The sequence below is a fragment of the Nicotiana sylvestris genome, chromosome 6 (assembly GCF_000393655.2).
Source record: "Nicotiana sylvestris chromosome 6, ASM39365v2, whole genome shotgun sequence".
NCBI classification, from domain to species: Eukaryota; Viridiplantae; Streptophyta; class Magnoliopsida; order Solanales; family Solanaceae; genus Nicotiana; species Nicotiana sylvestris.
The window spans coordinates 156,765,914-156,838,002 of record NC_091062.1 but is presented as its reverse complement, the minus strand read 5'-3'; the positions used below and the strand labels follow the sequence as shown (position 1 = coordinate 156,838,002).

General features: G+C 39.0%; 1 protein-coding gene and 1 pseudogene across 1 annotated transcript; both read right to left on the bottom strand.

Annotated features, from left to right (window-relative positions):
• Nucleotides 1-1,684: 1,684 nt before the first annotated feature.
• On the bottom strand, nucleotides 1,685-2,146 carry LOC138871527 (uncharacterized). Its single transcript, XM_070149408.1, has one exon. The coding sequence runs from the start codon at nucleotides 2,144-2,146 to the stop codon at nucleotides 1,685-1,687; it is 462 nt and encodes a 153-aa protein (XP_070005509.1).
• Nucleotides 2,147-18,493: 16,347 nt separating this feature from the next.
• LOC104209996 ((2Z,6Z)-farnesyl diphosphate synthase CPT6, chloroplastic-like) lies at nucleotides 18,494-42,875 on the bottom strand (annotated as a pseudogene).
• Between the last annotated feature and the right edge of the window lie 29,214 nt (nucleotides 42,876-72,089).

Sequence of the window (72,089 nt, the reverse complement as noted above, 5' to 3'; positions counted from 1 at the left end):
AAATAGCATCGAACTTTCTCAAAGTACGTGGGAGCCCAACTACAAAGTCCATGGTGATTCGCTCCCACTTCCACTCCGGAATCTCTATTTGCTGGAGCAACCCACCCGGTCTCTGGTGCTCATACTTCACTTGCTGACAATTGAGGCACCGAGCTACAAATCCAACTATATCTTTCTTCATCCGTCTCCACCAGTAGTGCTGCCTCAAATCCTGATACATCTGCACGACACCTGGATGGATGGAATACTGCGAGCTATGGGCCTCTTCCATAATCAACTCCCAAATCCCATCAACATTGGGTACACAAATCTGACTCTGCATCCTCAATACGCTGTCGTCACCAATGGTTACATCTCTGCCATCAGCATGCTGAACCTTGTCCTTGAGGACAAGCAAATGAGGGGCATCATACTGATGCTCCCTGATACGATCAAGTAAGGAAGACCAGGACACCACGCAAGCTAGAACCCGACTAGGCTTCGAAAGATCCAATCTCACAAACTGGCTGGCTAAGGCCTCAACATCCATCGCCATAGGCCTCTCTGATACTGGTAAATAAGCCAAACTCCCTAAACTCTCAGGCCTGTGACTCAAAGCATCGGTCACCACATTGGCCTTGCCCGGGTGATAAAAATAGTGATATCATAGTCCTTCAGCAAATCTAACCACCTCCTATAGCACAAATTTATATCCTTTTGTTTGAACAGGTGCTGCAAGCTCCGATGGTCAGTATAAATATCAAAAGGCACACCGTATAAATAGTGGTGCCAGATCTTCAGGGCGTGAACAATGGCAGCTAACTCAAGGTCATGGACAGGGTAATTCTTCTCATGTACTTGTAACTGTCTGGACGCGTAGGCAATCACTCTACCGTCCTGCATCAACACCGCTCTGAGGCCAATCCTCGAGGCATCACAATAAACCGTATATGACCCCAAACTTGTAGGTAGTATCAAAATTGGGGTTGTAGTCAAAGCTGTCTTGAGCTTCTGAAAGCTCGCCTCACACTCCTCCGTCCACTGGAACGGAGCACCCTTCTAGGTAAACCTGGTCATAGGGGCTGCAATCGATGAAAACCCCTCCACAAAACGACAGTAGTAACCCATCAAGCCAAGGAAAGTACAGAACTCTGTAGCTGAAGATGGTCTGGGCTAACCCTGCACGATTTCTATTTTATTCGGATCCACATGAATACCGTCACTCGATACTATGTGGCCTAATAATGCCACGGAATCCAACCAAAAACTCATATTTCGAGAACTTAGCATATAACTTCTTTTCTCTCAAGATCTGAAGCACTGTCCTCAGGTGCTACTCATGATCTTCCCGACTCCGGGAATATACCATAATATCATCAATAAAAATAATGACGAATGAGTCAAGATACGGCCGAAACACACTGTGCATCAAGTGCATAAAAGTTTCTGGGGCATTGGTCAGCCCAAATGACATGACAAGGAACTCGTAATGACCATACCGAGTCCTGAAAGCAGTCTTTGGAATATTTGGCTCCCAAATCTTCAACTAATGGTAACTTGAGCACAAGTCAATCTTAGAAAACACCCGTGTGCCCTGAAGCTGGTCAAACAGCTTATCCATCCGTGGCAAAGGATTACGGTTCTTCACTGTAACCTTGTTCAACTGGCGATAATCGATACACATACGCATAAAACCATCCTTTTTCTACACAAACAAGACAGGAGCAACCCAAAGTGATACACTGGGCCGAATAAAACCCGTATCAAGCAATTCGTGTAACTGATCCTTCAACTCCTTCAACTCAGGAGGAGCCATACGATACGGAGGAATAGATATGGGATGAGTGCCCGGCAACAGATCAATGACAAAATTAATATCTCTATTAGGCGGCATGCCTAGAAGATCCGCTGCAAATACATCGGGAAAATCCCGTACTACTAGAACTGAATCAACTGAATGGGTATCAATACTGACATCTCTCACATAGGCTAAATACACGTCACACCCCTTCTCAACCATACGTTGAGCTTTAAGAAAAGAAATAACTCTAATAGGAGTGTGATTTAAAGTACCTCTCCACTCAACAAACGGTACACCTGGCATAGCCAGCATCACGGTTTTTGCATGACAATCAGGAATAGCAAAATAGGGAGACAACCAGTCCATGCCCAAGATAATATCAAATCTACAATGCGGAGCAACAATAAATCGGCTTTGGTCTCAAAACCACTAAGAGCAACAAAACACGACCGATAAATGCGGTCCACAACAAGAGAATCTCTCATATGAGTAGAAACATAAATAGGGGAACTCAAAGAATTCTGAGGTACACCCAAATGCGGAGCAAAATAAGAAGACACATAAGGATAGGTGGAGCCTCGATCGAATAAAATCGATGCATCTCTATGACAAACCAGGACAATACCTATGATGACAGAATCGGAGGCGACAACCTCGGTACGGGCAGGAAGGGCATAATATCTGGCCTGGCCTTCCCGTCTAGCTGGTTGAGCAGGTAGAGTAGCAACTGGAGTTGTGATCATATCCTGATAACTCTGCGGAGTGCGCTGTGGCTGAGAAATCTATGGAGGTGCACTCCTCACAAGTCTATGGCAATCCCTCACCACACTCAAAACAAGTTCTAGAAGGACATGGTAGTGGAAACTGTGCGGTACGGGTACACTGAGACCCCTAAACACCTGAAACACTGTATGAACTCTGAGATGCAATATGAGCTAGCTGACCTACAAAACCTCCACCATACCGTACTCTTCCTCCAAAATAAGGACCAGTGGGTCTCTCCAGTCTACGAGGTCTCCGCACTTCCCTATACTCCCTCTCCTGACCTCGTCTATCCTCTCTCTCCTGGACCCACCTATCTTTTACTCAGAGAGAGGTCCTCACCACCCACTGAACTGTGACCACAGGCTGTGTCGCTATGACACCTGGAACCTGACCAATGAGAACTCGCTACTCTAGAGTGGGGGTGGCAGAAGTCTGGGTCCCTTCCCCGATCTGTGAAATGGTTGGTACAACCTGAATCAACCCCTCCTGAACTAACGTACCAAACATGCTCAGGAACTGTGCTAATATCTCCTGAAGTGCTGGAGAAGTAGTAGCAGCAGGCGCATCCGGTGCCTGGGCTCTGGCTGGAACTGGTGGTGGCTCCTCGGTGGTAGCTCGCACAGGTGCTCTGGCTGCACCGCGTGCGCATCCTCGACCTATACCCTAGCCCCAAACTCTGACAGCTCTTGTAGCGGGCACATGTGTCTAATCATCTCTGGTAGCACGTGTCCTCACTATCTATGAGAGAATAAAAGCTAAAGGTTTAGGATTCGAGATGTCAAAAATCTCGCATGACAAGGAAATCAAATGAAGTGGAATTTTCCTAACGGTTACATAGTCACTCATAGGTAAGTACAGACGTCTCCATACCGATCAGCGAGACTCTAATAAACTGGCATGTGATTCATGACTCCTATGAACCTAGAGCTCTGATACCAACTTGTCACGACCCCGGTTCGCCCTCCGTGAACCATCGTGATGGCACCTAGTCTATATGACTAGGTAAGCCTAAGATGCGTAAAATAAACCAAATTTGCTAAAGAAAACAATTTAAAATAGAAATAGAGTAATAAAATAGCGTTTTAAAGTACTGCTCGGAATACACAATATTAACTCTTAAAACCAATACACTTTCCCAAAACCCGAAAACCCATGAATCACAAGCAAAGAGATACGTAAGAAGCTCTAACTTTAGAAATGTCTAACAAAAGGGGAATGCTAAAGGGCTATACTATAACAGAAAGATAGAAAGAGACTCCTCGGTCTGCGGACGCGGCAGATATACCTCGAAGTCTCTACAGAAGCACCTCGCCTCAAGGATGATAAGACAGAGTGAAAGTACCTGGATCAGCACATGAAAAACATGCGTAGAAAGGGCATGAGTACACCACAGCGGTACTCAGTAAGTGCCAAGCCTAACCTCGATCGGTTAGTGACGAGGAAGGTTAGGGCCCTACTGAGGTTAAATAAAATATAAGGGTTAATAGTGTAAAACAAAACAATATAAATAATTGTATCAGTAAGAAATAACATAGAATTGAGAGAACAACAACAACTAGAATAGAGACAAAATAAATCACGGGGTAGAAATGCAGCTCAACACAGAGATAACAACCGGGGCACCTTCTAGGATACCGTTCTGTAGTCCCTCATATATATATCCGAAGGATCTCCCGGGATTCCGTCCCATAGTCCAACTATCAGTGCACAGGGATCTACCGGAATCCCGATCCGTAGTCCCAAATATAAATACCCAGTACTGGGGGATCTACCGGGTGCAGTCTCATAGTTCCATATAACTGTGCAGGGAGATCTACCGTAATCCCACATCCGTAGTCCCAATTAAACAGACAAGGGGGATGTACCGGAATCCCACATCCGTAGTCCCAAATAAACAGACAAAGGGGATCTACCGGAATCCTACATCCGTAGTCCCAATGTAAATACACAACAGCCACAGGAAAATAATCAACAAATGTCAATTTCATATTAAGGCAAACAAGTAATTCTAGTCTAGCATGCTGCACAGAATTCAAGTAAAGCATTTTGAGCAAATAAAGTAATAAAATCACTTAGACATGCTTTCCTATGCTAACAGGTTTAAAGTGCAAGTAATATAAATAGAGAAGGAAACATACTAGTAATTACTTAATGAAAATCGGATTTTCAACAATTAGCACAAGTACGCACTCGTCACCTCATGTACAAGACATTTCAATTAACAATAATAACAAATCCTAATGGGAAGGTCCCACACACGAGGTTAGACAAGCAACTTACCTCGAACCGGCTCAATAATCAACCTGAAACCACGCTCTTGCCACGAGTACTTGACTCCAAATGACCCAACTCTATTCAATTCAATTGCATAATGTAAATAACACTTCAAGTAACTGACTCTACAAAGAAATTCTATCTTGGGCATTTCCCTAATTACAAAGAAATTAGGTAAAATAACCAAAACGCCCCTCAAGCCCATTTCTCGGAATCGGGTAAAATTTATATTTTCAGAATCATCATACTCTCGCGAGTTCATGAATACAAAAATTATCCAAATTTAAGGTCAAATTCCCACTCAAAAGTCGAAGTTTTAGTCTAAGAACTTTTTTCCAACTTTTCCCCAATTTTCATCTCCAATCTGAAATTAAATGATGAAACTAACTATAGATTGATGGAATATAACTAGAAAGGGTTAAAGAATTGTTACCCAATGATCTCCTCTTCAATTTCCTCTCAAAATCGCCCTCTCCCGAGCTCCAAATCGAATTTCCAACTTTTGAAACTAAACCCTCAAAATTTCCTATTTCTGTCCAGCTGTTACCACATCTGCGGTCCTGGGACATGCTTCTGTGGTCCTGCTTTTGCAGAACACTTATCGCATCTGCGACTTCTCACTTAAATCCCATTTTTCGCATCTGCGACTCCCCTTCCACAGATGCGGTACCGCTCCTGCGGAAATCCTACCGATTCTGCGGTCCCTGCTAAACTTCCCCGTTTTCGCTTCTGCGGTTGATCCGTCGCTTCTACGGCTCTGCACCTGCGGTCACACACTCGCAGGTGCGGTTATGAAAGAAAAACAGCTGAAACTGCAACTCCAATTCCAAAAATCTTTCCGTCAACCATCCGAAATCATCCCGAGGCACCCCGGGTCCTCAACCGAACCTACCAACATATTCCATAACTTCATTCAAACTTGTTCCAATCTTCGGAACGCTCAAAACAACATCAAAACATCTATTTTTCATCGGATTCAAGCCTAAGAATTCCAAAAACTTTAAAAATACATTTTGGATCAAAAAGTCTATACCTCGTCTGAATGACCTGAAATTTTGCACACACGTCACATTCAACGCTACGGAGCTACTTCAACTTCCGGAATTCCATTCCGACCCTCGGATTAAAATCTCACTGTCGAACCGGAAACTTTGATATTCGACCTTTTGGTATTTCAAGCCTAAATTAGCTATTGACCTCCAAAACATAATTTGCACACGCCCCTAAGCCCGAAATCACCCAACGGAGCTAACAGAACCATCAGATTTCTATTTCGAGGTCGTCTTCACAATGTTCCGACTACAGTCAACTTTCCAACACTTAAACTCTCATTTAAGGACTAAGTGTCCCAAAACTCTCCGAAACTCAAAACCGAACATCCTGGCAAATCAAAATAGCATAAATAAACTCGAGGAAAACAGTTAATAGGGGATCGAGGCGTAAATTCTTAAAACGACCGGGTCGTTATCCCTTTGTGTGATATTGAAGTATAAAACATCATATACTTTTATTGAAAGCTAGAAAAGTGGGTTGGCACTGGCCCAGCTCTTCAAGAGTGACAAATAATCCATTTTATCATGTGTGAGAAAGTGTGGTTACTAGGATTTAGAAGTTCAATCAATCTTCAGTACTACATTAACCTTATATTCTGTTCGAGTTTTTCTTTCTTTTGTATCTTTCTTTCCTTTGTCCTTTTTCTTTCTCAATTGTATCTTTTAAAACTCAAACTAAGGTTGCTGTTTATAATACACGCCTCAATGTGTAGTCAAAAATATATTGACTATGATTTCAAACTTGGAGTCTTAACAAAAACACGTGGCTTGATAGTAATGAGAGCCTAACTAAAATTCAAACTAAGGCTACTATTTATAGTAAATGCCTCAGTGTATTCAAAAACATATTGAAAGAGACTTCAGCTTTTGAATCTTAATAAAATCTTGAGCTTCTTACTTCTTTTCTTCTTCTTTTTTTCCTTTTTGCCAGTGAATGAAACTTTTATTGGAAGTTAGAAAAGTGGGTTGTCCCAGCTCTTCTAAAAGTGACATGCAACCAATTTTATCATGTGTCAGAAATTATGGTTAAAGAATTTAGAAGTTCAATTAATCTTCAGCACGCACCGTATTAACCTTAATTTTTTGTTCGACTTTTTCATTCGTTCCTTTGTGTCTTTCTTCCTTTTGTCCTTTTTTTATATCTTTCTTCCCTTTGTCCTTTTTCTTTCTTCAATTGTATCTCTTATTTCCTTTTCTTTTTGTTGTTCACATGGGTTTGTTCCCCATTGAGTCCGAAACTTTTTTGATGATTTTTTGGACAAAAAATACTTTTCTACTACTTAAAAAAAGTTACATAAATGAGTAAAACGCAGTACTATACTGTGAACTACTTTAACGGAAATTTAGTCATTAAAGTAAAACGCAGTACCATACTGCGTTTTACTTTAAAATTTTTTTTTTGTAATTCGCAGTACTACACTGCGTTTTACTAATTAAATTTGTAAAACGTAGTATAATACTGCATTTTACTTAAACGTATTATTATACTGCGTTTTACTCTGGTTTTTGGCCCCACCAATAATGAACTGACATAACAATAATTCAATACATAAAACGTAGTATTGTACTGCGTTTTACATTCGGACTTGCCTTGTTTAAAGGCGTTTCAATTTTATGAAAATTCATTCAATCTTCAAACTTACGTTCATACTTCTCTCTTCTTCTTATCAATCATTTTTTTACAATGTCTGAAGTGGCAAAAATAAGGGTTTCACTATATTGGGGGTGAGGTTGTGTTGGAAAATAACTCTGTGAGGTATAGCTCACCTCCACAATGTCATGTTAAATTGCTGCTTACTATGGAGTACGATAAATTGGTATCGTTGTTACGTAAAAAAAATGAATGAGAGGTGGCGTTCGGTTAACCTTAAAATAACCGGTAGATTTCCGTATTCAGTGACTCCGCAGGGGTTTGTTTATTATTTTGAGTTTAACATCGCGGATGATGAAACTTTTAGAGATTTTTTGCGGATTCCGGATGTATACAGGGAATTTATTGTAATAAAATTATTGGAAATGTACGTCAAGGTGGAAAACGTTCCCAATAATGAGGGCGTGCATAGTAGGGATAACCCCCAGTCATCGGGTGGTTATTCTGGAGCAGTGTTTGCCGGACAGATTGCTGATGAAAGAGCTTGCATTGATTTAAACTTGTCACCACCAGCGAATGAGCTGCCGCAAAATAATTTTTCGACTTTATATAATCAACAAGAGGACTGGTAACTTCAATTCCGCGGGTGCTTTAGCGATGTTTATTTTATGTTTTAATTGGATTTGTATTAACACTCATATTTTTCATAGAGGGTACCGTCTGGATACGAATTTTACAAGTTATGACCCCGCCCATAGTTGGAATATGTGTAGTTATGGAGTATTGGACCATGGTGGTCCATCCGGGAGTCATCACCAACAAGCAAATATCCATCATAAAACGTTAAGACAGTACGACTTGTAAGTAAAGTGATATATCTATATCGAAAGTATTTATCTAGTTGGGTATATTATCATTTTGTTATTTTTGTGCAGTGAAAACGAGATTCTTGAAGCTCCTAACCTCACACAGTTGCCCATAGACGATGTATTTACTCGTGATTTGGCAGATGCGCAGAGTCAGGAAGATGATAGTGATTATGACAACAATACGGATGAGTCTGGGGATGACACACCCTTCCATGATGAGGGTGATGATGAGGAGGAAGTGAATGTTGAACCTGAGCTGACGAGGGAGCATGTTCCTCCACCTCCCACTAGACCAAGAGTGTACGAGTCCCACGTGCCATTTCATGAGCGGAATATTCCCTACCTTGATAATTTGCCAAGCATGCCGAAAGTGGATGCCCTCACAAGGGATGATGATGAATTTCGGTCAGCGATGTGGGATGAGTCTAGACCAGTTGTTCTAACAGAGGGAATGTATTTCCCTGATAAAGCTCGCTTAATTAGGGCTGTAAAAATCTACAGTATAAGAGAGTGCCGTGAGATGACGGTAAGTGAGTCAACTACGGAGAAATACAAGGCTGTATGTCGTAGAGACTTTATGGGTTGTCACTGGATGTTGCGTGCCACCAAGAAAAAATCAGGTTTGTAAAAAGTGGGTAAATTTATTAGCGAGCACAGATGTGAAATGGACACATACAATGAGAATCACTTCAACTTGGATGTGGGCTTGATTTCTCTTGTCTTGATTCCATATTTGGAAGTGTCCATTAGGTTCAAGATTAAAGAGTGTATTACAACCGTCCACCAGGAGTATGGTTGTATTATAACCAAAAGAAAGGCATATCTCGATCGCAAACGTGCCTTTGAACTTATTTATGGCGACTGGGATAAGTCTTTTTCAAATATGCCCAGGTACATGGCCGTACTGCAACACTTTAACCCCGGTACTGTTGTTGAATGGAGGCGTGAGCGGAGTTCGGACAGACCCGAATATATTTTCAACTATGTGTTCTAGTCATTTAAACCAGCAATTGATGGTTTTGTGCATTGTCGTCCTGTTATTTCCATAGACGGTACTCATGTCTATGGAAAGTATGATATTAAGCTTTTGACTGCAGTTGCAGTAGATGCCAACGGGCAAATATTTCCACTAGCTTTTGCCATATGTGCCAATGAAAGTGAAGAGATATGGATACTTTTTTTGAACCACTTGAAGCAGCACGTTGTCAAACAATGTTCAAGTATTTGTCTAATATCTTATCGGCATGGTGGTATTTTAAGTTCTGTACGTCACTTGCCTGAATGGCAGGAACCATATGCATACCACCGTTACTATGTGCGTCACCTGAAGGCCAATTTCCAGAAGTAATATCCTGACAAGGCATTGCATGACTTAATGTGGATGGTTGCAACTGAGCACCAGCAGTGCAAATTCACGAGGCGCATGGAAGCGATCCGGCAGTTAGAACCACGAGCCTATACTTGGTTGATGGGGCATGAGCTTTACATGTGGACATTGCATGCTGATGGCGGAAGACGATGGGGAGCCCTCACTACAAACGTGTCGGAGTCATTCAACGGCTTGTTGAAGTCTGCCAGTGGACTGCCTGTCACTGCCATGGTCCGCATGACATTCAAACATAGTGCGGAGAGGTTTGTTGAAAGGCATTCAGCTGCATCAACATTGATGGACAGGGGTGTTCAATTTATGCCAATACCCATGAGAAGATTTGAAAGGTCCAGGAGGCGAGCACAGTGGCATTCATTTCTTCAGTACGATCATGAACGGGGTGTTTTTGAAGTTAAGACCGCTATCCGCGGACACCGTGGGAATAATCTATAGACGGTGAATGAAAATAGAAGGTTATGTTCATGTGGGAAATGGACCATCTACCACATGTCGTGCGCACATGTGTTGAAGTGCTTTCAACAAGTTGGATATGGGGCAACAAACTATATTGATAGGCAATATAGTGTTGCTGCATACGTAGACACGTATAGTGGGAAGTTGCAACTATTAGGTGCTGAGCATTATTGGCCGCCGGAACCTTTTAAGATGGTATGTAACAAGGACTATTTGCGCAAGCTGCAAGTGCAAAAGAGAACGCGTATACGGAACCAAATGGATGTTGGTGACACCGTTTATGCGCGTAAATGTGGCATATGCTCGCAAACAGGACACGACCATCGTAAATGTCCTTCAGGTGGTGTGCGTGGCGGTGGTAATCCAGCTCATAGTTCAAGTTCGTCGAGTGTACCCAACTATCAAGGATATCCCTAGTCTTTTATTTTGGTATTGTTTTTTGTAATACGTGTTTGTACTTGTGTATGTTGCAATATATATCAAATAAAATTATGTTCCACAATTTGGAATGAGTGAAGAAAAAGTTGTTTAATTGTAGGAAAATGTAAATAAAACATTACTACAGCACAAACACAAACATAACAGGCCAACATAATAAAAATACATGAAATATGAAAAATACACTAAACACATACATGCCAATATTTAGTCCCGGTTGCCATTTATTCTTCGCTCCAACCACTTAAATCGTTCTTCCATTCGTTCTTTTTCTTCTTCTACCTCTTTCAATTTCGCCTTCACCTCCGCAAGTTTCCGTTTATATTTTTCTTTTCGTTCCTTTTGTGTTTCACAATTCCATTGTGCTTTCCATTTTTCTTCTCCCACCTCCTTCAATTTCGCCCTCATTTCTACAATAATTCTATTGCTTTCTCTTTGTGTTTCCCATTGGTATAAACACATATTATGAAGAAACTGCAGTTGTTCTCTGTAGCATTCCTGATAACATGGTTCATCAACCCATTCCTCAAAATCACAAATAGGTTCGTCGGGGACCTTGTATAACTGGTTCATACAGCACCAGTAGCGGCGTGCAACTTCACCATCGTCCCAACAATTTTGCATCGAGCATTCTTTTCCACAGTTGCACTTTGGTTGACGAAGAGGTTGAGCCATTTAATGAAATATTTGCTTTTAGTAAAAAAAAACCTTACTTTTAATGAAATATTTGTTTTTACTAATTTTTGAGCACACAAAATAACTACAATGATGTCGTTATTTATAAGCGAGACAAAATACATAAAGCATGGTATAGTACTGTGTTCTATGGAGTTGTCTTGTCGTTCTGAAAGATGAAAACCATGTGAAAAAAGATGGTTTATTGCAGAAAAATTTAATACATAAAGCGTGGTATAGTACTGCGTTTTATGGAATTGTCTTGTCGTTCTGAAAAAGATGAAAACCATGTGAAAAAAGCTGGTTTATTACAGAAAAATTTAATACATAAAGCGTGGTATAGTACTGTATTTTATGGAGTTGTCTTGTCGTTCTGAAAAAGATGAATACCATGTGAAAAAGCTGGTTTTAGTTATCCTTTGTGCAGTGATGGTTTTAGTTCTACTGTTTGTTTTTGTGTTACGTTTGCAATGTTTGTGTTTCTTGTGTACTGTTTAAGTAAAACTGTTGTTCAAGCGCAATTAAAATAAAAATGTTGTTAAAAGATAATTGTTATCATTATTTACATAATGCACTATTTACACAAACTAAAAACCTAAGTAGATCAGTGTGTCCCGCAGCTGTGTGCTTCAGTGCTGCTGCTGGCCTGAGTCGCATCCCCTGTCGCCCGGGTACACTATCTGGATCATCATCATCAAACCGCCTCTTTATGTGAGGATGTGCAGCAACATCGACACCACAACTGGCAGGATCGGAAGAATAGGTCGTCGGGCCGTCAACAACCTACAAAACAAGTACTAAACTTAGCAGGTGACAAAGTATATTTGTATTGTACGTGTTAAGTCAAAAATATATTCCCACCGTGGTCTCGTCGGCCTCCTGAATATATGCATCCGTGGTGTCCTCATCAAAGCATGTAGTGGCCTCAAAGATGGGCTGGGACGAAGCCTTCATAAGAAAGTTAAAAATTAATTAATGGCAGCTCATTAAGGAAAAGAAAACAAATTGAAATTTTAAAGTAATACAAACATACCTGCGCCTGTGGTAGATCCGCATCAACTGCCGGGGATGAGGCATAACTCAACCTACGCCCGCCATCCACGTCCTGGGTGGGTCGATCCTCAGCTGCGGTAGATGGGCATGCAAAGTACTGGTATACATCCCTATTGAATGTACCCGTGATCGATAATGCTCCTGACGGGGTGACCTGCGATACTGGCAGAGATAGCTGAAGGTTGTACGAAGGCATGCTGCTGGAAGGCTCATCTTCCTGAGGTATATAACCCGGCTGATCATCTCCAAGCGCCAAAACTCCAAAGTCCTCATCATGTCCCTCAACAGGTGGGTCGACAGGTGCCTCAACGCCCCCTTGCTGGGGACCACTTCCTCGCCATCCCCCGCGACCCCCGCGACCCCGTGGGGCACCCCTACCTAGTGGGGCACCCCTCCCTCGTGCCCTACCCCTGCCTCATGGGACACCCCTACCCCGATGGTAGTCCTCTGGCACCGCATACTGAGCCTCGTGGTCCAACCTCGCGACATCTCGCCTGAAACAGGGTCCGACGAGCCAACTGTGCCACCCGCCGGCCATAGTCAACGACTGCAGGGATGTAGGTATGCTGCTGTATCTCCTGTCCCAACTGGTAGAGGTGATGATGCCCAATAGCCTGTGAAATATTTAAAATATTAATTAAATAATGCTATATTACAATTATACGATATTAATAAGACAAAAAACATACCAGTGCCTCGTGTCTCCCGGCATATGGTCTGTAGCGCTCGCCAAGTATATGAATGGGGTTCCCGATAATCAGTCGGGTATGACGGCGGTACCATGACGCATACATATGAATAGTGGCCTCCTGGGTAAATGTAGGTGCTGGCGGAATACGGTCAGCTCGCTGCTCCTCCCAAATAAGGGCCTGCTGCTCTAGCTATCCCATATATATATCGTCCAGCCTGGCACGGTCATCACGCTGATAGTGTATAGCCACCCATCCATGATCCCTCGGTATAGGCTGGGGACGGTGAAACTGGCGAAGCACATGCTCTGTGGCATGATACTCAACCATATCGAAGAAGATCATCGGGACGGAGGTGCTCCAAAGCATTCGATCGACTGAGCAATAAAAGGGCAGCTAAGCTACCAACTCGTCGTTGTATGGCGTCCAGATGAACTATCAAATAATAACATAAAAGTGAGTATGTGCAACACAACTCAATTTAAAACAAGTAAGTGTAGGTACATATCTACCTGTCCATCCACCAGCATATCTAGCACATCCCTGATAAGGGGGAGATTATGATGAGCATCGGTCCCTCGGTAGTTCCCACGCCGGAGAATCCACCTAGAAGCTAGAGGGAGAAACGGATAAGCCTCACCAGGCGCAAGTGCTGGTAGAGGTGGCTGCAACGGCATGATCCGCTGCCAGGCCCAAACCTAAGATAAAAGGTTGATGTAAAATTTATGAGTAATTTGGACCATATAGAATTCGGAGAAATGAATAGAGTATTCGAAAATGTTGTCACCTGTAGGAGGGGCAGAAAACCACATATGTCCACCGCTGGGCCCATGCTCGCCCGGCACATGCTCCTATACAGGTATGCGAGAACAGTAGCACCCCAACTGTACTGGGTTAAACCATCCAGCTCCTGAAGATGATGGAGAAAGCGCATATTCACTTTACTCCCCGAATTGTTCGGGAACAAGACACACCCAAAAAGCAGGAGCAGCGCCAACCGTGTGTACCTCTCAATATGGAGATCCTCCGTCTCGCCGGTAATGTCTGGGTGCAAAAATGCCATAAGATCTCTGATGGCTGACAAAGCAACGCGACTGCGCCCAGCGTCACCCTGAGGTCTATAACTAGTAAAATGCCTCATCATATCCAAAAACTATGCACGCGTCATGGATCTAATGTACTGGGGCAGTGCTACGGCCCGTCCATCTACCCGCAGCCCGTACAAAACCTGAACATTCTCCAGCGTGATGGTGGCCTCTCCAGTGGGCAAGTGAAAAGTGTGTGTCTCCGGTCGCCACCGCTCTACCAAGGCCGTGATGAGAGACCAATCAAGCTGCATCCGTCCAAGCTCAAAAATCGTATAGAAGCCCGTAGCATGTACGCGCCCGACTACGCGGGCATGGAAAGGATGTTCCCCGATGAACTCCCACAAATCGTCAGGTCTCCTGGGGCGGAGAGGCTGCATCGATAGTTGTCCCTCCCATACAAAGGAGGACCTATGGTCGCCCTGCAATACTAGTAGCTGATCCTCGGCAGGTCCGGGATGCGCATGCGGAGGAAAGTCCATGTCGTCTACTATAATTTAAACAAAATTAATTGTGTGTGTGTTAGCTTAATAAATTAAATAATTAATTATGTTTAAAATTGGACTGATTAATTATGTATGTGTTCCAGGCTCGATATTTGAGGCCCGGTAGCACCGAGTTATCCTTAATTATTATGCGTGTCAATTTCAATATTTTTTGAATTGTGTGTGTTAGCTTAATAAATTAAATAATTAATTATGTTTAAAATTGGACTGAATAATTATGTATGTGTTCCATGATCGATCTTTGAGGCCCGGTAGCACTGAGTTATCCTTAATTATTATGCGTGTCAATTTCAACATTTTTAGAATTTTGTGTGTTAGCTTAATAAATTAAATAATTAATTATGTTTAAAATTGGACTGAATAATTATGTATGGGTTTCAGGCTCGATATTTGAGGCCCGGTAGAACCGAGTTATCCTTAATTATTATGCGTGTCAATTTCAACATTTTTAGAATTTTGTGTGTTAGCTTAATAAATTAAATAATTAATTATGTTTAAAATTGGACTGAATAATTATGTATGGGTTCCAGGCTCGATATTTGAGGCCCGGTAGAACCGAGTTATCCTTAATTATTATGCGTGTCAATTTTAACATTTTTAGAATTTTGTGTGTTAACTTAATAAATTAAATAATTAATTATGTTTAAAAATTGACTGAATAATTATGTATGGGTTCCAAGATCGATTTTTGAGGCTCGCTAGCACCGAATTATCCTTAATTATTATGCGTGTCAATTTCAATATTTTTAGAATTTTGTGTGTTAGCTTAATAAATTAAATAATTAATTATGTTTAAAATTAGACTGAATAATTATGCATGGGTTTCAGGCTCGATATTTGAAGCCCGGTAGCACCGAGTTATCCTTAATTATTATACGTGTCAATTTCAACATTTTTAGAATTTTGTGTGTTAGCTTAATAAATTAAATAATTAATTATGTTTAAAAATAGACTGAATAATTATGTATGGGTTTCAGACTCGATATTTGAGGCTCGGTAGCACCGAAATATCCTTAATTATTATGCTTGTCAATTTCAATATTTTTAGAATTGTGTGTGTTAGCTTAATAAATTAAATAATTAATTATGTTTAAAATTGGACTGTATAATTATGTATGGGTTCCAGGCTCGATATTTGAGTTAATTTTACAACATATATTAATTTGTTACTTTTGTAAGTTTATTGTTATAAATTAAATAATTAATTTTGTAAAGTGTAATTGGATAGAGTTTGCAGTTACTACATACTTAAACTACATAGACTCTACGCTAAAAGGCTCTACATTTTACTACGCTAAAAGGCTCTATATTTTACAACACTAAAAGGCTCTATATTTTACTACACTAAAAGGCTCTATATTTACTACGTTAAAAGGCTATTTATTTTACTACGCTAAAAGGTCAATATTACATATAAAAACAACTAACATAAAATACAAATATGAACAACAAACAAAATAAATAATATTAATTTTTTAACAATACAAATAATTTATCAAATTTTAACAATATTTTGTACCAAAGCTACTAAATCAATCCGGGTATAAATAAGATACAAATTTAAATACAAACATAAGACAAATTAACATGTAAACACATTAAACAATACACTATGCATGTACTATACGAGTTTCGATATAAACAAAATCGAATACCTTGATTTAAGTTTTTTGAATTTGATTGAAATCGAATTTTTGCACCCGAAAGAAGGAATCCAAAGCTTGTCTTGTATGTGGGACCTACACTCCTTGCTCTTTAGCTGACGGGTGGGGCCGAATTTTTTTTTTTTTAAGTTTGTCGCGGGGGGGGGGGGGAGGGGGACCAGCAGAATCGGAGTTTTTAAAAGAGGGGGTGCGTCAGTTCAGTGGTCCAAGGAAGAAGAACGGGGTTTAAATTATTAAAGTCGTTCGCAGTATTATACTGCGTTTTACTTAAAACACAGTATAATACTGCGAACAACTTTAATAATTTAAACCTGGGCCTAGATTTTGAGTAAAACGCAGTTTAGTACTGCGAATTACAAAAAAAAAAATTAAAGTAAAATGCAGTATGGTACTGCGTTTTACTTTAACGGCTAAATTTCCGTTAAAGTAGTTCGCAGTATAGTACTGCACTTTACTCATTTATGTAACTTTTTTTAAGTAGTAGAAAAATATTTTTTGTCCAAAAAATCATCAAAAAAGTTTCGGACTCGTTCCTTATTAGCCTGCCACCCAGATACTGAAATTATGGCTTACCAGACAAATCTGTACTTGTCCGGATTGGATGGCCTCGTAATTATAACTATTTATGATTGATGGAAGAACTCTTTCAAGTTTGATGGAAGAACTCCGAAAAAGATATATATTAATATCTTTTGCCTAGTTTAATATTGGGTCCACACGCACATACAAATATATACAATCGACAATTAGTAAAGTGATAAGAGAGTATCATTTCCACAAAAATTTCTAATTTACTATCGACTAACCTAAACTAGTTGCGAGCATTCAAATGATATTTTGAAAGATGATTGTGATTTTTCTTAACTAAAGCTACTACAAAAATTTATAAAATCAAGGAGACAAGAATGCAAGCAGAACACACGAAAAACTTAGAAGCAAAATTAGGGAGATGGGGATATTCTGGGATTATGAGATTAATATCTATCTTTTTAAATTTTTCGTTTTAATTAACTACTTGATCTATATGATTTGTTGATTAATAGGGTTATATTGCTCGCAGCGTTCTTTCGAAGTCTCGCTCACCTATCATAGCCAACCTAATACTATATGTCTATAAGATCAGAATCGACAAGAATGCATAAGTAATTTCTGCAATAATAATCAAGTAACACAATTAGCTTATGTGTATCCTACTTGCGAATTATTATCCGATACCTGGATTCAAGAACTTACTTTATTCAATCCTATATGCAATCTATAATTCTCACTTTGGAGTTTAATTATAAATTTGTAGATAGTATTCTACTATTAGTTACGCATTGAAATAATTACAACAAGATCGAATAAGCAAATCAATATGATATAATCTAGTAATCTCAACAACCATTAAACGTTAATAATCAAGAACTACTCATAACCCAGGATAAGAGACATTTTATCCACTCATAGTCATATGAACAATCATCAAAGCTCTTAGGAGTATAAAACTGCAAATACTAGAGGAAGGAATGAAAGATGTGACGATTTTGTGCTCCAAACTTATTCTATACCTCTTCTTGCCTCTAAAATATGTTCAATAACGTCCAAAACGAGTTTAGAGGGTAGTTATAAGTTAGGATCAAAGTGTTCAAATACAAAATCAATAAGAAAACCAACTCTTCTCTAACACATGGGACAATGCCGCGAGGCGCTGCCTGGGAGACTACTTTTCCCTCAATAGGTTTAATTTTGTCCCTCGCGAAGCGTCATGGGGGAACGACTTGGTTGGTGTCCTGGATGAAGTAAGGCGCCGTTTGGAGGCAGGCCTTTCCATCCCTTGCATCGTTTTTCTTCTCGTGCTCTATTTCTATGTCTTCGACACTACCTTGTGACACTTTCTTTCCACTCGTATTCAAATATTCCTATATATAAAATTAACTCAATTAATTTTCAATGTCGCAAATATTATCATTAAAATATCAATATGTATATCATAAAATATATAATTATACCCAAATATCATCACCCTACACTTAAATGTTGCTCGTCCTCGATTCAACTAACTAATTACTCTATCTTCAAGTACATTATAATTTAGCACATTCAAAGCACGATGTACTTATGACCATGGTTGATAGCAACAATTAAACTCTAGTATATGCATTCAATACACATTTCCCATAACACATGCCATACTTTAAAATATTCAAAATACTGACAACATGCTCATTACAATCTCAGTCTCAAATAAAACCGACTCAATATCACAATGCACTCAAGGCTTGTAGGGGCGGACGCACATGGGTGGAAGTGGTTTCATCTGACTCTGCTTTGCCGGAAAAATATATTAAATGCTTATACTAATGTTTCAATATGTGTGTCCACCAGAACGTCTGTGTCTTCGTTGAAAGGAAAGTATCACCTCTTTCAAATCTTCTTCCCCAAAGTCAGGAAATAGAGTGTTTGTGAAGTACACATTCAAAGTAAGCAAGTTGCCACAGTAAGAAGTTACTGATTCTCTGTTCTCCACCAGTTCTTATGAGTAAATCAGGTTTAGCAAACTTGGCACACTTGGTAGCGAGTTCTTGCTCAAATAATTTGTTGTCAATATCCTCTAACCGCAGAAGACCGTCCTTTTGCTTTACTGGCAATGCTCTTGGTTGCTTCTAATATATCATAATGTCCTCCATAGTTTATTGCCAGCATAAGATGAAGTCTTGTGTTGGCTTTTGTTCCTCTGTTAACTCCATGCATTTCTGTAAAGTGATGGGAAGATTGGATCTACCTCCAATAACAGGCACTCGTACCCCAACCTTGTTGATTTAAAGTAATATGAAAATTGGAAAGTAGCACTCTCTATATCCCAATTTATGTGATAATTTAGTATGTTCCAATAGAATGGGACATTTATATATTTAGAAGCAATTTGTCTTTAAACACTCATTTTACCAATGAGACTATTTAAAATCACAGTAATGTCTTGACATCTTCTAAACTACAAATTTCAAAAGAATTTATTTCTTTCATTCTCTTTTAAACTTCGTGTTCAGTTAAATATCCTCATATAAATTGAGACTAAGGGGCTTTATGATTGGAGGAAGAGAAAGGGTGTGTGTGGTTAGTGTGTCACTTGGTTGGGGGACATCCCCTCCCCCTCCCCACAAATTCACATAAAATATTTCTAACATAAGCATAAACGAAATCCTGAATTGCGTATAGAAACAAAACAAATCACTTTTATTATCGGTGCTGGGTACATGAAGAATGGCTTTTTGGTCCTTTTTGTCCAATGATTCGGACATGTCTGTTCATGTAGGATTACCGTAAGAATAATGGAGTATTTATAAATATTTCTTTTTGTTTTCAACTTTTTCACTCATGCAATCATTTGCATATTCTAACCAATTCATCGAATCGTCTATTTTTATTGTCCATCTTGTATTGGAAAAAATTGAGTTTATATATTAAAGTGGTGTAAAGATGACGTGTCATGACACATAGACTGGTCAAAGAGATACAACTGGAAAAGAGGCACGAGTTGCAACAGATGCGAGCAGAGGCAAAGGAAGAGGCACGAGCGGTTATGTAAAAGACTCAGCGCTCGTACTTATTTAAGTCCAAGAATTAAGGGGAATGAATCTGACATTACATGAGAGTATAGATACAATATTTATTGAGCCTTAAATACAAAAAACGTTAGAGAATCTGTAATAAATGCAATGATTATGTATCGTAGCATTTAATGTCTTTAATTGTCCATAATGGTCTTATTATGACAAAAACAAAACGCATATCCCCATAATAGCTATAAAAGGGGAAGAGTGGGTCAATTGTAAGGGACACGAAAAAAACAATCTAAATATACTGGTTTACTTGCTTTCTTCTGATTATATCATTGCTAGTAAAATTACTCTCTTTCATATATACTTTTGATTATCAGTAACCAGAGTTCTTCTAAAATTAAAGCTTTGGCCAAAATCTCATTTTTTGTTTAAACAAATTGGTTCTGTCACCGGGAATCTAATAATCTACCCTCTTTTAGCTTAACTCTCCTTGTTGCATCAACCATGTCGAACAACAATGACCGCATTCAAGGAAACCAAGAAAACCAACAACTTCAGGGAAATCCACAGGGTAATAAAACCCCGGTCCATTCTCCATGAGGCTCTCCTCGGCGGTCTCGTGAAGGCTCTCCTGATGGATCTCAAACAAATGAAAACGCTCAATTTGAAAATGTTGAAGCTATAGATGAAGCTTTGCAGAAACTAATTGCTTCACAGGTCAGTAAAACTCTTGAGGCTTTTGCTAGCCAGTTACATGCTGCACCACCCACACCCACTCCAAAAAATAACACTTTGGAGAACCCTCGTTCCGGGCTTGTCAACTCAGGTAATTTAGTACCAGGTAACTTAGTCAATTCTGATTTACAAAATTTAGTACTAACATTGCAGAAACAGCTCAAGGAGCAAAGTGACCGCATAGAGCAAAAACCCGAGGTGCCGCCCGTAATTAAAGGGATATATACGGATAAATACTCGCAACAACCCTGGAAGCCAAGTGCTTCTCCCCTCCCGATTCCAAAGAAACTCAAAATGCCTGATATTCCAAAATACGATGGAACAACAGACCCACGAGACCACGTGACTGCATTCACAACAAGCGTAAAAGGCAACGACTTGACCAAGTAGGAGATTGAATCAGTATTAGTCAAAAAATTTGGTGAAACACTCACCAAGGGTACATTAACATGGTATTCCCTTTTACTCGAAAATTCTATAAATTCTTTTGCTGAGCTTACAGATTCTTTCATCAAAGCACACTTAGGATCTCAAAAAGTCGAAAAAAGAATGAAAGATTGCAAGGGGACTTAGAATTGCTTAGGGAGTTCGTGGACAGATTCCAACGTGAAAGAATGACATTACTACATGTACCTGATAATTAGGCAGCTATAGCTTTCACAAGTGATTTGAATGAAAAGAGTACAAAAGCTATGAGGCGACTCAAGGAAAGTCTTCGTGAATTCCCAGCTACAACGTGGAATGACGTTTACGACAAGTATAGCACGAAGCTAAGGATAGAAGAAAATACTATTCCACGATTCCAAAAAGAAGAAAAAGTAAGTTCGAGACGGGCGAAAACAGAAAAAAGGTCCGGTAAAAACAGTACGAGCCATACATGGGACCTGTAGGAAAAGATTCACGGTCAAAACAGGACAGTCAAAGGTATGATCACATATCAAGGAATAGAGAGTCAGGCTCTTCATCAAGATTTAGGAATGACCGAAACACCCATGAGTCACGAGATGATGATAGAAATTTGAAGGCGAGATTTGGCGATTACAATTTCAATGTGAGCACTTCCGAGCTCATAGCTGTTTTGAGAAACATGGGTGACAAGGTACGTTGGCCAAAGGAGATGAGATCAAATCCAAACAGGCGTAACCCTGATCATTTGTGTGAGTTTCATAATGATCACGGTCATAAAACAGCAGACTGTAGATTTCTACAAAGTGAAGTTGATCATTTATTAAAACAAAGGTATCTCACCGAGTTATTCAGTAAGAAAGGTAAGCAAGCTTACATGAAGAATAAGCAAGAACCCCCTAAACCACCGTCTCCAAAAAGGTTCGTCAACGTTATAATCGGGGGTGAAGACATCAATGGCGTAACGTACACTGCAGCTAATAAAATTTCAAAAGTCACAATTACCCAAGGAAAATGGGTGCGACATGTATTAGAAGAAGACAACATTACATTTGATGATACTGATGCGGATGGCGTATTATCTCCTCATAACGATGCCCTGATAATATCTTTAATTATACATGATTCTAATGTGAAACGAGTTTTGATTTATCCAGGTAGTTCCGTGAACATTATTTTGCTAAGAGTATTACGTGAGATGCAAGCTGAGGATAAATTAATACCAAAGGCGCATACTTTATCTGGATTTGACAATTCTAGTGTTGTGACGAAAGAAGAGGTAACACTCACCACATTCGCAGAAGGAGTTGTTAAAGATACAAAGTTTCAAGTAGTAGATATGGAGATAGCTTACAATATAATCCTTGGGAGACCATGGATCCATGAAATGGATGTTTTTCCTTCAACCTTACATCAAGTTATTAAATTTCCATCACCATGGGGAATATGTCAAATCCGCAGGGATCAACTTACATCTAGGAGCATCAATTCTGTAGTAGATTCAAGTACGAAAAAAGAAGAAAAATAGCAATTACAGAAGACAGTTAAGGGCACCACATCACAAACCTCAACTAAACAAGGGCGAACAGATGTGGATTCGAGGCCTGATACCATTCAAGAACCAGAAGAAAACGAAAATATCAAAACAACAATTGAAGAATTGGAGGCTATGACGTTATTTGAACAATGGCCTGATAAGAAAGTCTACGTAGGGGCTAATCTAAGCCAAGGCATGAGAGGTAAGTTAATTGAGTTTTTGAAAACTAACGTGGACTGTTTTGCTTGGTCCCACTCTGACATGACAGGAATACCACCGGAGGTAATGACTTACAAATTGAATGAAGACCCAACGTACCCTCCTGTCAAACAAAAGAAAATAAAGCAAGGAACTTTCAAGAATCAGGTGATTCAAGAAAAGTTTCAAAAATTGCTAAAGATTGGATCCATCCGCGAGGTGAAGTATCCTAATTGGTTAGCTAATACTGTCGTAGTTCCAAAGAAGAATGGTAAGTGGCGAGTTTGTGTGGATTACACAGACCTTAATAAAGCTTGTCGTAAAGATTCTTTCCCACTACCACATATAGATAAGCTAATTGATGCTACTGCAGGGCATGAACTATTAAGTTTTTTAGATGCATATTCAGGGTACAATCAGATCAAAATGGACCCGGTAGATGAAGAAAAAACTTCATTCATAACAGACAGGGGGACTTACTATTATAAAGTAATGCCTTTTGGTCTCAAAAATGCTGGTGCAACATATCAAAGGCTGGTTACTAAAATGTTTCAAGAACATCTGGGAAAAACCATGGAGGTTTATATAGACGATATGCTCGTTAAACTCAGCATTCAATAGATCATATATCACACTTGTCTGATACATTTCAGATTTTATGCAAATTTAATATGAAATTAAATCTGGACAAATGTGCATTTGGTATCGCGTCAGGTAAGTTTTTGGGTTTTCTTGTTTCTAACCATGGTATTGAAGTGAATCCCGCACAGATTAAGGCCATTAAAGAAATTCCTAATATGCTTTCAAGCAAGAAAGAAGTGCAGAGGTTGACAGGACGAATCGCAGCCTTGAGAAGATTCATTTCTAAATCATCAGAAAAGTGCTTTATATTCTTTTCAGCTCTTAAAAAGCAAGATCACTTTGAATGGAACGAGGAATGTCAGCAGGCACTCAGAAATTTGAAAACATATTTATCAAATCGACCATTGCTCGCAAAACCAAAGGCTGGGGAAAGACTGCTCATCTACCTTGCTGTTTCAGAAGTAGAGGTGAGTGCTGCTTTAGTCCGTGAGGACCAAGGTAAACAATCTCCAATCTATTATGTTAGCAAATCTTTGTTAGATGCGGAGACACGGTACCCTCAGTTGGAAAAGCTTGCACTTGCATTAATCATAGGATCTAAAAAATTAAGGCCTTATTTTCAATGTCATCCTATTGCTGTAGTAACTGCTTATCCATTACGCAATATATTACATAAGCATGAATTGTCAGGAAGGTTAGCTAAATGGGATATAGAATTAACTGAATATGATATCACCTACCAATCTAGAACTGCTATAAAATCGCAAGTATTAGCTGATTTCATCGCTGATTTTAGTCAAGGGATGCAATTAGAAGCAGAAAAAGAGTTGCAGGTGTTCAACGGAGCTAACCCAGGAACTTGGACCTTGTTTATTGATGGTTCATCTAACGTAAAGGGTGCTGGTTTAGGGATTGTTTTGGTACCACCTACGGGTGAAACCATTCGACAAGCCATAAAATGTCACTCTATAACTAATAATGAGGCAGAGTACGAAGCTGTGATTGCAGGTTTAGAACTGGCACGAGAACTCGGCATAAATCAGATTATAATCAAAAGTGATTCACAGCTCGTAGTTAATCAAATGCTAGGGACTTATATGGCTAGGGAAGCAAGGATGCAACAATACTTAGAGAAGGTACGGGATTTGATAAAGAAATTTCAAACCTGGAAAGTAACACTAATACCAAGGGATGAAAATGTTGAAGCCGACACTTTGGATAATCTTGTATCTGCGGAAGACGTGGCAAGCAATGAAAATGCTTCAGTTGTTCATTTGTTTCATTCAGTTCTCGACCTCGATAAGAATGAGGTAAATTATAATAACTTAACTTGGTATTGGAGAAATGAGATTATTTCTTTTTTGTAGTATGGTACCGTCCCTGAAGATAAGAAAAAAGCTCATGTGCTTCGAAAAAAGGCTGCTTGGTATTGCTTAAAGTAAGGACATCTTAACCGAAAAGTTCGGTGGTCCCTTAGCAAGATGCCTCAGACCTTCTCAGATGGAATATGTAATGAGAGAAATACACGAGGGACATTGTGGAAATCACGCAGGAGGAAGGTCATTGGTAAGAACCTTAATTAGGGCAGGTTATTATTGGCCCAAAATGGAAGAAGAAGCGGAAAGTTTCGTGGCTAAATGTGATAAATGCCAAAGGTACGGTAATAATATGCATAGGCCTGCAGAGTTACTACATCCGATCATTGCACCGTGGCCATTTATGAAGTGTAGGATGGATATCGTGGGTCCACTACCACAAGCAAAAGGTCAGGTAAAATTTTTACTCGTACTCACTAATTATTTTACTAAATGGGTCGAGGCAGGAGAATTCAAATAGGTGCGAGAAAAGGAAGTTAGAGATTTCATTTGGCGGAATATCATATGCCGATTCGGTGTGCCAAAGGAAATCATGTGTGATAATAGCCCTCAGTTTATAGGCGCTCAAATCACAGAGTTCTTTCAAAGTTGGAAAATCAAAAGGATTACATCCACACCTTATCATTCGGTGGGTAATGGGCAAGCTGAGTCAACAAACAAAGTCATTATCAACAATTTAAAGAAACGATTAGAGGAATCCAAAGGTAATTGGCCAGAAGTGTTACCTGGTGTTTTATGGGCATATCGCACAACAACAAAAACAAGTATAGGAGAAACACCATTTTCATTGGTTTATGGAGCTGAAGCTTTAATTCCAGTTGAGATAGAAAAACCGAGTACACAATTCACACAGGCGACAGAAGAATCTAATGACGAGGAAATGCGTGTAAATCTTGATTACTTGAAGAAAGAAGAGAAGTTGCACTAATAAGAATGGCAGCACAGAAGCATGTCATAAAACGATACTACAACCGAAAAGCACGCCTCAGATTCTTCAAAATTGGGGACTTCGTGCTCAAAAAGGTTTTTCAATAGGAGAACCGAGTACACGATTCACACAGGCGACAGAAGAATCTAATGACGAGGAAATGCATGTAAATCTTGATTACTTGAAGGAAGAAGAGAAGCTGCACTAATAAGAATGGCAGCACAGAAGCAGGTCATAGAACGATACTACAACCGAAAAGCACGCCTCAGATTCTCCAAAATTGGGGACTTCGTGCTCAAAAAGGCTTTTCAATCTACGAAGGCAGCTAACTCAGGGAAATTAAGTCCAACATGGGAAGGACCCTATAGAATTCATGATATTGCAGGTAAACGAGCATACGAGCTGGAAACAATGGATGGCAAGATACTTCCGTCACATTGAAATGTTGTTCATCTAAAAATATATTATTTCTGAAGAATACCCACAGTCAGGTATCCATATTTTAAAATTTAATTTTTGAATTGTTAAAATTTTACTAACGGTTTTAGATGGTAGGCAAAACGCTAACCCGTACTAAATGATGAGCCACGACCTACAAGGCACGTGGAATAAATTAAACTTCCTGGCCTAGGGTTACAATTATTCTGATAGAAATTCAAACGGGTTAAGCAGTCTTCATCTATAATCGTACCTCCGAGTCCCGTATATTTCTCCTTTACAGGGAAAGGACCAAATGAGAGGAACAATCAAGTGCTCGAGGCTTCATACTTCAATGCTCAAACACTTGGGGGACTACATAATATACACAGACATGTGTATAAGGAAGGCAAAGAAGATCAAGCTCTGAAAAGTTCACTCATTGTATGAAGTATAGAGCAAAGTCATGAGCTAAGGCCAAAGAAAAACCTTACCATAGTTAGGGTAAAGGCTATGTACTGAAACGGGTTATAGATAAAAACCTTGTGTAAAGGCTATGTACTGAAACGGGTTATTGATAAAAACCTCGTGTTTATTTTTTTTTTAAATCTGTTACAAGAAAAATAGTTACGAGAAAGTTATAGATGTAATTTAAATACATGTAAAGTGTTATTCAAAACTAGACAAAGTTCAAATAAAAGCTTGTCAAAGTTATTTTAAAGAAACATGTGTATTCCTATTTCTTTTGTCGTATGTTAACACCATTATGAAGTTGAGACGTCTTCTTCGTTAAGTGTCGAATATAAAAGGGCCCTCTTTTATAAATTCATGATTAATGCAAATATTCATGAAGTTAATAGAAACATTTTTAAAGAAAATAAATGCAAATTATTTTATAAGTCCTTAGAAATAAAGGCAAGAATAAACTAAATGGAAGTTCAAGATAGTAACGAAAAAACTTCTTAGTAATTAAAAGCTTAAGACTTAGTACGAACTTAGTCATAAACTGCGAATTGTTTATACAAATTTCCCCGTGAAAGGTCTGGGGACTTGAATTTCCAAAACAAATCCTTAAATGAGACCAAGGGTTTTACCACAATGCTTTAAAAAAAACAACAACACAAAGAAATTCAAATGACTTAAACTTATCACTAAGAATATGTAGGAACTAAAGTAGGTGCATCAACAACAACGGGCTCAACTGGGCTTGAAGGAGTTGGGATACCCGTATCAACTTCAACATTCACGGAAGCTTCGGCCATGGGAGAAGGAAAATCTTGAGTTTGCTGAGCTTTCTCAATAGTTTCATTAATTTTAGCTAACTCAGATTCCAAGTTAAAATTTTCTTGGCTAGCTTCAACTAGGGTATCACGGCGAAATTCAAAATCGCTCAACTCACTTCAATGACAGATTTATCCTCAAGGATTTCATAATCCCTTTCCCAGTCAGCAATTTGATTCTTTAATTTATCATTTTCAGCCAAGGCAGAAGTGTAAGAAGCTTGAATAGAGGCATGGTAACTTTCCATGGCACAAACCTTATCATAAGAAGCTCGGAGGTCTTCTTGTGCTTGAGTCAAATTCTGCACGAGCTCTCCAGCATAAGCCTCTTTCTCACCCAAGAGAGCCTTAAACTCTCTAATCTCTTCACTTGCCTTGGACAGCTGCTCGGAGAAAGAGTTTTCAAGATGAGCCTTTTGTTTATCAGCTTGACTTGAGGAAGCCTTTTCAACTGCCAACTTTGAAGTCAAGGCCCGTACTTGCTGCTCCAAGGTACTCTTACTTTCTTCTAAGTACTCCACATCAATTTGAAGGCTTTCATACTATTCCTTCCAATTGCACACCTCTAATTAAGAATCACGCACTAATTGGTCTGAGAGGGCAACCCTTTTCATCATCTCTGTGCCGATAAGATTGGCTTATAAAAAAAGGAAAAAGAAGATAAATGAGAATCTCAAAGATTGGAAAATTTTAAAGCACAACAAAGGAAAAAAGAGAAGGGGAATACCTTTAAAGAAGCGTGCACAATATCATTCATCAAAGTCAAGAAGATATGACTCTCTAGCTTGGCTCTTTCAATTGGTCTGATTAAGGGCTTTAGCCATACATCTGCTTGACCCGATTTCCTTAAGAGATTGCCCTCAGCAGGGACTTCAATGATCACTTGCCTCATAGAACCACTCCTACTTGAGGATCCAACTTCAGCACGGCGAATGATTGGGGGAGGAATTGTTGAAGGAGGAACAGTGGAAGAAGGGACAGTGGAAGTAGTAAAGACAGTCTGGGGAGGAACGGAAACAGCCGAGATCGGCAAAGAAGGAGTCATAGATACAGGAGTAGAAAAAGAAGCCAGAGGTGCTTCATCCAAAACTGGGCCTAATCCTTCACCACCAAACCCGCTGATAAAAAGTTGCTCGATAGAGTCATGAGCAGCAACGGGAGCAACATCATCGTCAAGAATCACTACTGGGGCTTCAATAGACTCGGTGAGGGGAATAGAACGGCAGGGGGATGCTTCTTCTTCATCATCAGAAATGATGCATCTTCGAGCCCGTGGTCTTGTTATCAAAGAACCCCCGTCTTCCTCTTCTTCAGAGCCTTGGTCATTAACGGATTTTTTTTCCGATGAAGAACCCAAGATTATTTCTTGGGCCCTTTCCAAAGAGATACGAGAAGCCGTGACCTCCTCGACAGTAACTCCTCGAATAGCAAATCCTGATAGAAAGAAGGATTGAAATTAGTTCAGAGAAATAAAAAATATATGTAAGTTAAAAGCTCTTACCATGAGTTTTTACTTTCTAACCAAATCGTTGAGAAATGGTTTTCCAAGATCTACCATCCATTGGTGCAATCTTCAATAGCTTGTCTACCCAAGCACAGAAATTGGGAATATCTTCTACAACTCCCACGGTTGCTGAAAAAGAAAGGCAAAATTAGAAATATCAACAAAATTGAAGAAAAAGGTACAGGAAAGTTAGAATACTCACGTGCAAAAGTCCACTTCTCAGGGAAGGGAACGTTCTCATCACCCACTAAACCAACAGTGGAGGCAGCAACAAACCTGGCATACCAGCCATGGTCTTTGTCATCTTCAGGGCTAACTAGAACCCTTTTACTCATGGCTACTAGTGTAAAAATACCATTGCGAAAGAGTCTAGGGGAGTAAAGATGAATTAGATGCGGGAAAGTAAAAGGCACACTGGCTATGTTGGTCAAATGCCTCAAACATGCGACAACCCTCCATATTATTGGGCCAATTTGACCCAAGAAAACATCAAAGAAACGTCAAAACTCGAGAATAACAGGATTGATAGCAGGTTTGAATCCTAAAGTGAAAGGGTACGTATAGACAAATGAAAATCTGGTTAAGTAGGAGGTAATTCTTTGATTCGGATTGGGAATAATGATAGGAAAGTCATGATCCCAATGACAGTCTCTACGAACTAAAGAAATCAAACCTTCAGTAATTTGAGTGGGATAAATGTCAGCACGGTCTAAAGAAGATACTTGATTTCTAAGAGATTCTCTGTCATTGAAAAAAGATAATTCCGCAGGAACTATTTCTTCTACTAAAGGTTCACGAGGAGGTTCAGATGGTTCTTTACTCCTAGAAGAAGATCTTTGTGAAAGAGAACCCCTAGTTCTAGAAGAGGGGCCAGAACTAGGCGAAGGAAGAGAAGAACCACGCAAGGATGAAGATCCCAAATTACGAAGCCTACCTCCTCTTCTGCTCTTACTGAGGACATCAGGGAAGTTATCAACTATAGGGACCCTTCTAGGGTTAGGGTTTGATGAAGACATGATGATACGATGAAGAAGCAAAAAGAGATTTGAGAAAATGGGATGTTCAGAAAACTTTATGTGGTAAAAACAAAGAAGGAAGTTATATTTATACTGATACGCAACCGCCAAAGGAAAAGGTACAATGATGGAAGGACCATAATAATGATAACTGACACTTTGTGAATAGTGAAGCCGTGAAAAAGCCTTGAAAGAGCTGCAAAACTGCAAAACTAATGAAAAGATGACACGTGTGAAGAGTATTAATTGGAAGGGACAATTAAAGCATCGATTTTGTCATAGCATTAATGGTGACAAAAATCCTCATTTTTAATGAAATCCACTTCCCAAATATTCAATCAATGAATAAATGGCAAGTGTGGGGACTATCTGTATTGGGAAAAATTGAGTTTACATATTAAAGTGGTGTAAAGATGACGTGTCATGGCACATAGACTAGTCAAAGAGATGCAACTGGCAAAGAGGCACGAGTTGCAACAGATGCAAGCAGAGGCAAAGGAAGAGGCACGAGCGATTATGTAAAAGACTCAGCGCTCGTACTTATTTAAGTCCAATAATTAAGGGGAATGAATCTGACATTACATGGGAGTATAGATACAATATTTATTGAGCCTTAAATACTAAAAATGTTAGAGAATCTGTATTAAATGCAATGATAACGTAATGTAGCCTTTAATGTCTTTAATTTTCCATAATGGCAATATTATGACAAAGACAAAACGCATATCCCAAAAATAGATATAAAAGGGGAAGAGTGGGTCGATTGTAAGGGACACGAAAAAAACAATCTAAATATACTGGTTTACTTGCTTTCTTCTGATTATATCATTGCTAGTAAAATTACTCTCTTTCATATATACTTTTGATTATCAGTAACCCGAGTTCTTCTAAAATTAAAGCTTTGGCTGAAATCTCATTTTTTGGTTAAACACATCTATGTTTTATTTGTGTTGGATTTTTGTTATTAATAACAAAAGAAGTGTGAATGGAAAATAGTGGGAAAAGAAATGGAGGGAAGTGCAATTTTGAATGAGTTCACTTTACTAATGCACTTTGTCCCTCATTGGTAGAAGGAAAGAAAATCTTTGTGTATATATAGAGAAGCTCATCTTTTAGCTCTTAAAGAGCTAAGAAGAAGGAAAGCCTCGCGCTGTCGTCGTCGCTCGGCTCGGCTTCGGCTTCGGTTAAAGATTGATTGATTAATCTTTTTGAACAAAAGTCTTTTCAAATATTTAATTAATTAATTAAAATTAATTAACGAAAATTCAAATCACCCATGACCCGGGACCCGGCCCGGTCCAATTTTTTCTTTATCTTTTAGCTCTTAAAGAGCTAAGAAGTAGGCAAGCCTCGCGCCGTCGTCGCGTCGTCTCTCGCTTGGCTCGGCTTCTAATTAGGATTCAGATTCAGATTCAGATTTGGATTTGGATTTGAGTTTGGTCAAAGATCGATTAATTGATTGATCTTTTTGGACAAAATTCTTTTCAAATATTTAATTAATTAAATAAAATTAATTAACGAAAATTGAAATCACCCATGACCCGCGACCCGGTCCGATCTGGTCCCATTTTTTCTTTCCCCGATTATTTTAAATCCGTTTAATTTTCCCGCAATATTTCCAACAGCTAATGGTTGTTCAGAAATAGTGTCAAACCTGTTCCAACAACTATAGCTTTTCTGAAAGGTTGCAAACTTTTAAGAAACAATACCAAATTGGCTATAAATATTCCTTCAAATCCTAGATTATCTACTTACGAAATTTTCTGATAATCTTCTTCTTCTTCTGCACAAAAAATTCAGTGTGTTTTACACCCTTCGAGTGGTTCACTGTTCATTGGCATTTTTGGTACCAACACTCCGGTGAGTTAAATCATTCTATCCTGGGAGTATATATTCCAGAACCTCGGGTACTTGAGGGAAATAATTTCCTTAAGGACACACTGTGTCAGTAGGCTCGATTTGTTACTATACCGTTTTTAAAATTTATTTTGAAGTTCAAATACTGTTTTCAAAATTTATTTCTACTAACTTTCTATTTCTATTTTCAGAAAGATTATTATTTTATTTATTTACAACAATACAGATTATTAACATTTAATTTAGTAGTCTTTGATTGATCGTAGATCTATTTTTTTCAAGAGAATTTAGTCCATGTATTATCATTACTTTTCTCGTGAGCCTTCATCTGTTTCTCACAAGTTCTATTTTATTTATATCGTTACGATATATCACTGGGATTGTAAAAGAACCATTAATTAATAATTTTAAACAATAATAGTTGAAAGCTTCCTTCCAGAAAGACTTAAATAATTGCGAAGAATTTCTACGTGAAAAAAGAAAGGAGGAAGACCCGAAACTGGATTTAGATATATATTGGAGTATAGTTTAACCAAACAAAGTACCTCATAAATTCTTCAAAGAACTCCTCGAACAGTTGCATTAAGAAATCAACCTCCTCCTGCTCAAACTCAAATTGTTATGCTTGTACAACAGAAACAGATCTTTAATTGAAATCATGTAAAATACAAAACGCAAATTCATGATGGATGAAAAACCGATACCATTAAATTGCAAACGACAATATTCGTGTTACTTCATCTGCACTGGTTTGTACCCGATCGTATGCGTGAGGCTTTAATTACTACTAATATCGAGGCAACTTAATCGAATCAGACAGAAGATTCATATATTTCGTCAGAACATGCTTGCCATCATCATAAGAGAAAATATATAATTCAACATAAACAATTAATATCATAAACATGAAAGGAAAATTACAATTCCAAGTTTAAAAGTAAGCGAACAAAATAGGAATATACAACAACAACAACAACAACAACAACAACAGTAACGACGACGACGACGACCCACTGAAATCTCATTAGTGGGATCTGGGGAGGGTAGTGTGTATGCAGACCTTACCCCTACCTCGAAGGAGTAGAGAGGCTGTTTCCGAAAGACCCTCGGCTCAAGAAGACAACTAGACAAAAGAAGACAATATTAGTAACACCACAGATATATGAAAAATACGAAAAATAGGAACAACATGAAATCAAGAAGAATGATACAAAGCAAAAGCAAAATAGTATCCCTACCAAACTAGTCATACAAAGTTATGGCATAAGACAAGACACAACTACTTCCTAACCTGCAACCCTAATACTCGACCTCCACATGTTCCTATCAAGTGTCATGTCCTCGGATATCTGAAGACTCAACATATCCGGCCTAATCATCTCCCCCAATACTTCTAAGGCTGCCCCTACGTCTTCTCGTGCCCTCCACAACCAGCCGTTCGCACTTCCTCACCGGAGCATCTGGGCTTCTCCTCTAAACATGCCCGAACCATCTAAGCCTTGCTTCCCGCATCTTGTTATCAATGGGAGCCACGCACACCTTCTCCCGAATATCATCATTCCAAATCTTATCCATCCTAATATGCCCACACATCCACCTCAACATCCTCATTTCTGCTACCTTCATCTTCTGGGTATGTGATTTCTTAATCGGCCACCACTCAGCCCCTTATATCATGGCCGGCCTAACCATCGCTTTATAGAACTTACCTTTGAGTATCAGTGGCACTCTCTTGTCACACAATACTCTAGATGCTAACCTCCACTTCATTCATCCTACCCCAATACGGTGTGTAACAACCTCGTCGATCTCCCATCCCCCTGGATAACCGACCTAAGGTACTTGAAGCTGTCTCTACTCGGGATGACCTGTGATTCAAGCCTCACATCCATGCTCACTTCCCTATGCTCAGCACTGAACTTACACTCTAGGTATTCCGTCTTTGTCCTGCTAAGCTTGAAACACTTAGATTCAAGAGCCTGTCTCCAAACGTCCAACCTCTCGTTAACACCGGTTCGCGGCTCATCAATCAAAACTATGTCATTAGCAAATAGCATGCACCATGGCGCATCCCCTATATTGTGATGTGTTAACGCATCCATCACCAGGGCGAATAGGAACGGACTGAGCGCAGAACCTTGGTGTAACCCTATAACAACCGGAAAATCCTCAGAGTCGCCTCCTACTGTCCTAACCCGAGTCTTTGACCCATCATACATGTCCTTAATTGCCATAATGTATGGAACTGACACGCCTTTTGCCTTCAAGCTTCTCCAGAGAACTTCTCTAGGAACCTTGTCATACGCTTTTTCTAGGTCAATAAACACCATGTGCAGGTCTTTCTTCCTATCTCTTTACTGTTCAACCAACCTCCTAACAAGATGTATGGATTCTGTAGTAGAACGACCCGGCATGAAACCAAACTGGTTGTCGAAAACGGACACCGTCATCCTCAACCTTGATTCAACCACCCTCTCCCACACTTTCATAGTATGACTCAGTAATTTGATACCCCTATAATTGTTACAACTCTGGATATCAACCTTGTTCTTATACAATGGGACCACCGTACTCCACATCCACTCATCCGGCATCCTCTTCGCCTTAAAATAACATTCAACAACCTAGTCAACCACTCCATACCTGCTTTCCCCACACACTTCCAAAATTCTACCGGAATCTCGTCAGGCCCGGTCGCGTTGCCCCTACTCATTTTACTCATAGCTTCTACGACCTCTTCAACCTTGATGCGTTTGCAGTACCCAAAGTCACTGTGACTCTTGGAATGCTCCAATTCACCTAGCACAATATCCCGATCCCCTACTTCATTAAGAAGTTTTTGAAAGTAAGTCTGTCATCTCCTCTTAATATGAGAATCTTCCATAAATACTCTACCATCGTCATCCTTGATGCATCTCACTCGGTCTAAATCTCGAGCTTTCCCCTCTCTCTCTCTCTGCTTGGCCAGCCTAAATAACTTCTTCTCCCCTCTTTTTTCCCTTAGTTCCTCGTACATACGACTATAGCCGCAGTCTTAGCCTCTGTGACCGCCAGCTTTGATTCATTCCTAGCTACCTTATACGTGTTATCGCTACTGTATTAAACGGAAATTAGAAAATTTTTAGAAGAAACTGAAAAGCTGTAAATGATAAGAAATATTCCGAGTCCTCAATTTCCTTGTGCGTCCTTAAGGAATTTTAACCCCCTCACAATTTGCCAAGGTAATGGATTAAATCCTCCCAGGATGAAACGGAATAAACCCTCCTGCTATAGTGGCAATACAAACTGCAATATACCAACAAACTCAAAGAATGGAGCAAAATCACACTTACGAATTTGAAAGAGAAACTGCGAAGTAGAATGTAGGATTTTCAAAAGGAAGTTCTATATTTTCCAATATGTGAAAAGGAAGCCATGCCTCTGAATTTATAGGCAATTATCAGAAGAGGTGTGATGTATGTTCATAATGTGAACAGATCTTTGAAAAGAAAAAGTGTCTATTTATAATGTGAACAGAAGGGAAAAGCAGCGTTCAACGTTTTGGATTATACATTATAGTTAATTCCATTAATGAACTGACTGGCACTTAATTAATTCTTAAATAATTGATTAAATAAACTTTGTCCAAAATATTAATCTCATAGATCGATCATTTGATAAATCCAAATCCAAATCCAAATCCGAAGCCGAAGCCGAGCCAAGCGACGACGACGATGCAAGGCTTCATTCTCTTCAACTCCTTTAAAAGCTCTAAGAAGTGATCCTATATTTATACACACAAGTGTAGTTGTCCCTCACCAATGTGGGACAAAGTCTATTTGTCATAAATGACATAGCTCATTTGATTCAAATTTTTCATTTCCCTCCATTTTATTTCCCACCATTTCCCAATTCACACTTCTACTCTTTAAAGACCAATGGCTTAAAGTCCAACAATCCCCCACATGAATGGGAATGACTGTAACAAGAATGAACATAGATAAAAGCTGTGTGATTTGCAAGTAAGGATTAATTACATCTGGATAAGTAGGTTTCCCTTTAAACTTTACGTAGTGAGCATATTTCGGATATACTCAGTCAATCGGTAGATTTGATATCTTTGAACCGTTGAACTTTAGTGTATACCTAGACAATCATATGTCACACAACCAACCCTTAACCGTCTTTTGGTTCTCATTGTTGTGTTCATTTCAGCCATGAACACCGCCTGGTTTTATAAGTGCGTAGAGAATTGGCCTTACAGAATTCTCATTGAAGTGGCTTCCACTTTACACCTACATAGGTGATTCCTAAATGTGTAATCCTTTAGATTGACACTATTTTATAAATACCACATCAAACTTAGGTAATCATTAAAGAACGTGTAAAGTTATATCCTTGTTACTGAACATTGTCTTCACCACGAGAAGGGACCAAAGATTTTAATTTGACAATGTTGAACTGGTCAATCACAACTTAGTTTGAGCTCCTTGAACCTAGATCTCAGAATATCCAAAATTCTAGGTAGAGTTACCGCCATGATGACTTATCCTCGGCCAGAGTCCAATTCCCTTAGATGATTTCTCAACTCCCTCTCTAGTTAGTCCTTTTGTAAGCGGATCCACCACATTATCCTTTGATCTTACATAATCAATAGTGATAATTCCACTAGAGAGTAGTTGTCTAATAGTTTTATGTCTTTGCCATATATGACGAGACTTTCCGTTATATATAGCGCTCCCTACCCGTTCTATTGCAGCCTCACTATCACAATGTATACATATAGGAGCCAAAGGTTTTGGCCAGAACGGAATGTCTTCTAAGAAATTTCGAAGCCATTCAGCTTCTTCATCGGCCTTATCCAAAACTATAAACTCTGATTCCATTATAGAGCGAGCGATGCACGTCTGTTTGGAAGACTTCCAAGATACTACTCCTACGCCAACAATAAAAACATATCGACTTGTGAACTTTGTTTCTATTGAGCCGGTTATCCAATTTGCATCACTATATCCTTCGATAACCACATGATATTTATTGTAGTGCAAAGCGTAGTCTTGGGTATATTCCAAATATCCCAGAACTCGTTTCTTTGCCACCCAGTGATGTTTGTTGGGATTACTTGTGAATCGACTAAGTTTACTTATTGCACAAGCTATATCAGGACGTGTACAGTTCACGATATACATTAAGCTTCCGAACACACGAGCATAATCCAATTGAGATATGCTTTCACCTTTATTCTTTACAAGATAATGGTTTAAGTCAATTGGAGTTCTTGCACTTCTAAATTCCAAATGTTTGAATTTTTCCAGTACCATTTTCACGTAATGTGGTTGATACAAAGCCAGACCCTGAGGAGTCCTCTGGATTTTAATTCCTAGAATTACATCGGCAACTCCTAAGTCTTTCATATCAGTTACTAGCAAGCATACGCTTAGTAGCTTGAATGTCGGCAACGTCTTTGATCATTATTAGCATATCATCAACATATAAGCAAACAATGTCTATATGATTTGGAACGTTCTTATTGTAAACATATTTATCACATTCATTAATCTTAAAGTCATTTGACAATATTGTTTGGTCAAATTTTGCATGTCATTGCTTGGGTGCTTGTTTTAGTCCATAAAGAGACTTAACAAGTCGGCACACCTTCTTTTCTTTTCCCGAAACCACAAACCCTTCAGGTTGGTTTCATGTAAATTTCTTCCTCTAGATCACAATTTAATAAGGTTGTTTTTACATCCATTTGATGGATTTGAAGACCATACAAGGCGGCTAACGCTATTAGCATCCGAATGGATGTAATTCTTGTTACTAGAGAGTATGTGTCAAAATATTCAAGACCTTCTCGATGTCTAAATCCTTTTACAACAAGTCATGCCTTGTATTTGTCAATAGTACTATCGTCTTTCATTTATTCTTGAAAATCTATTTAGAATCCAAAGTTTTGTTACCTGGAGGAAGATCAACCAATTCCCAAGTGTGGTTGCTCAATATGGATTCTATTTCACTATTGACAGCCTCTTTCCAATATTGTGCTTCTGAGGAAGACATTGCTTCCTTGAAGGTTCGAGGCTCATTTTCTAGCAGGAAAGTTAGAAAATCTGGACCGAATGAAGTAGATGTTCTTTGACGTTTACTTCTTCTCAGATTTTCCTCATTAGGCATACCATTTGTTGTTTCCTCCCGAGGTCGTTTTGACTTTTGGTAGGACAATTCACTTTCCTTTTTATACGGATAAATAGTTTTAAAGAATTCAGCATTATCTGATTCTATTACCGTATTAACGTGGATCTCAGGATTTTCTGATTTCTGAACCAGAAAACGATATGCCTTGCTATTGGTTACATATCCAATAAATACACAATCAACCGTTTTTGATCCTATCTTCCCCCTTTTAGGCTTAGGAACATGTACTTTAGCTAAACACCCCCACACTTTGAAGTATTTCAAGCTGGGTTTCCTTCTTTTCCACTTTTCGTACGGAATGGACTGTGTTTTACTGTGGGGCATGCGGTTGATTATTCGGTTTGCTGTAAGTATAGCTTCCCCCCACAAGTTCTGTGGTAAACCAAAACTTATCAACAAGGCATTCATCATCTTCTTTAATGTTCGATTCTTTCTTTCTGCAATTCCGTTTGATTGAGGAGAGTACAGGGCAGTTGTTTGGTGAATAATGCCATTTTCCATATATATTTATTCAAAAGGAGATTCATATTCGCCACCCTTATCACATCTTATCATTTTGATCTTTTTGTTAAGTTGTGTTTCAACTTCATTCTTGTATTGCTTGAATGCATCAATTGCTTCATCTTTACTACTAAGTAGGTATAAATATCTCGTACTATCGTCAATAAAAGTGATGAAGTACTTTTTCCCATTACGAGATGGTGTTGACTTCATATCGCAAATATATGTGTGAATTAAATCTAAAGGACTTGAATTCCTTTCAACAGACTTATACGGATGCTTAGCATACTTTGAATCGACACAGATTTGACATTTTGAGTTAATATAATCAAATTTTGGCAATACTTCCAAATTAATCATTTTCCGTAATGGTTTGAAGTTGACGTGGACTAAGCGTACATGCCATAAAGTATTTGACTAAACTAAGTAAGAAGAAGCTTCAACTTTATTGATAGGAATAACTATTATATTTAGCTTAAAAGGCCCTCATTCAGGTAACCTTTTCCTACATACAAATCATTTTTAGTTAAAACAACACTATTGGAAACAAACACACACTTAAATCCATTTTTGACAAGAAGTGCCGTAGATACTAACTTCTTGCGAATTTCTGGAACATGGAGTACTTGATTTAAAGTCATAATTTTTCCGGATGTAATCTTCAATGCAATCTTGCCAACTCCCTCGATTTTGGCCGTAGATGAATTTCCCATGAAAAGAGTCTGGTCGGGTCCTGCGGGAGCATAAAAAGAAAATAATTCCTTGTTAGCACAAACATGGCAGGTGGCTCCAGAATAAATCCACCATTCTCTCGGATTTCCTACCAAGTTGCATTCAGACAACATGGCACACAATTCCTCCACTTCTTCAAAGTTTTCCACCACATTTTCTTGATTCTTCTTCTTTTGTGACTCTTTCTTTGGAGCACGATAATCTATGGCCTTATGCCCGGGCTTTCCACAGTTGTGACAACTACCTTTGAACTTTTTCTTGTTCGGGTAATTCATTGGTCCCGATGCCTTCTTTCTTTTCTTTTTATTTCCCGGTGCTTCCTCAACAATGTTAGCTCTCATTATTGCCGAGTTTTCATGTGACTTCTTTTCAGCATTTTTGTTGTCTTCTTCTATCATTAGACGAACAATTAGATCCTCAAGTGTCATCTCTTTGCGCTTGTGCTTCAAGTAGTTCTTAAAGTCCTTCAATAAATGAGGTAACTTTTCAATGAAGGCAACAACTTGAAACATCTCATTTATAACCATACCTTCAATAACAAATTTATAATTAATAATACTATTAATATTTTAATAAAATTATTGACTCGGTTCATACCTTCAGCAAGGAGGTCATGCACAATGACTTGTAATTCTTGGACTTGAGTGATGACCGACCTACTATCAATCATCTTAAAATCCAAAAATTTTGCAGCAATGAACTTCTTAAGTCCAGCATCCTCGGTCTTGTACTTTTTCTCATGAGCGTTCCATAACTGTTTTGAAGTTTTCATGACACTATAAACATTATACAAGCCATCCTCCAAACAACTTAAAATGTAGTTTCTGCATAGGAAATTAAAGTGTTTCCATGCTTCAATTACCATAAACCGTTCAGCCTCAGGAGTATCTTCTCCCACGACTAGAACATCCTCCTTGATGAATCATTGCATGCTTAGTGTAGTTAGATAGAATGGCATCCACAAGTTATCCTAATATGCCCGCACATCCACCTCAACATCCTCATTTCTGCTACCTTCATCTTATGGATATGTTATTTCTTAATCGGCCAACACTCAGCCCCATACATCATGGTCGGCCTAACCACCGCTTTATAGAACTTACCTTTGAGTATCAGTGGCACTCTCTTGTCACATAGTACTCCAGATCTTAACCTATACTTCATCCATCCTACCCAATACGGTATGTAACATCATCGTCAATCTCCCCTTCCCCCGGATAACCGACCCAAGATACTTGAAGCTGTCTCTACTCGGGATGACCTGTGATTCAAGCCTTACATCCACGCCCACTTCCCTCCACTCAGCACTGAACTTACACTCCATGTATTCTGTCTTTGTCCTGCTAAGATTGACACCCTTAGATTCAAGAGCCTATCTCCAAACCTCCAGCCTCTCGTTAACACCAGTTCGCGACTCATCAATCAAAACTATGTCATCAACAAATAGCATGCACCATGGCACATCCCCTTGAATGTGATGTGTTAACGCGTCCATCACCAAGGCGAATAGGATCGGACTGAGCGCAGAACCTTGATGTAACCCCATAACAACAGAAAAATCCTCAGAGTCGCCTCCTATTGTCCTAACCTGAGTCTTTGCCCATCATACATTTCCTTAATCGCCATAATGTAGGGAACCGACACGCCTTTTACCTTCAAGCTTCTCCAGATAACTTCTCTAGGAACCTTGTCATACGTTTTTTCTAGGTCAATAAACACCATGTGCAGGTCTTTCTTCCTATCTCTGTACTGTTCAACCAATCTCCTAACAACATGTATAGCTTCTATAGTAGAATGTCCCGGGATGAAACCAAACTGGTTGTCGGAAACGGACACCGTCATTCTCAACCTTGCTTCAACCACCCTCTCTCATACTTTCATAATATGACTCAGTAATTTGATACCCCTATAATTGTTACAACTCTGGATATCAACCTTGTTCTTATACGGTGGGACCACCATACTCCACCTCCACTTATCCAGCATCCTCTTCGCCTTAAAATAAACATTCAACAACCTAGTCAACCACTCAATACCTGCTTTCCCCACACACTTCCAAAATTCAATTGGAATCTCGTTAGGCCCGGTCGCTTTGTCCCTACTCATCTTACTCATAGCTCCCACGATCTCCTCAACCTTGATGTGTCTGCAGTACCCAGAGTCACTGTGACTCTTGGAATGCTCCAATTCACCGAGCACAATATCCCGATCCCCTACTTCATTAAGAAGTTTTTGAAAGTAAGTCTGTCATCTCCTCTTAATCTGGGAATCTTCCATCAATACTCTACCATCGTTGTGTTTGATACATCTCACTCGGTCTAAATCGCGAGCTTTCCTCTCTCTCTCTGCTTGGCCAACCTAAATAACTTCTTCTTCCCTCCTTTTCCCCTAGTTCCTCGCACATACGACTATAAGCCGCAGTTTTAGCCTCCGTGACGGCCAGCTTCGCTTCCTTCCTAGCCACCTTATACCTGTTATCGCTATTGTGTTAAAACATAAATTAGAAAACGGTTAGAAGAAACTGAAAAGCTGTAAACGATAAGAAATATTCCGAGTCCACAATTTTCTTGTGCGTCCTTAAGGAATTTTAACCCCCTCACAAGTTGCCAAGGTAATGGATTAAATCCTCCCAGGATGAAACGGAATAAACCTTCCTGCAACAGTGGCAATACAAACTGCAGGATACCAACAAACTCAAAGAACGCAGCAAAATCACACTTACGAATTTGAAAGAGAAACTGCGAAGTAGAATGCAGGATTTTCAGAAGGAAGTTTTGTATTTTCCAGTATGTGAAAAGGAAGCCATGCCTTGGAATTTATAGGCAATTATCGGAAGAGGTGTGTTGTCTGTTCATAATGTGAACAGATCTTTGAAAAGGAAAAGTGTCTGTTCATAATGTGAACGGAAGGGAAAACCAGCATTCAACGTTTTGGATTATACATTCCAGTTAATTCCGTTAATGAACTGTCTGGCACTTAATTAATTCTTAAATAATTAATTAAATAAACTTTGTCAAAAAAATTAATCTCATCGATCGATCATTTGACAAATCCGAAGCCGAAGCCGAGCCGAGCGACGATGACGGCGCGAGGCTTCATTCTCTTCAACTCCTTTAAGAGCTCTAAGAAGTGATCCTATATTTATACACACAAGTGTAGTTGTCCCTTATCAATGTAGGACAAAGTCCATTTGTCATAAATGACAAAGCTCACTTAATTCAAAATTTTCATTTCCCTCCATTTTATTTCCCACAATTTTCCAATTCACACTTCTAGTCTTTAAAGCCCAATGGCTTAAAGTCCAACAATACCTCTCCATGCACGCTCGTCTCTCCTCCTCACCTATGCTCTCCACTAACGTCCGGTACACCTCCTTCTTCGCCTCAACTTTACCTTGTACCACTTCATTCCACCAATGAGGTTAAAATTGGAGTTACAATGTAGGATATGTACCTGGGGACGATTCCAGTTTTCAGTAGAGAAAGCAAAAGCAGTGATAACTTGTATTCCCAGTTTCGAAGAAATGTTACAAATATTTTTGAGATTAGGAGTAAGAAATGTGTGGCCCTCTTGCACAGGTAAACCTCGAGCCTTAGCCCATCTCCAGTTTCCGTCCATTATCAAAGCAACATGTTTAGGGATAATTAGTTGGATATTATGGTTTTCCAGGTTCAGTGAGTTTGAAATCTTACAAAAACCATGCACAGATACTGATGAATTCAATGGAGATGGAGATGATGATCGAAGACCCAAATTAGAGCTCTTTCATGGGAGGAGCTGCGAGCACACTAACAAATTACTGCTCATTTCCTCAACCTTTAATTTCATTCTATTATAGGAAAGTTAAACACGGGGGTGAAGGGTATAAGGGTAGTAGGTACGTAGCAAAGAGCTAATTTCCTCAACCTCAGCTCGTACTGTTTAAATAGGCATATGGTCAGAGTTAAAACACACATAACATGAAATCCGACGCCCATCTCTGATTTGGGGTTTAAAAAGATACTGATTCTTACCAGTTTCCTTTGATTCTTTTCTCTTTACACTTGATAAAAACTCTGTGGGCGGTGTCATATTTGAATAGAACTTTAAAAAGCTTTTAGTAAGTTTTATGTTCTATTTAAACATAATTTAATTTTAAACTTTTAATTATATCCTTAATGGGATAATTTATAGTCACACAAATGTCTATGACTTATTTTTGTCCACAAAATTTAAAAGTCTTCCTTTTGAACTCCAAACCAAATCAAATATATTCATCAATTATATTCATTCACATGTAATCACGTGTATTATATAGTGCAGTAGATTCAAGATTCCTTATTATCCATACTGTTTCTTAATTAGCAGTTCTTAAGAGATAATTATCCCTCAATTAGCGTCTAATCTTGACCACGTCATCGCCAAAGTGTGCTAATTAAAACACTTGAATGCCACACAGAAATTGAAGAAACCCTGAGTCTTACAAATCTATTGGAAAAATTGCTTTAATGCACTTAATTCTGCTTCATCAGGAGTGAAAGTTTTGTTCATTTAACGGACTTAATTGTCCTTTCCTTCGTCTAGTGAATTCACGTTCAATGAGGACAGAACTGTCATTACATTATGGCATGTAAGTTGATTCTAAAATGAGCCTATCGTAAATATACTCATTTCCTTTTCTTTTAAAATAAAAAATAAAAAAATTCCACTCCATATGATCAATCGTGAATTTTCACTTATTGACTCGAACTTCTAACTCAAAGCCAACATCTCCCATCTAAGGCACGTTATAAAGCTCTTAATTATTAGAGTCCCTTCACTTTAATTTGTCTAAAAACTGCGAAGCCACATACATTGGGAATTATATGGGACCAAAGCTGCAATTAGTGAATTTACAGCATGCATAGATCTTTTTTGTCTTGACGTGGCGGGATTTGGGACGCATCCGTGGAAATACCACATGTGGGTAATTGAAGACTACAGCAGCTGGAAGTGAATTGACAAACACACCAACACGTCTATGATAAGAATTTAAATAAACTTAGTCAAATATCATAAATACCAAAATTAGAATTTACCAATATTTGAGGGACAAAAAATACTATTAACCATTTATCAAATATATCCGTCTATATAGAATAAGAGAAGCAAATTAATGTGATGATGTCAAGTGTCACAATAAAAAATCAGCAAGTGTCAAATTTTAGGACAATAATAATTCATATGATCATGCTATATGCTATATGGATAAGATAAAAACATAAACAATAATTTCAAGAAATAAATAAAATATATAGAGATATAACTTATGTATTAATCTTAAAAAAATTAAACTTTCATATTAAATAATAACGGGATGAAGTATTCAATTTAATTTCTTATTAAAAATAATAACAATTACAATTATTAATAGATTTATGACTTATCTATCTATATTATATCTATATAGAATATGAGAAGCAAATCTGTGATGACCCAAAAGGTCATTACTTGTTTTAGAAATAAATTCTGTGTTCCGAGGCTTTAAAAACCTCTTTCAGTATCACCTCGATTTGCGTGCGCAGTCCGGGCGTGTATCCAGAAAGCCATTATGTGAAAATCTGTGAAAAATGATGAATTTTTGCCTTTAAAATGAATTTAAGTTGACTCGGTCAACATTTTGGGTAAACGGACACGGACCCGTGATTTGACGGTCCCGGAGGGTCCGTAGGAAAATATAGGACGTGGACGTGTGCTCGGAATCGAATTTCGATGTACAAGCCCGAGAAATAAATTTTTAAAGAAAATTATTTTCGGGAAAATTTATGAGTTTTTGGAAATGAAATGTGTTTAAAAGTTGATGGTATTCGACCCGTATTCTGGTTCTGGAGCCCGGTACAGGTCTTATATGTGATTTAAGTTGTGTATGTGAAATTTGGTAAGAAACGGACTTGAAATAACGTGAATCGGACCGTATTTGAGAAAATTGGAAAATTTGAGGTTCTTAAGTGATTTCATGATTTTGATGCTAAATTCGTAATTGTTGATGTTATTTTGACGATTTGATCGCACGAATAAGTCCGTAGGGTATTTTTGAGGTAGTATACATGTTTGGGTTGGAGCCCTGAGGGCTCGGGTGAGTTTCGAATAGGCGTCGGAGTGTTTTTGGACTTAGAAATCTGGTATTTCTGTTGTTGCTGGTGTCTGAGTTTTTACTCTTTGTGAACGCGTGGTAACCCATGCGAACGCACAACACAAATGGGGAGGGGGCAGGTTTGCACTATGCTGACGCATAGACCTGGGTGTGAACGTGAAGCTTTAAGAATTTACTCTCCGCGAAAGCACCGGGTCAGTCGCGAACGTATAAAGTAGGAATGGGGCTGGGGCTGGGTAGTTTTAACTCTATGCGAACGCATCCCTTGTGATACGAACGCGAAGGGCAGGGGAGGGGAAACCTATGCGATCTCATAGGCTTTGTTGCGATCGCATAGCCTATTTTTGCCCAGTCTTTTAAAACAGTAGAAGAAACGGGATTCTTAAAAAAATTCGTAACTCTTTCACTTAAACTCGAACTTGGTCGATTTTTGAAGAGGGATTTCACCACAAAATCATAGGTATGTATTCTTAAACTCATTTTCTTCCATTAGATTTCTAGGCCTAAATCATGTTCTTAAGGGTAGAAAATTAATGATTTGGGTAGAGATATGGCTTTTTGAATAATTGAAATTTAGACCTCGTTTGGGGTCGGATTTCGAAACTAATTACATATTCGGGCTCGTGGGTGAATGAGTGATTGGGTTTTGGTCCGAACCTCGTATTTTGACCAAGCGAACCCGGGGTCGATTTTTTACTTTTTGGGGAAAATGATATAAAACATATAATCAAGCATTGTGTATGAATTCTTTAGCATTTATTAATGTTTTTAATTCAATTTGGACTAGATACGAGTTATTTGGAGGCAAATTCTAAAGGAAAAGCGGTATTTGAGGCTTGAGTTGGCCGTGGAAGTTAGAGGTAAGTGTTTGGTCTAACCTTAGCATGAGGGATTAGGAGTCGTATCCTATTTGCTATGTGCTATTTGTTGAGTATGATGTATAGGCATGGTGACGAGTATCTATACGTTGGTGTCAAGCATGCCCGTGAGTCTTATATTGAAATCATTGTGTTCTTAATAAGTACTACAAATGCCTAAGTTGTTGATTCTCTGTGTTGGGCAAGAATTATGATTATTCTCGTGGAAATAGCTTACAGTTGAGCATTGGTGTTGGTTGAGGTTTCTTTTGTGAAGATAAATGTTAGAACAAGTTTGGTTATAACTGATTCCCTTGCTGGGACGTATTTACTTATACTGTCGATTTTCTTGCCGGAATAGTGTTGTTTCCTTATTGTTCCCTTGCTGGGACTCTTTGGTGATTGGTGTTGAATTGTATATTGCGATCGGGTTGCACGCCGCAACAATATTATATTTGGATCGGGTTGCATGCCATAACAATATTATGATTAGATCGGGTTGCACGCCGCAATAGTGATAAATGATATGGATCGGGTTGCATGCCGCAACAGTATTTTTATGATTTGGATCGGGTTGCGCGCCGCAACAATTAATGATAAAAGTGGTTATTGACTGGTTACAGTTTCCTTATTCTTTCTGCCGCAGATATTAAATTGTTCTTTACGCTTTTCTCCTGCGTTACTGTTGGCAAATGATACTCTTCTGCTGCATGTCCCCCTCCCATCCTTAATTGTATATTTCTGTTTTATTTTCTGTATATTATATAACTACACAGGTTTATTTGGTAGTCTAGTCCTAGCCTCGTCACTACCTCATCGGAGTTTGGCTAGACACTTACTAGCACGTGGGGTCGGTTGTGCTGATACTACACTCTGCACTATGTGCATATCCCGGATCAGCAACTTTCGGACCTTAGCTTGGGTGGTTGCCTTCAGTCCACTCGGAGATTCTGAGGTAGTCCTACAGGCGTCCTCAAGCCCTGACGTCTCCCTCTATCCCTCCCTCTTGTTTCCTTTACATATTTCAGAAATAGTGTATTATTTATCTTTCAGACCTTGTTTGTAGTAATTCTAGACCATCTGTGGAGTTGTGACACCAGTTTTGGGTAGATTTTGTTTAAGACATTGTATTGGATAAATATTTTGATTGTTTTATTGATTCTTCCACTTGTTTACAACTTCCCTTTTTATAAGCTTTTGTTCCATACTTGTTAAAGGATTAAAAATGGGAAAAAGATAATTTGTTCAAACAGTTGGCTTGCCTAGCTTTCATTAGTAGGTGTCATCACGACTCCCGATGGTGGGAAATCTGGGTCGTGACAAGTTGGTATCAGAGCTCTAGGTTACATGAGTCTCACAACTCACAGACAAGCTTAGTAGAATCTGAGGGATCAGTACGGAGACGTCTGTATTTATTCCCATAGGCTACAGAGTTACGAAAAAACTTCACATTTATCCTTGCTTATCGTGCGGTTTTGTTTCTCAATGCTAATTGAATGTCTACTCTATTCTTTCGCAGATGGAGAGAACACGCGCTTCCTCATCCACCGATCAGCATCCCGAGCCCCCAACAGCTGCTCCCACGAGGGGTAGAGGGCGAGGCCGAGGCCGTATTAGAGGCCGAGGTAGGGGCAGAGCTCAGCCTAGAGCAGCAGCATCAACAGCGGAGCCTCAGGTTGACTTTGATGATGAGGTTCCGACCCAGGCAGTTCCGGTGGGCCAAGCTCATGTCCCAGAGGGGTTCATTGCTACCCCAATACTCCAGAATGCTGTGGTCCGTCTAGTGGGCCATATGGAGAGTGTCACTCGGGCAGGATTACTTTCTGTAGCACCATCCATCTCTCAGGCTGGAGGAGGAGCCCAAACTCCTGCTACTCGCACTCCGAAGCAAATGGCTCCCCAGTTTCAGACTCCAGTAGCTCAACCAGTTGGAGCAGTTCAGCCGAGTGTGGTAGCTCAGAGCGGTGATAGAGCAGATATGTCTACCGATGAGAGAGAGAGTGAGGAGGTACATTGAGGGACTCATTCAGCCTATTTGACTTCAGAAGGCTAAGGAGGCGGGGAGTGAGATTTCTTTTCAGGAGGCGGCCAATGTGGCCAGGAGATTTGAGATGGTTCTGTGGCAGGGGGTTGGTCAAGGGTCTGACAAGAGGCCTCGTCATTCAGGCAAATTCAGTGGTGCCTCGCCTGGAAGTAGGAATTCGTATGGTAGAGGCCATCCTCCTAGGAATTTTCAGTCAGCACTTCAGGTTTCTCATGTCGCTTCAAGTGGTCGTGGTTCTCATATGCAGTATGATGATCAGCAATCCTACAGTGCACCACCAGCTCCTATTAGTAAACCACTGCTCCAGAGTTTTCGGGGTAGTCATTTGGGTCGCCAGGGTCAGTCTCAGTTTCCTCAGCCGCAGCACTCAGGTGGAAGCTTTGAGTGTGGTGAGTATGGTCATATCTAGAGGGCTTGTCCCAGATTGGTGGGTGTTCAGTCGCAGCATCAGGGTTCCCGTGCTATGGTTCAGGTGCCAGGTGTTCCACAGCCTGCTCTGCTAGCTAGGGGTGGGGGTAGAGGTGCTAGAGGTGGAGGTAGAGGTATTAGAGGTATAGGTCAGGCAGCTAGAGGTGGAGGCCAGCCAACAGTAGGCCGTCCCAGAGATGTAGTTTAGGGTGGAGGTGCTCAGCCCCAATGTTATGCTCTTCCAGCCAGGCCTGAGGCTGAGGCTTCTGATGCAGTTATCACAGGTACTGTTCTGGTTTGTAGTAGAGATCCTTCAGTTCTATTTGATCCAGGGTCTACATACTCCTATGTGTCATCTTATTTTGTACCGTATCTGGTCATGCCTAGCGATCCTTTGAGTGCTCATGTATATGTGTCTACACCGGTGGGTGATTCTATTGTGGTAGATCGAGTCCATCGTTTGTGTAAAGTTGTGATTGGGGATCTTGAGACTCATGTAGATTTGTTACTTCAGGACATGGTTGATTTTGATGTCATATTGGGGATGGACTGTTTATCGCCTTACCATGCTATCTGGGACTATCATGCCAAGACTGTGACCTTAGCCTTGCCGGGTGTACCTAATTTAGAGTGGAAAGGGACTCCTGGTGATTCTACCCATAGTGACATCTTATATATGAAGGCTCGACGTATGGTCGAGAAGGGGTGTTTGGCCTATTTGGCATATGTTTATAATTCTAGTGCCGAGGTTCCTTCTATTGATTCTGTGCTTATTGTTCGTGAGTTTCCAGAGGTATTTCCTTCAGACCTGCCGGGTATGCCACCCGACAGGGATATTGACTTTTGTATTGATTTGGGTCTAGGCACTCAGCCCATTTCTATTATGCTGTATCATATGGCCCCGCCTGAGTTGAAAGAGTTGAAGGAGCAGTTGCAAGACTTGCTTGAAAAAGGTTTCATTAGACCTAGTGTTTCCACTTGGGGTGCACCGGTGTTGTTTGTTAAGAAGAAGGACAGATCGATGAGAATGTGCATAGATTACCGATAGTTGAACAAGGTTACAATTAAGAATAAGTATCCATTGCCGAGGATTGATGATTTGTTTGATCAGCTTCAGGGTGCCAAGGTATTTCGAAGATTGACTTGAGATCTAGCTACCATCAGTTGAGGATTAGGACATCCGATGTCCCTAAGATAGCTTTCTGCACTCGGTACGGGCATTCTGAGTTCTTGGTAATGTCATTCGGGTTTACAAATACCCAACAGCTTTTATGGATTTGATGAACCGAGTGTTCAGGCCTTACTTGGATTCATTTGTGATAGTCTTCATTGATGATATCTTGATTAACTCCCGCAGTCGAGAGGAGCATGAGTAGCATCTAATAGTGGTTCTTCAGATTTTGAGGGATAGTTAGTTGTATGCTAAGTTTGCGAAGTGTGAGTTCTGGTTGAGTTTAGTTGCATTCTTGGGTCATGTTGTATCAGCAGAGGGTATTCATGTTGATCCAAAGAAGATAGAGGCAGTCAAGAACTGGGCCAGACCCGCATCAGCTATAGAGATCCGGAGTTTCTTGGGTTTGGCAGGCTACTATCGTCGGTTTGTGGAGGGGTTTTCGTCTATTGCAGCCCTGATGACCAGGTTGACCAAAAAGGGTGCCCAGTTCAGATGTTCGGACGAGTGTAAGGCGAGCTTTTCGAAGCTCAAGACAGTTTTAACTATGACACCAGTGTTGGTTTTGCCCACAGGTTCCGGGCCATATACAGTTTATTCTGATACATCTTGTATTGGATTTGGTGCGGTGTTGATGTAGGATGGCAAGGTCATTGCCTATGTTTCTCCGCAATTGAAAATTCATGAGAAGAACTATTCGGTTCATGATTTGGAGTTAGCAGCCATTGTTCACGCATTGAAGATTTTGAAGCATTATCTGTATGGCGTGGCATGTGAGGTGTTCACGGATCAGAAGAGTCTGCAGTACTTGTTCAAGCATAAGGAGCTAAATTTGAGGCAGAGAAGGTGGTTGGAGCTGTTGAAAGACTATGATATCATCATCTTATATCATCCGAGAAAGATCAATGTGGTGGCTAATGCTTTGAGTAGGAAGTTAGCCAATATGGGTAGTCTTGCTTATATTCCGGTCGGTGAGAGACCGCTTACTTTGGATGTTCAGGCTTTGGCCAATCAGTTCATGAGGTTTGATATTTTTGAGCCTAGCCGTGTGCTAGCATGCACAGTCACTCTTTATTGAAGCGTATTCGAGATCAACGGTATGATGATCCTCATTTGTATATCTTTAGAGACACGGTGCAACACGGAGGTGCCAAGCAGAATACCTTAGGAGATGATGGCGTTTTGAGATTGCAGGGTTGAGTTTGTGTGCCTAATGTGGATGGTCTACGAGAGTTGATTTTAGAGGAGGCCCATAGTTCCCAGTACTCTATTCATTCGGGCGCCGGTAAGATGTATCAGGATTTGCATAAGCATTATTGGTGGAGGAGAATGAAGAAGGACATTGTTGTATATGTGGCTCGGTGTTTGAACAGTCAGCAAGTTAAGTATGAGCATCAGAGGCCCAGTGGTTTATTCCAGAAGATTGAGATTCCTGAGTGGAAGTGGGAGCGTATCACTATGGACTTCGTTGTTGGACTCCCACAGACTCAGAGGAAGTTCGATGTAGTGTGGGTTATTGTTGATAGGCTGACCAAGTCAGCACATTTCATTCTTGTGGCAGTCTTTTATTCTTTCGAGATGTTAACTAAGATCTATATCTAGGAGATTGTTCGTCTTCATGGTGTGCCCGTGTCTATCATTTTAGATCGAGGTACGTAGTTTAACTCATATTTCTGGAGAGTAGTTCAGCGGGAGTTGGACACACAGGTTGAGTTAAGCACAGCGTTTCATCCTCAGACGGACGGGCAGTCCGAACGGACTATTCAGATCTTGAAGGATATGCTCCGAGCTTGTGTCATTGAATTTGGAGGCTCGTTGGATCAGGTTTTGCCCTTAGTAGAGTTTGCCTACAACAACAGCTACCAGTTGAGTATCCAGATGGCCCCTTATGAGGCTTTGTATGGTAGGCGATGTCGGTTGCCGGTTGGATGGTTTGAGCCGAGAGAGGATCGATTGTTGGGTACGGATCTAGTGTAGGATGCCTTGGACAAGGTCAGGATTATTCAGGATAGGCTCCGTACAGCTCAGTCTAGGCAAAAGAGTTATGCCGACCATAAGGTTCGTGATTTGGCATTCATGGTTGGCGAGTGGGTATTGCTTCGGGTGTCGCCTATGAAGGGCGTGATGAGATTTGGAAAGAAGGGAAAGCTTAGCCCTAGGTTCATTGGCCCGTTTGAGATTCTTGATAGAGTGGAAAAGGTGGCTTACAGACTTGAATTTCTGCCAAGCTTATCAGCCGTGCATCCAGTGTTTCATGTGTCCATGCTTCGTAAGTATCACGACGATCCATCCCACATATTAGATTTCAACACTGTTCAGTTAGACAAGGACTTGTCCTATAAGGAGGAGCCGAGAGCTATTCTAGACCGGCAGGTTCGTCAGTTGAGATCAAAGAGTTTTCCTTCTTTTCGTGTTCAGTGGAGAGGTCAGCATGCTGATTCATCGACCTTGGAGTCCGAGTCTGATATACGGAACTGTTATCCCCATCTTTTCCCCAACTCAGGTACTTTCTTCTTATGTCCGTTTGAGGAAGAACAGTTGTTTTAGAGGTGGGCAATATGATGAACTTGTTTTAGAAATAAATTCTATGTTCTGAGGCTTTAAAAACCTCTTTTAGTATCACCTTGATTTGCGTGTGCAGTCCGGGCGCGTAGCCGCAAAGCCATTATGTGAATATCTTTGAAAAATGATTGCCTTTAAAATGAATTTAAGTTGACTCAAAGTCAACATTTTGGGTAAACAGACCTAGACCCGTAATTTGAGGGTCTCGGAGGGTCCGTAGGAAAATATGGGATGTGGGCGTATGCCCAGAATCAAATTCCGAGGTCCAAGCCCGAGAAATGAATTTTTAAAGAAAATTGTTTTCTGGAATATTTATGAGTTTTTGGAAATGAAATATGTTTAAAATTTGATGGTATAGGGCCCGTATTCTGGTTCTGGAGTTCGACACAGGTTTTATATGTGATTTAAGTTGTGTATGTGAAATTTGGTAAGAAACGGACTTGAAATGACGTGAATCGGACCGCATTTGAGAAAATTGGAAAATTTGAGGTTCTTAAGTGATTTCATGATTTTGATACTAAATTAATAGTTGTTGATGTTATTTTGGCAATTTGATCACACGAGTAAGTCCGTAGGGTGTTTTTGAGGTAGTGTACATGTTTGGTTTGGAGCCCCGAGGGCTAGGGTAAGCTTCGGATAACCGTCAGAGTGTTTTTGGACTTAGAAATCTGGTATTTCTGCTGTTGTTGGTGTCTGAGTTTTTACTTTATGTGAACGCGTGGTAACCCACATGAATGCACAGCACAAATGGGGAGGGGGCGGGTTTGCACTAAGCGTATGCATAGACCTGGGTGCGAACACGGAGCTTTGGGAATTTACTCTACCCGAATGCACCGGGTCAGTCGCGAACGCATAGAGTAGGAATGGGTCTGGGGCTGGGTAGTTTTAACTATATGCGAACGCATCCCTTGTGATGCGAACGCGAAGGGAATGGGAGGGGAAACCTATGCGATCGCATAGGCTTTGTCGCGATCGCATAGCCTATTTTTGCCCAGTGTTTTAAAACAGCAGCAGAAACGCGATTCATCAAAATTTTCATAACTCTTTCACTTAAACTCAAACTTGGGCGATTTTTGAAGAGGGATTTCACCACAAAACCATAGGTATGTATTCTTAAAGTCATTTTCTTCAATTTTCATTAACTCCCATTAGATTTCTAGGCCTAAATCATGTTCTTAAGGGTAGAAAATTAGGGATTTGGGTAGAGTTAGGGCTTTTTTAATAATTGAAATTTAGACCTCATTTTGGGTTGGATTCCAAAGCTAATTACATATTCGGGCTCGTGGATGAATGAGTGATCGGGTTTTGGTCCTAACCTTGTGTTTTGACCAAGCGGGCCCTGGGTCGATTTTTGACTTTTTGAGAAAAATGATAGAAAACCTATAATCAAGCATTGGGTATGAATTCTTTAGCATTTATTGATGTTGTTAAATCAATTTGGACTAGATACGAGTTATTTGGAGGCGAATTCTAAAGGAAAAGTGGTATTTGAGGCTTGAGTTGGTCGTGGAAGTTTGAGGTAAGTGTTTGGTCTAACCTTAGCTTGAGAGATTAGGAGTCGTGTCCTATATTCTATGTGTTATTTGTTGAGTACGACGTATAGGCATGGTGACGAGTATCTATACATTGGTGTCAAGCATGCCCGTGAGTCTTAAATTGAAATCTTTGTGTTCTTAATAAGTACTGCGAATGCCTAAGTTGTTGATTCTCTGTGTTGGGTAAGAATTATGATTATTCTCGTGGAAATTGCTTACGGTTGAGTATTAGTGCTGGTTGAGGTTTCTTTTGTGAAGCTAAATATTAGAACAAGTTTGGTTATAGTTGATTCCCTTGCCGGGATGAATTTACTTATACTGTCGATTGTGAAGCTATAGTGTTGTTTCCTTATTGTTCCCTTGCTGGGATTCTTTGGTGATTGTTGCTGAATTGTATATTGGGATCAAGTTGCACACTGCAACAATATTATATTTGGATCAGGTTGCACGCCGCAACAATATTATATTTGGATCGGGTTGCACGCCGCAACAACATTATAATTGGATCGGGTTGCACGCTGCAACAGTGATAAATGATATGGATCGGGTTACACACTGCAATAGTATTTTTATGATTTGGATTGGGTTGTGCGCCACAACAATAAATGATAAAAGTGATTATTGACTGGTTACGGTTTCCTTATTCTTTCTGCCGCAGATTTTAAATTGTTAATTATGCTTTTCTCCTGTGTTACTGTTGGTAAATGATATTCCCCCGCTGCATGTCCCCCTCCCATCCTTAATTGTATATTTCTGTTTCATTTTCCGCTGTATATGATATAACTGCACAGGTTTATTTGGTAGTCTGGTCCTAACCGCGTCAGTTCTTTGCCAGGGTTAGGCTAGATACTTACCAGCACATGGGGTCGGTTGTGCTGATACTACACTCTGCACTGTGTACAGATCACAGAGCAGCAAGCATTCAGACCTTAGCTTGGGTGGCTGCCTTCAGTCTAGTCGGATATTGTGAGGTAGTCCTGCAGGCGCCCGCAGGCTCTGGCGTCTCCATCTATCCCTCCCTCCTGTTTCCTTTACATATTTCAGAAACAGTGTATTATTTATCTTTCAGACCTTGTTTGTAGTAATTCTAGACCGTTTGTGGAGTTGTGACACCAGTTCTGGGTAGTTTTTATTTAAGACGTTCTATTGTATAAATATTCTGATGGTTTTATTGTTTCTTCCGCTTGTTTAAAACTTCGTTGTTTATAAGCTTTTGTTTCACACTTGTTAAAGGATTAAAAATGAGAAAAGATAATTTGTTCAAACTATTGTCTTTCCTAGCTTTTATTAGTAGGCGTCATCATGACTCCCGAGGGTGAAAAATCTGGGTCGTGACAAAATCATTTTGATGATGCCAACTGTTGCAATAAAAATTCAACAAGTATCAAATTTTAGGACCAAATTAGTTAGGTTAGTTAATAATTAGTTACTATTTTTGAATTTGAATTTAAAATAATTAAATATTTATATATTTTTAAGAAAACTATATATATAACTTCAATGTAGAGGTATATAAAATAATAAAACTAATTTAGTTTTTGAGATGAGAAAGTTGTTGAATAATAATTAATATGGTCATGATATATGCTATATGGATAAGATAAAAGTAAAGACTAAAACATAAATAATAATTTTAAGAAATAAATAAAATATATAGAGATAGAATTTAACTTCTTATGTAGTAATCTTAATAAAATCAATTAAACTTTCATATTAATTAAAAAAGGAATAATAATTTAATCTAATTTCTTATTGAAAATAATACAAAAATAATAATTATACAATTATTAGTAGATTTATGATATATATTAAAAGAACTTGTATGTTTAACCTTTGAATTTCAATTTAAAATAATTAAATATCTATAAAATATATAAAGATATAATTAAACTTCTTATGTATAATCTTAATAAAAAAAATTAAACTTTCATATATAGCACAAACGGAAGAAGAATTGTCACAGCCAGTAATCCCAACCTCGGGATCGTGATGGCATCTAACATCTACTTGCTAGGTACCCCTTTGTAAAATAAATAATTAACCAAATTTAATAGTTTAGAACAATATAATGGTACACAACGAGAAATAAATACCAAGTCTAACACAGTGCTAATATAAACCACGTGATAATATCTACTCCCAGAAATTCGAAGTCACGAGTGCACGAGCAACTAGAAGTCTACAAACAAAATATGAAATAATACAACTGTTCGAAAGAGAAAATGTAACGACTTGGCCAGTCGTTTTGAGTATTTTTAGCCCCGATTCCCTAAATTATGCTTCTTCTATGTTATATTGTGGTTACGTGACTCGTCGGGGTGTTTGGTTTTAGATTCGGGTGAGTTTCGGAGTAAAATGGGACACATATTTCCGAAGTTGAAAGTTTAAGTCGTAGGAGTTGACTGTAGTTTGACTTGTATAAAGATGACTCCAAAATGGAGTTTTGTCGGTTCCAATAGCTCCATATGGTAATTTTGGTCTTAGGAGCATGTCCAGTTATAATTTGGAGGTCCGTAGATCGTTTCGGTGTGTTTTGGCGAAAGTTGAAGATTGGTGGAATTTTAGGAAGTTTGACCGGAAATGAACTTTATTGATACTGGGGTCGGATCCCAATTTCGGAAGTTTGAATAGGTATGTACTATCAATTATGACTTGTGTGCAAAATTTGAGGTCAACTGGACTTGATTTGATAGGGTTCGTCATCGAATGTAAAAGTTAAAAGTCTATAAGTTCCTTAGGCTTGAATTGGGGTGCGATTCGTGTTTTTGATGTTGTTTGATGTGATTTGAGGCCTCTACTAAGTTCATATCGTGTTTTAGGACTTGTTGGTATATTAGGTTGAGGTCCCGGAGGCCTCGGGTGGATTTCGGATGGTTATCAGAATGAAATTTGATTTGGAGTAATGGCTGAAGTTCTAGTTTTTCTCAGGTCTGGTTTCCTTCTATGCGTTCGTGTGGTTTGGTCCACGATCGTGAAGGTATTTTTATGGACTGATAGTTTTTACTCTACGCATTCGCAGAGAGGGGGATGCAATTGTAGTGGTTTGGCTTACAGTTAATCGCAAACGAGTGGTGGAGTGCACGTTCGCGAAGAAGAATTGGCGAAGCTGGGGATGAGGCAGTTGTGCTACGCTATCGCGTAGCCTGTTATGCGAACACGATGTTGAGGTAGTGTATGTATCCGCGTTCGCGAGTACTTTTACGCGATCGTGGAGAGTTAAGTTGAGTTGGGCAGAAATTGTCTTGCAACTCGATCGCGATGTGTAAATAACTGGGCAGCAAACTTAAGTTTCAAAATCGAGGGTTTATTTCATAATTCACAATTTAGACTTAGAGAGCTCAATTTCACACGAAATTTTGAGGGATTTTCTGAGGGATTGTTAGGGTAAGAGTTCTTAACTTGATTTTGATTAAATTCCACTAGTCTATCTTTGATTTCATCATGTAAGCAAAAGTGTAGAAGTTCTTAGACTAAATTTTTGAGTTTTGAAAGGCGAAATGAGGTCGTATTTAAATAATTCTTATATGGTTGGACTCGATATCGAATGGATGTTCTGTTTTTATAATTTTGGTCGGGTTCCGAGATGCGGACCCGGGGTGGCTTTTTTGAGAGATTTTTCAATTCTTTGCCAAAATCATAATTTCATTATTTAAATTAGTTTCCTATAGTTATATTTATAGTATATAATTGTTTTGTCTATATTCGAGTCGTTCAGAGTTGAAAAATCGAGGGAAAGGCCTTCTAGTTGATTGATTTAGTGTGGTTTGAGGTAAATGACATCTAACCTTGTGGGGGAGAAATTCCCCTTAGGATTTGGTATTGTTGTGATAATTGTGATATCTGGAGGCCGTGTACGCAAGGTGCCGAGTGCGTACACGGGCTAAATGTTGAGATTCCGATTTTAGCTACGTAGTTTCCTTTTCATGCTTTAATTTAGTTACTTTAGTATGTTATAGTCACTATGTTTAGTCTAATTTTACATGTCTACTTGTTTTATCTCTTATTTGCAACTTGTACTACCTGTTTAGTTGAATTACTTGCTTTCTTAATTCCATATTCATTATTTAACTGTGGGATTCCTTACTTGAAATTTGCTATCCTTGAAATATATTGCTGTTGAGCTTGGTGTTGAGTTGCAAAGGCCCTGGTTTTTATTGAGGCAAAGTGTAAGTTGTGAAACAACATTTTATTGAGTTGTTATGTTTTTGCATTTGTGTTATTGTTGAGAGGATTGTTTGGTTGTTTGCACGAGGTTTCTGCCGTGCTGTTGTAACTATTTGCACGAGGTTTATACTGTGCTATTGTTATTATTGATACAGATACATTGGTATAAGGTCTAGGTGTTGAAATGCATGTTGTGAGATAAGGTGGGCTTGATACGGGTGGCAAGTAGAGGAACTACTAGAAGCCATGCAGTGTGATAAGGTGGGCTAAAACACGGGGGGTTATTTCGTGAAAAATAATTTTTAAAACTAAATGTAAAAGCTCCCGCGATGATATTAGGAAAGACTGTGATATACTTTTATGATTTGGGGCTACAAGGTGGTACCTCGGGAGTACCCATGTTGATTTTTTCTCTATTTACTGTATTTGTTTGGTTGTTGTTTTCCTTAACATGTAAAATCTTTGTCTTCCTTTCATGTTGTATTGACTGCCTTGACTCCGTTTTGTTAACTTTCCGTAAATTCTTTACTGTTTCACTTCCTTTGTCATTATCATTATATCATTATGTCTTCTGTCTTATTTATTATTATCCCCAGTAGGACCTTGACCTAACCTCGTCACTACTCTACTGAGGTTAGGCTTGGAACTTACTAGGTATCGTTGTGGTGTACTCATACTGCGCTTCTGCAAATATTTTGTATAGATCCAGGTACATCTTATCAGTCCCGATATTAGCGCGCCGAGTTGCTTTATTTGGAGACTTCAAGGTACACCTACCCGCGTCTGCAGGCCTTGGAGTCCCCTTCTACCCTGTTCTTCCTTGTTTCTTTACATTTTTTATAGACATTGATGTATAGGATTGTTCGGCACTATATCTAGAGCTTGTGACTTATATTTCACCAGGTTTTGGGAATTGTACATATTAGGTTTACAGTTTCTTTTACGATATTATTGGAGTTTTGAAATTCTAAGCGCTTATTTACTATTTCCGTATGTTGTTTAGGATTACCTAGTTTTAGAGACTAGGTGTCATCACGACATCCTATGAAGGGAAATTTGGGTCGTGACAAGTTGGTATCAGAGCTTTAGTTTCATAGGTGTTATGAGTCACAAGCAGATTTAGTAGAGTCTCTCGGATCGGTATAGAGATGTCTATACTTATCTTCGGGAGGCTATGGAACTATTAGGAAAAATCTTCACTTCTTTGATTCCTTATCGTACGAAATCTTTCACTTTATAATTCTAAATTTCTATCTTTCTATTCTCTCACAGATGATGAGGACACGTACAGCTAGATCAGATGACCGGACACTCGTGCCCCCTACTAGAGCTGCGATAGGCCGGGGCTGGGGCCGGGGTAGAAGTCGGGGCCGGGGTAGAGGCCGAGGACATCCACGCGGTGCAGCCAGAGCACCTACACGAGATGCTACAGAGGAGCCACCATTAGCTCTAGTTGGAGGGCAGACACCTGAGAAGCCTGTTACTACACGAGCACTCCAAGAAACGCTCGCCCAGTTTCTAAGCATGTTCAGCACTTTAGCTCAGGCAGGGTTGATCCCACTTGCTCCTACCACAACTCAGGCCGGGGGAGGAGCACAGATGTAACGATTTGGCCAGTCATTTTGAGAATTTAAGCTTTGTTTGGTGGTGTAAGGTCTTGAATAGCTTCATATTATGTGTATCGACTTGTGTGCATGGTTGAATTCAGTTACCGGATGATTCATAGTCGAATTGGAAGAATGAATCTAGTTTTGGAAGCTTAAGCAGTGAGAATTTGACCGGAATGTGAATTTTGTGTAAATAGCTCCAGAATGAGTTTTGGATGATGTCAGCAGCTTCGTATGGTGATTTTGGACTTAGGCATGCATCCAAATTTGGATTTGTAGGGCCGTAGAGTAATTTGAGGCAATTCGGTGAAAGTTAGAAAAGTTGAAGTTTGGAAAATGGAGAAGTTTGAACCATAGTTGAATTTTGTGATATCGGGGTCAGAATGCGATTCCAGAAGTTAGAACAACTCCGTTATGTCATTTGGGACTTGTCTACAAAATTTAGCATTATTCTGGGTTGGTTTGATTGGTTTCGGCACAAGTTTTCGAAGTTAAAAGATCTAGAAGTGCATAGTTCGATTCATGGCGCGATTTGCATTTTCGGTGTTGTTTGATATGATTTAAGACCCTGAGCGAGTCCTTGTTAGGTTATAGAACTTGTTTCTGGGTTTAGACGGGATTTCGGGGGCCTCGGGTGTGTTCCGGGTGGGCTATGGGTCAATTCTTCCTATTTTTGAACTGTTGATTCTGTCTTCTGGTGTCCTTCTTCGCGGTCGCGAAGTGCCTTTCGCGTTCACGAAGTGCTTTTACTGACCACCCCAAATTTCTTCTTCGTGTTCACATAGATTCTCTCGCGTTCACAAAGATCTATCTTTTCCTTCATCGCATTCGCATTCATCTCACGCATTCGCGTAGTTATGCCATGCCACACTTCGCGTTTGCGTACGACTTCATGTGTTCGCAAAGAGTAGTCATTGGGCCATCAGACTTTTCTTGTTCGCATTTGCGAACGTGTTGTCGCATTTGCGAACGTGTTATTGCGTTCGCGAAGCACAATTGGGCAACTTTCATTTTTCTTCTTCGTGAATGCGATCTTTTCTCCGCATGCGCGACGCATAAAAACCTGGGTAGAATATATATCTTCTAAATCGAGGGTTAGGCCATTTTTTAATCATATTTTGCCTTGTAGAGCTCGGTTTTGAGCGATTCTTTGTGGGTTTTTCAAGCAAATCGATTGGATAAGTGTTCTTCACCTAGTATTTAATATATTCCATGATTTTATCTTCATTTTTATCATTTAATTTGTGTTTTGAGTTGAGGAAAATTTTGGTTTTTGAAGAAAGTTTTCAAAATGAAAAATCCTGATTTGAGGGATGAAATGGTATTGGAATTTAATAATTTTTGTATGGTTGAACTCATATCGGAATGAGTGTTCAGGTTTTGTAAAATTTGGCGGGTTCCAAGGTGCGGGCCCGGCGGTCGACTCTTGGACCGATTTTTGGATTTTGTTTAAGATTGAGACTTTATGATCCAGAATAGTTTCTTATTAGTTTTATTTGTTCCTTGAAATTATTTTGGTTAGATTTGAGCCGTCCGGAGGTCTTTTCACCCGAGAAGTTCATTTTAAAGTATCGGTTTGTCTTCTTTGAGGTAACTATCTTGCCTAACATTGTGTGGTGGATTTTCCCTTATGATTTGAGTCTTCTATGTTGATTGTAGTTCGTGTACGCAAGGTGACGAGTGTGTGCTCGGACTTATTTGTGAAAAGCTGGCCTTTAGGGTTCTTAGGTCCTTATATTCACTTAGTATGAAATTATTCTTTATATGACTGAGTTTTCTATTTACTAGTTCATCTCTATATGCTTAATTGGAATTAATTGCTTCATGATTCACTCTATTGCCTATTTGACTCTTATTTGACTTAATTGAAGATTTTTAACTCTCCTATTGTCATGCTATCCTTGCATAACTGCCTATCTTTATCTAAAATTATTATTATCTCATCCTATAATGGTTTAGTCTTAATTGAGGTTGCGATTATCTTTCTGCCGTTTATCCTTAATTGAATTGTTGAATAACCTTCGTAATTACTCAACCTTAAAAGAAGTTAGATATTCTATATTTCAGTTGACATAGCATTAATTGGAATTATTTGACCCGTGTTAGCTTCCTTGTTGTTGAATTGTATATTGTGGGATCGTTGCTATATTTTAGTTTTCCCTTGTTAAGCGGTTCTCTTTACACTTAGCATTCTTATCTGTGGTTATTCATTGTGAATGGGTTCTACCATTTCTTTGTGATTTAAAGTTCTTGAGTTGATTTACTTGTCGTACTTTGTATTATTGTCATTGTTGTTGTTTTACTTGTTATGGTGATGCACGAGGTTTTTTTCAACCATTATCTCTGTTGGTTATGCTGCATATTTACATTGGGACTATAGAACGGTTTTCTGGGACATCCCCCTGCAAATGGGATTACGGAACGGTACTCTGGGAGATCCCCCTGTTCTGCATATTTACTTTGGGATTACGGAACGATATTCCAGGAGATCCGTTGCATATTTACTTTTTGACTACGGAATGGTATTCCGGGAGATCCCCCTGTTCTGCATATTTACTTTTGGACTATGGAACGGTATTCTGGGAGATCCCCCTACATATTTACTTTGGGACTACGGAACGGTATTCCGGGAGATCCCCTTGTTCTGCAAATATTCTATGTGTTGTCCATTCTTTTCCTTATGCTTACTAGCTGGTATGAACTATGTTAGGACACTTGCACAAGCATACACGTGGCTAAGCACACTTATCAGATAAGAGGTTTTCTTGATATTGTTGAATATGCACACCCTTGTTTACTTGACTCCAATGTGAGAGTGGCTCTATTTTGCATGTGAGTTGTCAGTATGATTATGAGGTGTGATGAGGGCATGTGATGCCAAGTGTTAGGGTTCAGGTAATTTATCTGAGGTTCGGTACCTTATGAAGGTTGTTGACTAAAATCATATGTGAAAGCTGTCGTAGTTGATGACTTATTATTTGTCCTTGATGTATCTGTGGTTTCGGATTTAGGTAGTGTTTCCGCTTACTCTTCTGTGTCATTATTATGGTATTCCGCTGGTAGTTGTTGCTTTGCCTTTCTTATTGTAATTACTGTATCGTTAGTCATATTGCATAGTTTCCATATAGAAATTATGCACCGTTGTTCCTATACTTATACTTGTTCAATTTATTTGATTAGTAGGTGTCTTGACTGTTCCTCGTCACTACTCCACCGAGGTTAGACATGATACTTACTGGGCACCCCTGTGGTGTGCTCATACTATACTTCTATACATTTTTGTACAGATCCAGGTTTTTCTTGTTAGTAGTTGTGCTGACCGTTGTTGTAGAGACTCAAGATAAACATGTTGCTGTGTTCACAGGCTTCGGAGTCACCTTCTTATTTTTATGTTCATATTGTTTTACTTATTTCCAAACAGTTGTATTTAGAAGTTGTAGTAAACTCTGTAGAGCTTATGACTTATACTACCGGATTTGGGAAATTATAAATTTTGTAAAGATTTCTATATCGAGACGGTTAGATTTTCTTTATATTTGTTGTTATTCAGTAAATGTTAGGCTTACCTAGTCCCTAAGACTAGGTGCAATCACGATACCCAACAGAGGGAAAATTGGGTCGTGACAAGTTGGTATCAGAGCTCTAGGTTCATAGGTGCTACGAGTCATAAGCGAGTTTAGTAGAGTCTTGTGGATTGATACGGAGACGTATGTACTTATCTTCGAGAAGCTACGGAACTCTTAGGACAATGTCACTACCTTCATTCCTATCGTGCGAGATTATTGATCTCAAAGTTTGAACTTTTATCATTTCCATTCTCTTAGAGATGGTGAGGACATGAGATGCAGTTATCGATGGCGCTGCTCTCGGAGCAGGTGCCGGTAGAGGCAGAGGTAGAGGCAGAGGCCGACGAGGAGTGCGCGCCGCAACTAAAGCACCTACCAGAGCAGCAGTTGAGGAGCCGCCAGTAGCTCTAGTTGGGGGAAGGTACCGGAGGCGCCTGCTGTTGCCCCCGGACTTCAGGAGATTTTAGCACTGTTCTTGAACATGTTTGGTACATTGGCTCAAGCGGGGTTGATTCCGGTCGCACCCGTTATTTCACAGACCGTGGGAGGGACTCACGCTCTCGCCGTCCACACTTTAGAGCAGCAAATTCAAGTTGGTCATGTTACACCCAATATTTTCGTACGTGAAAGTACGGTATAAGTAAATTGATGAAAGTTCTGGAGTGAGATTATTTTGAGATTACAAGTATTATGCTATTTCAAACGAGCGATAAGTAAATTCGTGAAGGAGAGAGGGTGATCGAGTGGAAGAAAATGAGTTTCGTCAAAGTTTGACATCTTAAGGTAAAATACGGCCCGAGCTAAAATACCCGATATTTATGAACTAGTACCATACAAGGTACCACATGGCCATGATAGTAAAGTGTGTTAAAAGTGATTAGTATTTTAACTAATTTGAGATAATTGGTTATTTATTAATTTAAGTGGGTAAGTGTAGGAATTGTCTTGTCCACGTGGGACCATGACAACTAAACTAAACTATGACTAATATGTGTGCTACGTTGGTGTCATACTTTGTGAGCAAGAAGTCTTGATAAGCATTAATTATAAATGGGGCCTACCAAACAAGACACTTAAAGAATGCATTTGAAACTAGAGAAATCATTTTGAAACTCAAGTCTTTGGACTTAAGCTTACTAAGAAGGGTGGAACCCACCATTTTTCAAAGACCTCTTTATCTTGGAACATCTTTATCCTTAAAAGCTTACTATTTTTTTTAAACACTTCATTAAATAATTCATATGAGATCATCAAAGATTTATTTATCTACAAAGTAACGAATGGATTTATAAAAGAAAGATTTCATGTGAATTATTCAATTCATGGGAATTCTTTACAAGGAATATATAGAAACGTGATTTCTTCAGCAAACATAACCAAACGTATGTCCAAGACAAGCAACAAGAAGCCACAAAATTCATGCAAGAGTAGACGATAGCAACGTTATTTGCTACAACAAAATTTTATACGGATTTTTCTCTACTCCGATCTTGCCGTCACGTGTTTTTTCGCAGTTAACGTGTGTTAGAGGGATTGTTAAGAGAATCGACTCAGGTATGTTAAGTTTATCCCTTCTTTCTTTTGGCATGATCTATACGATCCAAATGAAACGTGCAAATGCACAAATTCCATAAATGACTCTATTCATAGAAGTATTAGAGATATCTATGTTCTTGAATTTTCATGTGTCATAATATTTTATCATCTGTTCATGGGTCTCAAAAAAATACGAAAGTTGAAAAGAGTTTAGTTTATGATATTACTCAAACGCAAAATGGCTTATCACATTCCGAGAGATTTTATTAACGTGCTTCACATGCATTGCATTCATGTACATTGACCCATGACCAGGTGGCATTATATATGTGTATATATATATATATATATGTATATGTATATGTATATATATGTATATGTATATGTATATGTATATGTATATGTATATATATGTATATGGGATATGGGAAAGGTTATGGCATTATATATGCATCACCACCTGATCAACTGGTATACGCTGATGATTTTGCCCATAGTGGCCGATATGATATGATGGGATGCCATCAGAGACTGATGATGCTATGAAACATGTACCTATGCATGACATGACATTCATACGCATATGCATGATACTATAATTATTTCATGATTTATAAAATTATTCAGACTTACAGGTGGAGTCATTTACTCTATATTTCCTTTATGTCTGTTATGTACTTATTTATGTGCCTTACATACTCGGTATATTTTTCATACTAACGTTCTTTTTGCCTGGGGACGCTGCATTTCATGCCCGCAGGTCCCAATAGATAGGTCGAGAGCCCTCCAAGTAGGCTATCAGCTCAGTGGAAGAATTTGGTGCGCTCCATTTGCTTCGGAGTTTCTTGTTTGGTTAGTATGGTATAGACGTATATTATTTAGCATTGCGGGACTCTATCCCAACCTTTATGACATTTATGTGCTCTTAGAGGCTTGTAGACATATATCGTGTATGTGAAATATTGTACGGCCTTGTCGGCCTATGTTTTGAGTTTATAAATGATTATGTTGGCCTATTAGGCCCGTATGCCACATGTATATGATGATGTAATAAGAAAGATACGTTATGTTGGTACTCGGTTGAGTAAGGTACCGGGTACCCATTGCGTCCCATTAGTTTGGGTCGTGACAAAAGTGGTATCAGAGCAGTTCTGTCCTAGGGAGTCTACAAGTCGTGTCTAGTAGAGTCTTGTTTATAGGTGTGTCGTGCACCACACTTATAAGCAGGAGGCTACAGGGCATTTAGGATTGTCACTCATTTTTCTTACTCTAGATCATGTGGTAGAGCTCACTTATAAGAATTCAAATTCTGAAATTCTATTTCATTCGAAATAAGACGATACCTACATCCGGAAAGAAGGTTGGAAAGAGAGATAGTTGAGAAAGAGCTGAGTTAGAAGAATTGGATTTTGTATGATGCCTACGACAAGTAAATGTGAGGTCTTTAGCAGATCATGGGTGTAATGAAAGGTGTAAGCTTCCTGATAAGAAGCCTTAAGGCAAGAATGCCTATCCATCTTTATGGTGAAATACAATGAGAGATTAAGAAGATAAATACAAGTTTCAACAAGCAAAAGAAGCAAGATGAAGAAGGGTACGAGGCACCTAGTTAATAAAGGTTAACAATGTTTATAATTCAGGTAGAGGAATATAAGCTTTTTGAGTTATATTCAACAGTAATAGAGGTATGTACAATTGGTCACACCCATTTCAGTTATGCCCTGTGGGGGCTAACGAGTATAGTTAAGAGAAGGACGAGATATCAAGATCTAGCTGGGGTTAGGATAACCCAAAGTGGTGAATGGATTGCTTGTGTTAGTTGACATTGCCGAAGGATATTGTAAAGGTGCTAACAAAATCTCCTTATGAGACACCCAGATGATACACTCTGAAATAATATAGCTAGATATGAGTTCTATAAAAAAAAGGCACTGGAAGCCTTGAAAGGATAAATATTACCTTAGTGTGACTCTCGTCCCTAGTAGAGCGAGGACATTGAGCAACCCGAAGAATCGATGAATGAAGCAAGGAAAGTTGAAAGCGATAGAATGTCGTATTGAAGTTTTCACAAGAAAAGGGATATGCAGAAATATTAGCAGAGTAATGAGAAGAGAGATAAGGAAGCATTATGAATAAGGTGTGATACATGGATGACAACGGTAGAGTGTTACAGAACCTATAGTCAAATGAAGAAAGAGACGAAAGGTGATGGGCCTTAAGACCACAAAAGAGTATAGACCATAAGGTTATATCCTCATTTCGAGAAATAAGTTCGTGACTCCAATGTGACTACCAGAAGTGAGAGTTAATCCCCAGAGTAATAAAAATCGGTATGGGCTAGTAAACAAGATAAACTAAACATGAATTAGGGACTGAATGACTGGAAAATACTCGGCATCATGGAAATTTCAGATTTCGTTCTGACGGTAATAGAATGGACCACAAAAGAAGATTCAAGATGAATTTAGAGAATGGTCATTCAGGGAGATGCTTCCCAAAAGCACAAGCTTAAGAAACTGTATGTTCCAGTTACACTAAGTGTCGCCATCGCGAGCGAGGAATTTTGTTATCCTTGGTACAGAAGGATTGTTGCAAGGTAAGGAAGGATCATCGATGATGTGACAAAATGCCAAAGATAAAGAGGTAAGACATCTATAGGTAAATCCTCATGGCTTTAACTCTTACTACACCCCTAAAAGGGGAGATATGCAGTGATGTGGCATTAAGTCAGAATTAAGTGGTTCTAGTGACTATGGAATGGTAAAGGAAGAATGCGATAAATGAAAGAGGAATGAGATGGCACTTATCCAAATATTACAGATACGCTACGATTCAAGAATATTGTGCAAGCACGACATCAAGGAGAGGAAGTAAAGGTTCCTGTCCGAGCTGTTATTAATAAGTAAGGAGCTAGTGCGAGACGTTAAGACAAATGAAATAACCCAAGAAAGATTACGAGAATATTAATATGAGAATGGGCCAACGAGTAGTTAGTAATTGGTCAGGAAGATCCCAGTTATGGCTAAACAGGAGGCTACAGACGAGTCATCAGATCGTGTAAGATAAACATAGTAGAACCCAACATGGGGAATTCAGCCTCAAAGAATATCATTATAATACTTGAGATGTATTCAAATAAAAGTCGGGATAGTTAAAGGTACCTTATGAATGTTATGGAAATAAAAGAGAGTGCCACTGGGAAGACAGTCAAGTATCAGTTCAGAAACAACCCAACAAGCACAAGGGTGAGGAGGTAAGTTACTACGGATAATTGTAGGCGAGGAAGGACATCAACAATTTTATTGGGTATACGATGTAATAAGCTCGCGACTTTACAAGAGTCAGAGGGTTCTACCTAAGTACTACAGTGAAAGACTAGATAAGGAAATGAGAAAGAAGGTTCAACCTAAGCATAGTGACCTAAAGAGAAAATGGTCTTTTAACAATAGTATCACAACAACATTGTACGTCCTCCAAAAGAAAGAGGAACCTACCGTGTCTAGTGAATAAGAAGTAATATTAAAAGAAATATTCGAGATCATATGAGTTGCACGAAAAATCTGGCATGTGTGGGCACTAAGATAAGTTAAGTATGGATGCAACAAGGGGTAGAAAGACTAGGAAAAGTAATAGCTTACGTTGAAAAAAGTCTAAAATGGAACGAAAGAAATTATTCGATCAATGATCCAGAGTTGGTTATGTTATGAACTCGCTTAAGGGTTCAGAGTTTTATACATGCAGCATATACAGCCGTATAAGAATTTGGTATATGTTAAAAGAAAGAATTGAGCCGAGGTCATAGACGAAGGATTGAATTGTTAAAGGATTTTATCATGAATATCCCTCAGCGCCTATGAAAGGTTAAAGTAATAACTAATACCAGGAGTCGTGGATCGGAAGATAGCTTAAGCCTACATAAAGACTAATCAGAAAGAAAAGGAAACTAAAGAGTTACATCGACTAAGTAAAAGAGGAGTGGACCAAGAGAATTATAGACCTCAGGATCACTAGTAAATAGCAGAAATATAAGAGAGATAGTAGAGTAACCATATTTTGTAATGACTCTACGACAAAGGTTGTTAGAAGAAGTACTAGCCACATAAGAAGTCAATACGAATCTCCCACCGAATTGTGTATGCCCAAAGGTGCAAGTATTATAATAGAGCTTCAGTTCCACTCAAAAGCCAAACCAACCACCCCACACTTCAACTTTTACAAAGTTCGTAACAAATTCAAGTGCTCATGAGAGGTGAAATGGTTCAAATAGGTGGTCAATTCTAACAAATTGGTAAGGCTGGTAATGTGGTTGCCAAAGAAACAAGATTACATGCTCGAAGGGTTTAACTAAGATATATAACAATTATGTGGGTAAAATCATATAATTGGCTCAACAAAGAAACGCCTATATCACTTTCCAGATTAAATAAAACTACTAGTTTGCTTTGCATCCACATCGGGCAAAGTCTAGACATCAAATGCATTGCGCAGAATAACACAAAACCTCTCACACACGTGGTACATAACTCACTCAGGATTGGACTCATCAAGACACTCTAGTCAAAGCAGTTAAGCAAAGTCAAGATCATACAATTTAACGTACTTATACAAGAGTCAAAAACTGATCCTAACCGTCACAACTAAAGCACTCACTATTTTCAAAGCATAACAAGGATAAGAGACATTGCTTCTATTCAAATCATAGCTCAAGGTTTCCTACTCCTACTACTACAAAATAAACTATCTACACCCGGTTCAAACAAAATCCTTGAAAAAGAACCGCGATACAAAGAAAAACCAAGGGGGAATTAATACACTACCTTCACAAGAAAATGTTTTTGGTCTTTTTAATTTGACTTTAATCCCTCAAGAAACCCGTCGAATGATATCCATCGTTGCGAAAAGTCAAAAGTTGTACATTTTTATAGTTTTTTCAAAAAAATTTCTAACTACTAAAAAGCAAAAACTAACACATATACATACAAATACAAATACCCCCACCCCACACTATAAGTTGTGTCATGTCCCCATGACACACAATTAAAATAAATAAGGTAGAGGAAACATCCCTGAATCTCTAGTCGGGGTCTAAATCAAAGTCGAGACTCATTCCACGCGCCCGAACTAGTGCACACATCCATGCAGATAGCTTCTTCTTAGCCTTTTTTGGGTACACCCCACACTTGTCTTTTTCTATCACTGGGGCCTTCTCTTTCATGCCCTTCACCTTCCACTCAACACTTGCAACTATCTTCTCCTTTTTCACGCCATTTGCTACAATCATCTCAAAAGTTATTGTCTCTTAACCCACTCTAAGCATGAGTTTTCTATCATGTATATCCAGTATAGCTCTACCCGTTTTTAAAAATGTTCTTCCTACGATGAGGGGGACCTCCTTGTTCTCCTCCATATTCAACGACAATGACTCCAAAATTTGACGAGCGCAAAACACACACTTAAATATGCTCGCTAGTCGAATATCATAATTTATAATATCATATCTAAAGGGATTGGAGTTAAACAATATTATCATAGTTTATATCTGTTACACCCCATGTTTTCGTACGTAGAGGTACGTCACAAGTAAATTAATATAAGATCGGGAATGAAATGCTACATCCCGCATTTTCGTACGCTGAAGTTTCATCGTAAGTTAATCGATGTGAGTTCGGGAATGAGATTTATTTCGGGATTATAAGTATCACGCCATTTCAAACAAGGGATAAGTAAATTCTCGAAGGTGAGAGGGTACACAAATCGAAAAAAATGAGTTCCGTCGAAGTTTGGTATTTGGAATAAAATATGACACGAGCTAAAATACCCGATATTTATGGACTAGTACCATGCAAGGTACCATATGATCACGGTAGTATGATGTATAAAGTATATTAAAAAAATAAGTAGAATTTTAAGTAATTTGAGACAAATTTTACTTACGCGAGTAACGGGACATTACCTAATTAACTAATAAGGGGATAAAGATTAATAATTTCAACGTGGTAGCAAGAAATATTACCAAGAAAATGACTAATCAAGTCATATAAGGTTAGGGGCCACCTAGCAGCTACGTGTAAAACACCAAATCACTAAGGTGTATGTAAATGTTTGGTTTCTTTTAAAAAAAATAGCATCTCTTTTAAAAGTTTAATTCAATTTTGGGCAGAGATCAAAACTGGAAAAAAAAATCTTGCCTCCTCATTCTTGGTATTCAATAGCAAGAACGCCAAGCTCGTCCGAAAATAAAAGGCTTCCAATGAAACTTTGGAAACAATTCCAGCGAGAATTGTTAGAACCGTAGCAATGTAAAAAGCTTGCGGTTCTAAAGGAGTACGCTACAATCTTTTTCAAGAATATTTTACGGATTTTTTCCTACTACAAATATGTTAAGGTTATCCCTTATTTCTTTTTAGCATGATCTATATGACACGAATAAAACGAGTGAGATGCACCAGTATCAACCCTTAAGTAGGAAACATATTACATCCTGTAAGAGTAGTGGTGTAGTTGGTGCTTCTGTAACACGTTGTTCGTGTATTGGAGGTACTGAAGGAGCTATTCTAAAGCAGGCTCATTGAAATAGTGAAATTTATGTCACATTAGAAGTAGTATCCAAGTTTAAAGAGATCAACTCCACATCTAACTATGCAAGTTTGGAGACAATCTTGCAAGTAATTTAGCTTTCTATAAAAACAATCTTACATGTAATTTGGCTAATGACTATTTGATCAGTGGCAGAAGGATTGCTCAATACCTTAATATTCTAGAAGGAATCTTGTCTATTATTGCACATCAAATATAGTCATTCAAGTGTAAAATCAAAGTTAAATGGCTTATCACCATATTAACATTCCTCAGCATGGGTATATTCTCTCTTTCCGTGTAATTAATTGATCTTGAAATTCCTCCACCTTTTTCTTGATTAGCCTTATTTGGTGTCAGTATTGTAATCAGCCTTAATGTTTTATACATTAAGTTTGCAAGCTTAATTTGCTTATTATAAACACTAGTGGATCAAATTCCATAAATGACTATATTCATAGAAGTATTAGAGATTTGTATGTTCCTGATTCCCCATTTTTCCTACTACCATATTGTCTATTCATGGGTCTCATAACATTCCAAGAGATCATATTGTCTTACTTCATTATGCATTGCATTTATTTATACATGTCAATTTACCCACGACTCAAACGGTGTTATATACACATATATATGCATATGGGATATGAGATATGGGAAAAGGTTACGACGTTATATACGCATCACCACCTGATCAAGTGTACACGATGATGATTTTGCCTATAGTGGCTGAGATGGTATGATGGGATGCCCTCAAAAGCTTTACGATGTTATGTACGTATAGACCTATATATTACATGACATTTATACGCATATGCATGATACTATAAATGTTTCATGATTTACAAAGCTATCCATACTTATAGGTTGAGTCCTTTACTCC

What these genes read in the sequence shown, in the direction of transcription:
- LOC138871527 (XM_070149408.1), bottom strand. Translation starts at nt 2,146, where the DNA reads ATGGACTGGTTGTCTCCCTATTTTGCTATTCCTGATTGTCATGCAAAA.